The sequence below is a fragment of the Coregonus lavaretus genome (assembly GCF_964263955.1).
Source record: "Coregonus lavaretus genome assembly, contig: HAP1_SCAFFOLD_995, whole genome shotgun sequence".
Classification (NCBI taxonomy): Eukaryota; Metazoa; Chordata; class Actinopteri; order Salmoniformes; family Salmonidae; genus Coregonus; species Coregonus lavaretus.
The window spans coordinates 10,433-82,521 of NW_028160064.1; the positions used below are offsets into that span (position 1 = coordinate 10,433).

The 72,089-nt window shown below is 45.9% G+C and overlaps 1 protein-coding gene across 1 annotated transcript; it reads right to left on the minus strand.

Moving 5' to 3' along the window:
• Positions 1-17,485: 17,485 nt before the first annotated feature.
• Positions 17,486-44,002, minus strand: LOC311122221 (polymeric immunoglobulin receptor-like). Its single transcript, XM_084196607.1, has 11 exons — positions 43,868-44,002; positions 43,379-43,684; positions 37,507-37,806; positions 37,225-37,336; positions 22,753-22,847; positions 22,498-22,538; positions 22,111-22,176; positions 18,682-18,756; positions 18,391-18,477; positions 18,075-18,134; positions 17,486-17,679 (listed from the first exon to the last, which is right to left on the minus strand). The coding sequence occupies exons 1-11, from the start codon at positions 43,938-43,940 to the stop codon at positions 17,653-17,655; spliced, it is 1,242 nt and encodes a 413-aa protein (XP_084052733.1). The 5' UTR covers positions 43,941-44,002; the 3' UTR covers positions 17,486-17,652.
• Positions 44,003-72,089: the final 28,087 nt, after the last annotated feature.

The window sequence follows — 72,089 nt, forward strand, 5'->3', positions numbered from 1 at the left end:
CTGGAGCAGGTTTTCATCAAGGATTTCTCTGTACTTTGCTCTGTTCATCTTTACCTCGATCCTGACTAGTCTCCCAGTCCCTGCCATTGAAAAACATCCCCACAGCATGGCGCTGCCACTACCGTGCTTCACCGTAGGGATGGTGCCAGGTTTCCTCCTGATGTGACGCTTGGCATTCAGGCCAAAGAATTCAATCTTGGTTTCATCAGACCAGAGAATCTTGTTTCTCATGGTCTGAGAGTCTTTAGGTGCCTTTTGGCAAACTCCAAGAGGGTTGTCATGTGCCTTTTACTGAGGAGTAGCTTCCGTCTGGCCACTCTACCATAAAGGCCTGATTGGTGGAGTGCTGGAGAGATGCTTGTCCTTCTGGAAGGTTCTCCCATCTCCACAGAGAAACTCAAGAGCTCTGTCAGAATGACCTTTGGGTTATTGGTCACCTCCCTGACCAAGACCCTTCTCCCCCATTTGCTTGCCCGAGCGGCCAGCTCTAGGAAGAGTCTTGGTGGTTCCAAACTTCATCCACTTAAGAATGATAGAGGCCACTGTGTTCTTGGGGACCTTCAATGCTGCAGAAATATTTTGGTACCCTTCCCCAGATCTGTGCCTCGTCACAATCCTCTCTCCGAGCTCTATGGACCTCATGGCTTGGTTTTTGCTCTGATATACACTGTCAACTGTGGGACCTTATATAGACAGGTGTGTGACTTTCCAAATCATGTCCAATCAATTTAATTGACCATATTATTCTTTATTTGATTTACCACAGGTGGACTCCAATGAAGATGTAGAACCATCTCAAGGATGATCAATGGAAACAGGATGCACATGAGCTCAATTTCGAGTCTCATATCAAAGGGTCAGAATACCTATGTAAATGATGTATTTCTGGTTTTAATTTTTTATAAATTAGCAAACATTTCAAAAAAACATTATGGGGTATTGTGTGTAGATTGTTGAGGATTTTTATTTATTTTATCAATTTTAGAATAAGGCTGTAACGTAACAAAATGTGGAAAAAGTAAAGGGGTCTGAATACTTTCCGAAGGCACTGTAATTTCACAGAATTTCGTAACAGATGATCTTGAGAAGAGTAAAAAATGTTTATTAGCAAAGAATTTAAATATACCAATAAAGCTAGAGAAGGAGAAGAAGGTGAAGAAGGTAAAGACATATCCCTCAATGAAAAATTTGCAAATGCTAAATAAATCTAGTTTCTACTCATCCTGTTTGACCTCAGAGTCGGTTTGCCGTGAACTTCACCACAGCAATGATGGTGCACAGGAGGAAGAGCACTGCATTAACAGTTTTCGGAAGGTAGAAGAGTGTTCTTTCCCATCTGTAGAAGAACAACATTGCTTTGAGGACATGACACTATGCAAATTGCAACCAGACAGTGTTAGTTGAAGACTGAGGCATACAGAAGGCATTTATTTTTTTATTTTAAAACAACACAATGTATTCATCCAATAATTAAAATAAATGACCTTTTTGCTTATTGAGTACCGACTAAAGAGGTGGTAGTGTTCACCTACCCCTGGGCTCCATCGTGTGTGTTGTTGACTGGGGCCTGAGAGGTGGAAGAGGACACAGCAGGAACTACAGTTGTGGGTGAGGTCAGAGAGATGTCTTGAGGGGTCAGCTTTTCTGTCAAGGTTCAACAGCTTCTGTATTTCATTTATTAGTGTTGAAGTGACACAATTTCAGCGTGATATATCAATGTATCATGTATGCAAAATGACTTAAGTTTGAATTCTGTGAATTTGAAAGACTAATTTCACTATATTAGGTTAAAACTGGTCTCTCATTACTTACTGATGATGGTGTCAGTCTGCGTTGTGGTCAGTTGATTGACAGTGGAGATGGTGATGGTGGAAGTGGGGGTAGGGGTGGTGGTGGAGGCAGGTGTGATACTCTGTGTTGTGGTCAGTTGATTGACAGTGATGTGAACAGGCATCTGTAGGTCACCTGTGGAACACCAGTACCAGCCAGTATCCCCCATATTCAATCCATTCAGAGTCACTGTTAAAATGTGTCTGTTGTTGTTATCAATGGTCTGCTGTGATGTCACTGATGTTCCATCTAAAAGACCTGAATATCTTCCCACCAAGGGGACATAGTAGAGACCCATCTTACACCACAACCACTTCTTAGCCACAGTGTTACTATAGTGACAACAGACAGTGACACTCCCTCCTTCAACTCCAGTCACCTCCTGTTGGTCCACATAGAGTCCTGGAGTACCTGAACACAGAGGTACAGACACAAATTCACCAAGGGAGAAGCAACGCATGTCATATCATACAAAATGATGTACACTGAGTGTACAAAACATTAAGATCACCTGCTCTCTCCATGACATAGACTGACCAGGTGAATCCAGGTGAAAGCTAGTATCCTTTATTAATGTCACTTGTTAAATCCGCTTCAATCAGTGTAGATGAAGGAAAAGAGACAGGTTAAAGAAGGATTTTTAAGCCTTGAGCAAATTGAGACATGGATTGTGTATGTATGCCATTAAGAGGGTGAATGGGCAATAACAAATATTTAAGTGCCTTTGAACGGGGTATGGTAGTACGTGCCAGGCGCACCGGTTTGAGTGTGTCAAGAACTGCAACGCTGCTGGGTTTTTCACGCTCAACCGTTTCCCATGTTTATCAAGAATGGTCCACCACCCAAAGGATATCCAGCCAACTTCACACAACTGTGGGAAGCATTGGAGTCAACTGTCAGCGTCTGGGTGCAGTGGGGAAACGGAATCAGGCGCAGGACACAGAACTGAGAATAAATGGCTTTACTCGACTCCATTTAAATATAGCAAACCCTCCACGCAGGGAAGAGCAAAAACAACAGCTCAACAGACGACGTAACAAAGAACAATCACGCACACACTCAGGAGGGAAAACAGAGGTAATATAGGGAAACTAATAAGCCTAATGAGTAACAGGTGTGAACAATACAGACAGAACTAGTGAGACACAGAAACATCGATCGGTGGCAGCTAGTACTCCGGTGACGACGACCGCCGAAGCCTGCCCGAACGAGGAGAAGGGGCAGCCTCGGCCGATCCGTGACAGTACCCCCCACCTGACGCGCGGCTCCAGCCGTGCGTCGACACCGGCCTCGGGGACGGCCAGGAGGACGCGGAGCAGGGCGAGTCGGATGACGACGATGGAACTCCCTTAACAAGGAGGGATCGAGGATGTCCCTCCTGGGAACCCAGCTCCGTTCCTCCAGACCGTACCCCTCCCACTCCACGAGATACTGCAGGCCTCCAACCCGACGCCTCAAATCCATGATGGAACGGACCGAGTACGCCGGTGCCCCCTCAATGTCCAATGGGGGCGGAGGAACCTCCCGCACCTCGGACTCCTGGAGCGGACCAGCTACCACCGGCCTGAGGAGAGACACATGGAACGAGGGGTTAATACGGTAATCAGGGGGGAGCTGTAACCTATAACAAACCTCGTTCAACCTCCTCAGGACTTTAAAGGGCCCCACAAACCGCCAATCCAGCTTCCGGCATTTTGTGCCATTTCTGCCCAGGGGATGTAAACTGACCAATCCCCCTGCCGGTCCTGGCAATACGACCTCAGAAACCTACCCACATCCTGGTTTACTCTTTCCACCTGCCCATTACTCTCGGGGTGAAAACCTGAGGTCAGGCTGACCGAGACCCCCAGATGGTCCATAAATGCCTTCCAGACCCTCGATGTGAACTGGGGACCCCGATCAGACACTATAGGGCAAAGGAATGAGACGACAGGACTTAGAAAACCGATCCACAACGACCAGGATCGTGGTGTTACCCTGTGACGGAGGAAGATCTGTAACAAAGTCCACCGATAGGTGTGACCACGGCCGCTGTGGAACGGGGAGAGGTTGTAATTTACCTCTGGGCAGGTGTCTAGGTGCTTTGCACTGAGCGCACACCGAACAGGAAGAAACATAAACCCTCACATCCTGAGCTAAGGTGGGCCACCAGTACTTCCCACTAAGACAGCGCACTGTCCGACCAATGCCAGGATGGCCAGAAGAAGGTGACGTGTGAGCCCAATAAATCAAACGATCGCGAACCTCTGACGGAATGTACGCATGACCCACTGGACACTGGGGGGGAGTGGGCTCCGTGCGTAACGCCCGCTCGATGTCCGCGTCAACCTCCCATACCACCGACGCCACCAGACAAGAAGCCGGAAGTATGGGAGTAGGCTCCCTGGTCCGATCCTCTGAGTCATATAGCCGGGACAGAGCGTCTGCCTTAGCATTCTGGGAACCTGGTCTATACGATAGGGTGAACACAAAACGCGTGAAAAACATGGCCCACCTTGCCTGACGAGGATTCAGTCTCCTCGCTGCCCGAATGTACTCCAGATTGCGGTGGTCAGTCTAAATGAGAAAAGGGTGTTTAGCCCCCTCAAGCCAATGTCTCCACACCTTAAGAGCTTTCACAACAGCTAACAGCTCCTGATCCCCCACGTCGTAGTTTTGCTCTGCCGGGCTGAGCTTCTTCGAGAAGAAAGCACAGGGGCAGAGTTTGGGAGGCGTACCCGAGCGCTGAGACATTACAGCTCCTATCCCCGCCTCGGACGCCTCCACCTCGACTATGAATTGCAAGGATGGATCCGGATGAGCCAGCACGGGAGCCGTGGTGAACAGCGCCTTCAGCTGACCAAAAACCACTGCAGGTGCACCGAACCGTTATGGGAGCTGCTACCTGGCCAAAGCCCTGGATAAATCTCCGGTAGTAGTTGGCAAAACCCCAAAATCGCTGCACCTCCTTTACCATGGTAGGAGTTGGCCAATTACGCACGGCTGAAATGCGGTCACACTCCATCTCGACCCCTGACTCTGACAAGCGGTATCCTAAGAAGGAGACGGACTGTCTGAAGAACAGACATTTCTCAGCCTTAACGTACAGGTCATGCTCCAACAGTCTACCAAGCACCTTGCGCACCAGGGACACATGCTCGTCGCGTGTAGCGGAGTATATGAGAATATCATCTATATACACCACTACACCCTGTCCGTGCAGGTCCCTGAAAATCTCATCGACAAAAGATTGAAAGACTGAGGGAGCATTCATCAACCCGTACGGCATGACGAGGTACTCATAGTGACCAGCGGTGGTACTAAATGCCGTCTTCCACTCGTCCCCCTCCCGGATACGGATCAGATTGTACGCGCTCCTGAGGTCCAATTTTGTGAAGATGCGTGCCCTGTGCAATGACTCCGTCATACTAGCAATGAGAGGAAGAGGATAGCTGTATTTTACAGTTATCTGATTTAGACCTCGATAGTCAATAAACGGGCGTAAACCTCCATCCTTTTTCTTCACAAAAAATAAACTTGAGGAGGCAGGGGAAGTGGAGGGCCGAATGTATCCCTGTCCCAGAGATTCGGTGACATATTTCTCCATAGCCACCGTCTCCTCCTGTGACAGAGGATACACGTGACTCCTGGGAAGTGCAGCACCCTCACGGAGATCTATCGCACAATCCCCTCGTCGATGGGGTGGTAATTGAGTCGCCTTCCTTTTACAGAAGGCGAGAGCCAAATCGGCATATTCTGAGGGAATGTGCATTGGGGAGACATGGTTTGGACTCTCCACCATGGTTGCCCCCATACGGAAACACCTACACACCTTCCCGAGCACTGAGGTGACCATCCCTTAAGAGCCCTCTGTTGCCACGAAATACTGGGGTCATGGGTGGCTAGCCAGGGAAGGCCCAGCACCATGGGAAACGCAGGGGTATCAATAAGGAAGAGACTAATTCTCTCTTCATGACCCCCCTGTGTCTCCATCCGAAGTGGAGCTGTGACCTCCCTAACCATACCTGACCCTAATGGGCGACTATCTAGGGCACGTATGGGGAAGGGCACATCTAACGGCAATATAGGAATCCCTAATCTATGCGCAACCAATCTGTCCATGAAATTCCCAGCTGCGCCGGAATCTACGAGCGCCCTATGCTGGGAATGTGGGGAAAACTCAGGCTCCATAGGTGTGGACTCGGAAGTGCTGGGGGATGGACTGGACGGACCCTGATCTGGACGTCCGCGGGTAGCCAACAGGTTATCCAGCCGGATCGACAAATCTACCAGCTGGTCCAGGTTAAGATTAGTGTCCCTGCAGGCCAGCTCCCGACGAACATCCTCCCATACACTGCATCGGTAGTGATCAATCAGGGCCCTCTCGTTCTATCCCACGCTGGCTGCCAGTGTCCTGAAATCCAGGGTGTATTCCTGTGCGCTCCTCCTTCCCTGGCTGAGGTGAAACAGACGCTCCCCCGCTGCTCTCCCTTCAGGCGGATGATCGAATACTGCCCGGAAACGGCGGGTAAAGTCCTCATAACGAACGGACTCAGCGTCTATTCCACCCCACTCCGCGTTGGCCCATTCCAGGGCTCTGCCCGACAGACAGGAGATGAGGGCGGACACGCTCTCGTATCCCGAGGGAGCCGGGTGGATGGTGGCCAGGTAAAGTTCCACCTGGAGCAGGAAACCCTTACACCCGGCAGCTGTCCCATCGTATTCCCTCGGGAGCGAGAGCCGAAGACCACTGGACCCAGGTTTTGAGGATCTTGATGGAAGAGAAATCGGCGAAAGAGGAGGTGTAGAAAACCCAACTCTCTCCCATCGATCCATGGTGTGGATCACTTGATCCAGAGCCGAACCTAGTCGCTGCAGCATGGTCGCGTGCTGGTGGATGCGTTCCTCCAACGAAGCGCTGGGATCGGGCGTGCCTGCTGACTCCATAACGGGTGCGTGATTCTGTCAGCGTCTGGGTGCAGTGGGGAAACGGAATCAGGCGCAGGACACAGAACTGAGAATAAATGGCTTTACTCGACTCCAAGTAAATATAGCAAACCCTCCACGCAGGGAAGAGCAAAAACAACAGCTCAACAGACGACATAACAAAGAACAATCACGCACACACTCAGGAGGGAAAACAGAGGTAATATAGGGAAACTAATAAGCCTAATGAGTAACAGGTGTGAACAATACAGACAGAACTAGTGAGACACAGAAACATCGATCGGTGGCAGCTAGTACTCCGGTGAAGACGACCGCCGAAGCCTGCCCGAACGAGGATGAGGGGCAGCCTCGGCCGTATCCGTGACATCAACATGGGCCAGCATCTCTGTGGAACACATTTGACACCTTGTAGAGTCCATGCCCTGACGAATTGAGGCTGTTCTGAGGTCAAAAGGGGGTGAACCTCAATATTAGGAAGGTGTTCCTAATGTTTTGTACACTCAGTGTATACAAACACTAGATTGCTGATGCTATGTATTGGCCAATGAGAGGCTTTGAAGCCACCGTCCGCCATATTGGTACTCCTCAGAAGGAGCGGTCTTCAATAGGAAGAATGGAATTCTACAGTATTTCAATTTAATGTCTCAAAGATAATTAATAAATCAGCATTTGGTTGTGATTTTGATTTCATTATGCATGGCTTATGAATGTGTTATGAAGTCCTTATGTAGAAACCCTTCATAATAAAGTGTTTCTGTTCTCCACAGTATAACAATGTATACCCACAATGAAAACACACTCCATACAGACATTGTATCTGCCTATATGTATAGCCATGTAAATACATTGTATTTAGAGCCTTAAAACAGTCTTCCCCAAATCAATAGCTACATAGCTGTGTCATACTGAACAAATAAAAAAACAGTGTGATTGAGGAGAGGTATGGGGAGCTAACCTGTGGTAACTGACAGGTGCAAGTATGTATGTTGATCTCTTCCTGTAGTCTCCACAGCACACCAGTAATACCCAGAGTCCTCTGGCTGCAGATCAGTCATGGTAACAGAGAAGATTCTTCGGGTGACATCATCAGAGATTGACACCGTCCCAGATATCTTTGGTTGGTCTGTGCGTACTAGAGCAGAACAAGAATTCCAGTAATCACCTTGACACCAGTATTTGACATATTCTATGTATCTCAGATTATAGCGACATGGGATGGTGATGGAGTTTCCTGTCTTCACAGACACCTTACTCACTGTGGACACACCGTACTCCCCTGCCTGGGTACCTGCAGACACAGCAACAGAAAACACATTTAGACTCAGTCCTTTTGGTCAACTGATAAGGTGGTCTACCAATTACCCATTCAGGTGGACAAGGACAACAGTCGGAGTGAGTAGTGTACAAAATGGCTGGTATGGCAGGGATGAGTGTGGGCTGAATATGTAGGCTAGCTAATATTTTGTCTGACTTCAAGCAGCAGCGCACTGAACCATGAGACTTTTTCACTTCATAAAAACATGTTACCCTTACCTGAGAGTCGGGAGAAGAGGAGGAGGAGGAGGGAGAGATGAAGAGCCATGTGTGGTTTGTGTTTCTGTGTTATAGTACCTGTACACAAATGTATGTGTCAAGGACCGAGGCACCAAAGACAATGACTCCTATACACATCACTGTCTGTACCCCTCATTCTGCTTCTGTTAAAGTGAACATACCCCTGATTGGCTGGTAACAATACATTCTGTGGATCAGTCATTAAAATTGATATGATTTGATTTATTCCAATTAATTGACTTCAATTCTTTATTTATGTACTTACTTGATGTATTTGTTCCCAATAAAGTTAGACCAATATCTCTACAGACCAGACCAAAAATCAGCTTCAAAGTAAACCCATGATTAGACTTCCAGTCTATGTGATTTTAAGGTGTTTTGCCAAAATCCAGATATGAACCCTCTCTGTCTTAAAAAGAATTAGACTAGAAAGGAATAGAAATAGAAACAATAAACGTTGTCCAGGAAATAAACCCTGGTCATAGACACAGCTCCAAACCACATTGTCCTGTAAGGTAGCGAATCAGCAGTAGAAGCTGCTGTACCACAAGTCTACAGATTTCAGGTTAACTCAATGCATTACATGTTGATAAAAGACTGCTTAGCTAAACTGTAGGGTTGGTTGGCAGTGGCTGGTATGGTGTCACTATTGGTTTATTTGACAAAAAGGTTGTTGCAGTTCCAGAATCCAGTGAGGAATATTTGCAGTGCGGGACAAAAACAGGAAAACCACACCAAAAAATTACAAATTTGAAAAACACGAGACTAGACTTCAACTTGGCTTTCAGTCGATACCCATATGTCTTGGGCTCTAAACGTTACATGCTTCTGCATCAAAGGTTCATTGCCGTGTTCACGTGCTGTCGGATTTCTTTGAAATTCCTAGTCCTGACTGGGAATTTTCACATGAAAAACCCTCCAAGTCAGAATTACAAGGGGATTTGAGAAAATGTTGCTGCCCGAGTTGTTGAGTTGTGAAGTTTCACCACTGACCTTTTAACCTTTTCAACCAAAGGATGACAACAAATACATTTTTGACCACTACAGCCTCATCAATATGTATAATGTAGCTAGTTTGACCATATTGTCAATGTTAAGTAAGCTAGCTAAACTCTTATTAGTTGAAGAATTGTTCCGACCAAATCACAAAAAAGCACATGAATGAAACAAAGTTGTATTTCCGACACCACAACTAGGAAATAGGAAATTCTGATGAGCACGTGTCACGATCGTCTAAGGAGGAGGACCAATGCGCAGCGTTGAAGGTGAACATATTTATTAGCGAATGATCACACGATCAAAACAACAGACGAAAACGTGATGTCTACGGTTGAACACAAACCAAAATAAGAACAAGAAACCACAAACAATGAATGCCTAACGGCTACCTAAGTATGACTCCCAATCAGAGACAACGAGCTACAGCCGTCTCTGATTGGGAGTCACCCTGGCCAACATAGATATACAACAACTAGAACATAAACAAATGAACACCCTGGTTCAACATACGAGAGTCCCCAGAGCCAGGGCGTGACAGTACCCCCCCCAAAGGCGCGGACTCCGACCGCGCCAACCAAACCCAACAGGGGAGGGACCGGGTGGGCACTCCGCCTCGGCGGCGGATCCGGCTCCGGACTTGACCCCCACTCCTTCTCTAAACCCCCAAAGTACCCCTGGTCCGGTCTGGCCCTGCTGACCGGAGCTGGACTGCACACTCGTGGAGCGGATAGCTTCAGCTCCACAGTGGAGCAGTTGACCGGGACCTTACCAGGCACCGGTGACCCAGGCACGGGTTGTGCTGGACTGACGACGCGCACCCCTGGCTTGGTGCGTGGAGGAGGAACGGGCCTTACCAGGCTGACGACGCGCACCCCTGGCTTGGTGCGTGGAGGAGGAACGGGCCTTACCAGGCTGACGACTCGCACCCCTGGCTTGGTGCGTGGAGGAGGAACGGGCCTTACCAGGCTGACGACGCACACCCCTGGCTTGGTGCGTGGAGCAGGGACAGGCCGGACTGGGCTGACGAAGCACACCACTGACTTGGTGCGGGGAGCAGGAACGGGCCGAGCCGGGCTGACGAAGCGCACCACTGACTTGGTGCGGGGAGCAGGAACGGGCCGAGCCGGGCTGACGAAGCGCACCACTGACTTGGTGCGGGGAGCAGGAACGGGCCGAGCCGGGCTGACGAAGCGCACCACTGACTTGGTGCGGGGAGCAGGAACGGGCCGAGCCGGGCTGACGAAGCGCACCACTGACTTGGTGCGGGGAGCAGGAACGGGCCGAGCCGGGCTGACGAAGCGCACCACTGACTTGGTGCGGGGAGCAGGAATAGACCGGACCGTACTGGGGACACACACCACTGGCCCTACACCGGGATCTGGAACGGGCCGGACCGGACTGGTAACACACCCCAGTACCTCTCGCCGTGCCTCTACATCCTCCATCCCCTCTTCGACCAGTGGCCCCCGTAACCTGGCGGCCTCCTCTGGCAACCCGCTGGGCCGCTCTATCGCGGCCTCCTGCTGCCCCGACGTCGTGAGCCCCCCCCTAAAAAATGTCTGGGGGTCTCTCTTCCCCGTGGACCAGGCCTCTATCGTTCTCGCCCAACTCTCGCTCTCCTGCTTCCAACTCCAGCCATTCTGCTCCTCCTTTGGCTTGACCCAGTCGAAGCTCTTCCTCCATTGTTCCCAAGTCCACCCACTCTGCTCCTCACTAGGCTGCTTGGTCCAGTTCTGGTGGTTTCTTCTGTCACGATCGTCTAAGGAGGAGGACCAATGCGCAGCGTTGAAGGTGAACATATTTATTAGCGAATGATCACACGATCAAAACAACAGACGAAAATGTGATGTCTACGGTTGAACACAAACCAAAATAAGAACAAGAAACCACAAACAATGAATGCCTAACGGCTACCTAAGTATGACTCCCAATCAGAGACAACGAGCTACAGCCGTCTCTGATTGGGAGTCACCCTAGCCAACATAGATATACAACAACTAGAACATAAACAAATGAACACCCTGGCTCAACATACGAGAGTCCCCAGAGCCAGGGCGTGACAGCACGTGAATGCAGCATTTCATGGTCGTCACTAGCTTCCATAGCCACAAAGTCATAAACCCCGCCCATTTCTACAATTGATGTTCTTAAAATTCTATTTTAAACCTAACCATAACCCTAACCTAACCACACTGCTAACCTTATGCCTAACCTTAAATAAAATGTTGACTTTGTGGCTGTGGAATCTGACTCGGTGGCTATGGAAGCTAGTGGAATCTGCTTATCATGGTCTGCCCGCGACTCCTGGTCCGGTACGAGCTCTACCCCAGCCTATAAATTGCCATAGCCCCTCCTACGGAAACAATCAAATTCAATAAAGAAACTATACATTCAAAATTGCTAAAAATATTCTAAAAAACATAATAAAAGGTGCCATAAATTAATCAAAGTAAATGTTTACAGAAACCAACTTAAGGTACTTAAACAGTAACATATGATAAATGCCCCACTGTTCATCAATTCCCCTGCCCTGTACTTTAACAGATTTGGTTTGAACCCCGGGAACTCCTCCACAATTGTCCTTTGACTCTCCACTCGGGTTAATAATTTATTTTGGGCAGACGGAGACCAGGACACGTGAATGTTCAATGGCGACCACAAACAGTTCTGATTTTGTATATAGGTTCAGAACCTTTATGAAACAGCAGAGTTGAAAAATATATAGCAAATATAAATCAAAACTGGATGGTCTTCAGAGATAGATAGGATGGGTTGAGGGTAGCTGAAGGATGGGACTAAAAACAAACAAAAGAGAGCTATTGTAAAATATACTGTGTCCGTAAAATGTATATAGTTTGTATAAGCTGGAAGTAGAAGCTTATGTGTTGTTGTCCATTAGTTTACTGGAAAGAGGAGACAGAGGGCTGTGAGACAGAGGTTTAATCCTTGATACATGAAAAGAGGGATGTATACGGAGGGTGCGGGGCTAAGAATCTTAGAGATGGGGAAAGGGCCGATATAACGGGGGGAAAGTTTGCGGAACTCCACCCGGAGGGGCAGATCCCGAGTGGTCAGCCATACCCTCTGCCCGAGACGACAATGGGGAGCCGGGGTCCGATGGCGGTCCGCCTGTCGTTCATACCTGGAGGTGGTCTTGAGAAGAGCATACCGGGCTCTCTTCCAGGTACGGCGACAGTGGCGGATGGACATCTGGGCCGAGGGTATGCTGACCTTGTCCTCTTGCTCAGGGAAGAGCGGGGGCTGATATCCCATCGAACACCCAAAAGGCGAGAGACCAGTGACTGAGCAGGGAATGGTGTTGCGGGCATACAGTGGGGGAAAAAAGTATTTAGTCAGCCACCAATTGTGCAAGTTCTCCCACTTAAAAAGATGAGAGAGGCCTGTAATTTTCATCATAGGTACACGTCAACTATGACAGACAAATTAAGATTTATTTTCTCCAGAAAATCACATTGTAGGATTTGTAATGAATTTATTTGCAAATTATGGTGGAAAATAAGTATTTGGTCACCTACAAACAAGCAAGATTTCTGGCTCTCACAGACCTGTAACTTCTTCTTTAAAATGCTCCTCTGTCCTCCACTCGTTACCTGTATTAATGGCACCTGTTTCAACTTGTTATCAGTATAAAAGACACCTGTCCACAACCTCAAACAGTCACACTCCAAACTCCACTATGGCCAAGACCAAAGAGCTGTCAAAGGACACCAGAAACAAAATTGTAGACCTGCACCAGGCTGGGAAGACTGAATCAGCTTGGTTTGAAGAAATCAACTGTGGGAGCAATTATTAGGAAATGGAAGACATACAAGACCACTGATAATCTCCCTCGATCTGGGGCTCCACGCAAGATCTCACCCCGTGGGGTCAAAATGATCACAAGAACAGAGAGCAAAAATCCCAGAACCACACGGGGGGACCTAGTGAATGACCTGCAGAGAGCTGGGACCAAAGTAACAAAGCCTACCATCAGTAACACACTACGCCGCCAGGGACTCAAATCCTGCAGTGCTAGACGTGTCCCCCTGCTTAAGCCAGAACATTTCCAGGCCCGTCTGAAGTTTGCTAGAGTGAATTTGGATGATCCAGAAGAGGATTGGGAGAATGTCATATGGTCAGATGAAACCAAAATATAACTTTTTGGTAAAAACTAAACTCGTCGTGTTTGGAGGACAAAGAATGCTGAGTTGCATCCAAAGAACACCATACCTACTGTGAAGCATGGGGGTGGAAACATCATGCTTTGGGGCTGTTTTTCTGCAAAGGGACCAGGACCACTGATCCGTGTAAAGGAAAGAATGAATGGGGCCATGTATTGTGAGATTTTGAGTGAAAACCTCCTTCCATCAGCAAGGGCATTGAAGATGAAACGTGGCTGGGTCTTTCAGCATGACAATGATCCCAAACACACCGCCCGGGCAACGAAGGAGTGGCTTCGTAAGAAGCATTTCAAGGTCCTGGAGTGGCCTAGCCAGTCTCCAGATCTCAACCCCATAGAAAATCAGTTGAAAGTCCGAGTTGAAAGTCCGTGTTGCCCAGCGACAGCCCCAAAACATCACTGCTCTAGAGGAGATCTGCATGGAGGAATGGGCCAAAATACCAGCAACAGTATGTGAAAACCTTGTGAAGACTTACAGAAAACGTTTGACCTGTGTCATTGCCAACAAAGTGTATATAACAAAGTATTGAGAAACTTTTGTTATTGACCAAATACTTATTTTCCACCATAATTTGCAAATAAATTCATAAAAAATCCTACAATGTGATTTTCTGGATTTTTTTTCTCTCATTTTGTCTGTCATAGTTGACGTGTACCTATGATGAAAATTACAGGCCTCTCTCATCTTTTTAAGTGGGAGAACTTGCACAATTGGTGGCTGACTAAATACTTTTCCCCCCACTGTATTCCACCCACACGAGTTGCTGGCTCCAGGAGGTGGGGTTGGCGGAGACGAGGCAACGAAGAGTCGTCTCCAGGTCCTGATTGGCTCCCTCCGACTGGCCGTTAGATTGGGGGTGAAAACAGATGACAGGCTGGCCGATGCCCCAATGAGGTTGCAGAACGCCTTCCAGAACCAGAACGAAAACAGAGGACCGCGATCGGAGACCACCGGAAGTCCATGGATCCGGAAGACGTGTTGCACCATGAGCTGGGCCATTTCCTTGGCTGAGGGTGACTTGGGAAGGAGAATGAAGTGGGCGGCTTTGGAAAACCTATCCACCAACGTGAGGATAGTGATTTTGCCATCTGATGGAGGGAGACCCTTGACGAAGTCCAGGGATATATGGGACCAGGTGCGGTGAGGAACGGGAAGAGGTTGAAGGAGGCCAGCCGGAGCTTGCCTTATAATTTTATTCTGATTACACACAGTGCAGGCGGTGATGAACATGGAGACGTCATGAACCAAGGCTCATCCGGCTTCACATTCTTGGATCCCGGGCTGAAGGAGATGGTGAAGTTGAACCGAGTGAATAGCAGGGCCTGTCGAGATTGCCTGGAGTTGAGGCGCTTGGCGGTGTGGAGATATTCCAGGTTCTTGTGATCCATCCACACTATGAAAGGGTGTTCCTTCCTCTCTAACCAGTGCCTCCACTCCTCTAATGCCATCTTAACCGTGAAGAATTCTCGGTTACCCGCGTCGTAATTCCTTTCAGTGGTGTTGAGACGATGGGAGAGGAAAGTGCAGGGATGCAACATTTGGTCTTGGGCCGAATGCTGGGACAGGACAGACCCCAATCTGATGTCCAAGGCGTCGACCTCCAACACGAACTGCCGGGACTGATCCGGATGGATTAGGATGGGGGCGGTTGTGAATCGGTGCTTGAGGTCCAAGAACGCCTGGTCTGCAGCTGGAGACCACGTGAACGGGACCTTGGGAGAGGTGAGTGCTGAAAAACATGGAGGACATGTTCTTGAGCCAAGCGGGAAAAAACGAGAATGTCATTGAGGTAGACGAACACGAACTGGTTCAACATGTCACAGAGAACATTGTTAACCAGGGCCTGGAACACTGCAGGAGCGTTGGTCAGTCCGAATGGCATAACAAGGTATTCGTAGTGCCTGCTAGCCGTGTTAAAGGATGTCTTCCACTCGTCCCCTTCCCGTATCCTTACCAGATGGTAGGCGTTCAGGAGCTCCAACTTGGAGAAGATGGTAGCCCCCTGGAGAGACTCAAAAGCCGAGGCGATGAGGTGAAGTGGGTAACGTTTTTTAACCGTGATGTCATTCAGGCCCCGGTAGTCGATACGCAGGCGCAAGGTTTTGTCCTTCTTCTCCACAAAGAAGAACCCTGTGCCGGCGGGGGAGGCAGAATGACGGATACACCCTGCAGCCAGGGAGTCCCCAGTGTACTCATACCTCCTGATGAGCTGGGTCTTTTTACAGGACAGGTAGAAATATAATGACCGCCCTATGTGTTCAGTCTGTGTAACCATTCGGCAGGAGACAATCTAGCTCTGCCAAGTTGCATAGGCGAGTCGGCAACCCTCTGTGATTTCTGAGAGAACTCGGGTGACATCGGATTCACTCGGAAGTGTAGACTTTGGGGATTTCCGGGATTCCTTGGAGGCGAGGTGGAAATTGAGGACGTGCGAGGGCAACCGGAACAGAAGATGAGGGAGTACTGGGAGAGAAAAGCCTGGCAGGTTCCAGAATCTCCAGCATAGCGCTCCGGAGGTAAGCATGGTTCTCGGGACACCGTGGTAGGCTGGGAAGAAATGCCGCTGGTGGCGGGGTTGCTGAGAGTCTGGGGGATTAAAGTAGTGGCTGCTGCCTAATAGACAATCTGCTGACTTTCTCCGGCAATGTATGGCAAGCACAGCCGTGGCGTTCAGCCAAGGTCTGGAATCCTTCCATAAGGTTGTGAAGTAACTCCTCGTGTCTTGCAATGGTGGCTCAGTGGGAGGAGACGGCGTCGCAGAGCTTGTCCGAGTCTGCTGGGTCAGCCAGTTTGTACTATCAGGAATCAGGATAAGACCCATATGCAAACAGTTCAAATCATAGATGATTATTACAAAACAGTGGGCAGGCAAACGACAGGTCAAGGGCAGGCAGAGGTCAGTAATCCAGGGCAGAGTCAATAAGGTAGAGAACGGCAGGCAGGCTCAGGGTCAGGTCAGGAAGAGGTTTGTAAACCAGGTCAGAGTCAGATATGTCCAGGACAGCAGGCACGCTCGGAGTCAGGACAGGTAGAATAGGTCAGAACCGGGAGAACTAGAAAACAGGGACTAGAGAGAATAGAAGTACGGGAAAAAACACTCTGGTAGGCTTGACGTAACAAGACAAACTGGCAACAGACCAACAGAAAACACAGGTAGAAATGCACAGGGGATACTGGGGAAAATGGGCTACACCTGGAGGGGGATGGAGACAAGCACAAGACAGGTGAAACAGATCAGGGTGTGTTGTGGAAAATAACCACTATACTTTATTACAAATAAGGTCTTACAGAGTTTTTGTTGCATCAAGAAATGACTTTATTAAAGTTTTCAACAAAGCCGATACCAGTCTGCAGAAGGGCACACATCCTTAAGGTCTCCCTCCATCTTATATAGTCCTCTTCAGTTTTCCCGCTCTTTTATTGCTCCGCCCACTTCCTTTGTCCCTGAGGACGGCTGAACTATTACTCCAACCAATCACCCGCTCCCCTGTCTTGCACACACACTCATGTTTAGTTTAAACATGACAAGGCCCTAAATTACACAAACCTCACCCCCTCATGCTGTAATCAATCAAGAAGATACCAAGGAGACAAAGGTCTAGCCCAAACTCTATTCAACCCTGGTGCTGCTCCCTTCACTGTGTTTGAAGAGAGAGACAAAAACAAACGGCCCAATTCAGTTAGCCACAAAGAATGTTAACTATATGTTCATGATTAACTCAATTTTATCTGATAATCCATTAAAAATACACATCAGGTGTGACAGATTGTGCAATATAGACAGTATAGTACATTTTATTATCGCAGTACAGTATTTATTATACATAGTAGCTACTATACTATACTATCTATACTTTTGATCATGATTAGTTACAGGCATAGGACAATTAATTAGGTGACAGAAAAAAAAAAAATGTAAAAAACAAGTGACAAGGGTAAAAGGTGGATGGAAAATAACTAATAACATATATGTGGTGACAATGAAAACAAACACAGCAGACTGTCTTCAGTAGTTTATGGACACAAAAGGATAGAGGGGTCTTTCTGGGGTGGGTTAAGAGGTATGACAGAAGCATATTGGAGGCAGATAGATGTTGTGACACAGGAGAGGGGAGTGGACTGTCCTTCCAGGATAAGGACTCCACCAAGGTCACTCAGTCAGTCACTGCTGTGCTGCTGCTGCCCTCTGCTGGAGAGAACGTGTAACATTCAGTCACAATCACTGTGGTGACATTTCCAATAGATAGAGATCTAGAATCAGCTTCCCCTCCCCCAATCCTAACCTTAACCTTTAGTGGGATAAAAAAAAAAAATCTGACCCAAGATCAGCATCTAGGGGCAACTTCACCCTAAACCCAGGCACACTCCACACTGTCATGTTATGGATACACACTGAAAACAATGTGGTTAGCTGGTCACAACGTGATTATACAGTTTTTCATGCAGCAAAACTAAAAAGACTAAGAAAGATTTGTGTGATTAAAGAGTGACGTTTACAACACACAGCAATGTGGTGTTGTCTGTATCTTTGTTGAGAAATCAGCATCATCTGGTACAACAGACAGAGGAGACACCAACACTGACCTGTGTGGTCACCTGTAGAGCTAGTGAGCTGTAGACCACATTATCATCTGGTTCTGCTGCCTACAGAGGAGGAACAGGTAGAGAGGTGAACAGGGACAGTTCTGTTATAATGGAGAGTACAGTTTAAAACAGAGTTCTCAGTGAAATTAAAAGTGTAGACAGTTGTAATTGTGATATGTGACATAAAGGTGATATATTAGGCCTATAGGTATAATGGTGACATAACCATGACTATATTAACACTGAGGAAACAATCACCTACTGTTGTTTCTGATAACATAATACTAGCTGTGGCTAATCAACAGAGCAGCTTTACCTTGGCCTGTACTTTTAGTTGGGCCTTGTGCTGGAGGATGACAGTGCTGTATGTGACATCATCATCATCTTCAGGAAATGGGGCCTGCTGATAGAGAGAGACCCAGATAACAAAAATGTGTTGTTGTATGTTATAGTGTACATTTATCTATTGCTTGTTCCAAGAAAGATAATGAAACTGTAAATACAATTGTTTTCTAAAACAGATGCAAATTTGCCAAGGCTATGACGTTTTATGAGTAGCATCCATAATGTTGTCTAAGACCAACGATGCATGTCGCCATATGTTGACCTTCTGTTCTGTCCTGAACTGATCAGGCATCACAGTGCTGTACATCACGTCATGGTGGCTCTCTGGCTTTGGACCCTGAGAAATGGACAGGACAGAAGGTAAACATATGGCGACATGCATAGGAATACAGAGTATAGGAACTTCAGATACTCAGCTCAACACTGCAGGGATTGAAAATCACAGTCTACTTGAATCACAGTCTACTTGAATCACAGTCTACTTGAACAGAGCAATACTCAATCATGAGGCATCAAAGCCAAAGGAACTGAATAATATTAAGAAATGCTATAGATGGAAGGAAAGTAGTGTGGAAACCTACCAAAAAACAATTAGGCAACAACAAATTCAATCCATTCTAGACAACTTCCTGGACAAAACGTTCCACTGTAATAGTGTAAACTTGGCAGTAGAAAACCTAAACAGTATATTTGACCTCTCAGCATCCCTATCAAATTAAAAATCTCTAACAGAAAACCAAAGAAAAGTAACAACAGTGATAAATGGTTTGATGAAGAATGCAAAAACATAAGAAAGAAATTGAGAAACCTATCCAACCAAAAACATAGAGACCCAGAAAACCTTAGCCTACGCCTTCACTATGGTAAATCACTAAAACAATACAGAAATACACTATGGAAAAATAAGGAACAGCATGTCAGAAATCAGCTCAATGTAATTGAAGAATCCATAGACTCTAACCACTTCTGGGAAAATTGGAGAACACTAAACAAACAACAACACGAAGAGCTATCTATCCAAAACAGAGATGTGTGGGTAAACCACTTCTCCAATCTTTTTGGCCCTATAACAGAGAACAAACAGCAAAAAAATATACATTATCAAATGCAAATCTTAGAATCAACTATTAAAGAATACCAGAACCCACTGGATTCTCCAATTACATTGAATGAACTACAGGACAAAATACAAACCCTCCAACCCAAAAAGGCCTGTGGTGTTGATGGTATCCTCAATGAAATGATAAAATATACAGACCACAAATTTCAATTAGCTATACTTAAACTCTTTAACATCATCCTTAGTTCTGGCATCTTCCCCAATATTTGGAACCAAGGACTGATCACCCCAATCCACAAAAGTGGAGACAAATTTGACCCCAATAACTACCGTGGGATATGTGTCAACAGCATCCTTGGGAAAATCCTCTGCATAATCATTAACAGCAGACTAGTTCATTTCATCAGTGAAAACAATGTACTGAGCAAATGTCAAATTGGCTTTTTACCAAATGACCGTACGACAGACCACATATTCATCCTGCACACCCTAATTGACAAACAAACAAACCAAAACAAAGGCAAAGTCTTCTCATGCTTTGTTGATTTCAAAAAAGCTTTTGACTCAATTTGGCATGAGGGTCTGCTATACAAATTGATGGAAAGTGGGGTTGGGGGAAAAACATACGACATTATAAAATCCATGTACACAAACAACAAGTGTGCGGTTAAAATTGGCAGAAAACACACACATTTATTTCCACAGGGCTGTGGGGTGAGACAGGGATGCAGTTTAAGCCCCACCCTCTTCAACATATATATCAACGAATTGGCGAGGGCACTAGAACAGTCTGCAGCACCCAGCCTCACCCTACTAGAATCTGAAGTCAAATGTCTACTGTTTGCTGATGATCTGGTGCATCTGTCGCCAACCAAGGAGGGCCTACAGCAGCACCTAGATCTTCTGCACAGATTCTGTCAGACCTGGGCCCTGACAGTAAATCTCAGTAAGACAAAAATAATGGTGTTCCAAAAAAGGTCCAGTTGCCAGGACCACAAATACAAATTCCATCTAGACACCGTTGCCCTAGAGCACACAGAAAACTATACATACCTCGGCCTAAACATCAGCGCCACAGGTAACTTCCACAAAGCTGTGAACGATCTGAGAGACAAGGCAAGAAGGGCCTTCTATGCCATCAAAAGGAACTTACAATTTGACATACCAATTAGGATCTGGCTAAAAATACTTGAATCAGTTATAGAACCCATTGCCTTTTATGGTTAGGTCTGGGGTCCGGGGTCTGGAGTCTGGGGTCCGCTCACCAACCAAGAATTCACAAAATGGGACAAACACCAAATTGAGACTCTGCATGCAGAATTCTGCAAAAACATCCTCTGTGTACAACGTAAAACACCAAATAATGCATAGAGAGCAGAATTAGGCCAATACCCGCTAATTATCAAAATCCAGAAAAGAGCCGTTAAATTCTATAACCACTTAAAAGGAAGCGATTCCCAAAACGTCCTTAACAAAGCCATCACCTACAGAGATATGAACTTGGAGAAGGGTCCCCTAAGTGAGCTGGCCCTGGGGCTCTGTTCACAAACAGAAACAGACCCCACAGAGCCCCAGGACAACAACAATAACAACAACAACACAATTAGACCCAACCAAATCATGAGAAAACAAAAAGAGAATTACTTGACACATTGGAAAGAACAAACAAAAAAACAGAGCAAACTAGAATGCTATTTGGCCCTAAACAGAGAGTACACAGTGGCAGAATACCTGACCACTGTGACTGACCCAAACTTAAGGAAAGCTTTGACTATGTACAGAGTCAGTGAGCATAGCCTTGCTATTGAGAAAGGCCACCGTAGGCAAACCTGGCTCTCAAGAGAAGACAGGCTATGTGCACACTGCCCACAAAATGAGGTGGAAATTGAGCTGCACTTCCAAACCTCCTGCCAAATGTATGACCATATTAGAGACACATATTTCCCTCAGATTACAACGATCCACAAAGAATTTGAAAACAAACCCAATTTTGATAAACTCCCTTATCTACTGGGTGAAAAACCACAGTGTGCCATCACAGATGCAAGATTTGTGACCTGTTGCCACAAGAAAAGGGCAACCAGTGAAGAACAAACACCATTGTAAATACAACCCATATTTATGTTTATTTATTTTCCCATTTGTACTATTTGCACATTGTTACAACACTGTATATATACAAAATATGACATTTGAAATGTCTTTATTCTTTTGAAACTTCTGAGTGTAATGTTTACTGTTAATATTTACTGTTTATTTCACTTTTGTTTACTATCTACTTCACTTGCTTTGGCAATATTAAACATACGTTTCCCATGCCAATAAAGCCCTTAAATTGACAAATTGAATTGAATTGAATTGAGAGAGAGAGAGAGAGAGAGAGAGAGAGAGAGAGAGAGAGAGAGAGAGAGAGAGAGAGAGAGAGAGAGAGAGAGAGAGAGAGAGAGAGAGAGAGAGAGAGAGAGAGAGAGAGAGAGAGAGAGAGAGAGAGAGAGAGAGAGAACCTTAGCTCACATTGCAGGAATGGAGGAGAGAGAAAGAGAGAGAGAACCTTAGCTCCATGCAGAGATGGAGTGATTGGTACTAGTCCAAGATCTCCACAGACCAAAACCAGGTTTATTCAGTTTGTACCTGCTGTGCTGTTTCTCTGGTGTGGCTCACTGTGCTGTATGAAATGTCCTGCTCAGGGTCAGCAGACTGCAAAGAAATAAATAGCAAAGAGATACAGGACTTGTCTATTTACCAACTAAACCACAGTTTGTTTCCATGATAGGATGCAGTCAGAGATATATTTAGTGAACTGACAATTTCCTGTTCTCTTTCTTTTAAACATCATTTGTCAACGTCTTGAGTGCTATAAGACCTTGGGTTCAGTTAGAATATTGTACCTTTTATGTCAACTCATTGATAACCAACTGAAGAGGTAACACTACAGTCAAATGGTAGATGATCCCAAATCATGAACAGAAAAGCAGATGGTTGAAAATAATATAATATAATAAAATAAGTGTATCCTACCACTGAGTTGTTAGTTGTCTGGTCCTTGGCCTTATTGTCCTCTGGAATAAAGAGAGGGAGATGTCAATTACTTCTGAGTTTGTTATAGTACATTAATACCTCTGAATGGATTTCTTATAGACAATTCCTCCAAATACTTTCTGTCATTCAAGATCAATCACAGCCAAGCAATATACTGTTGGTCACAATGTCAATACATTTTGTATTTTTGTAAACTATTCTCCTTTTTTATATTCACATAAAATGACAACTTACTATGCTTTGTCCACATCTTCCATGTTACTAGGATACCAGCTGTCACCACCACCAACATGCCCCAAGGAATCAGTAGGACTTTCACATCTATGGACCTGATGGATTACATAGAAGAACTTGAATCAAAAACACAATTAAAATAGATCATTATAAATTGATCATTTGTGAAAAAGTAATAACTTGTTGTTTACACTGTTGTGATAAATGGAACAATTATTTAGCTATTCACATGTGTGGAAGTTTACATTATTATTATTGAGATAATTACTATACAAATAACGTTGTTTTTTTAAAGTGTGCAACTTGTCCTTGCAAATGAGTGAGAATAACACAAAAATTGCTGCTACTTCTCCAAAGAAATGTTCCAACCAAGAGGAAGTGCTAACAGTCTCTATATGCATTTAGGAAGGGAGTTTGGTTAGCTTTAACTGTTGTAGTGTATGATGGAATTGTAATGTTTCTTTGTGTTCATATTATCAAACAATTGCCATAATATGTGGGATAATACAGCTGAATGAGTGATAATAACCTCTGGTGGACTTCCTCCATGTTCCCCTCAGCTTGGTTTGCTGTGAGGTAAAACAACAATGCCATTAATGAAATTACTGGTATACCAAATAGTCAGGTTGTATAGCAACATCACATTCATAGTCAATATTCCAATTTGTTTCAGACGATGAAACAAAGTGAATCTGCTGTCAAGGATTATGAAAACAGTAGCAGATTTTCACTGACTATCATCTATGTCAGGAAGTAAATCATGGAATAAATACATATTTTCAGGGTGATACTAATGTAAGAAAATTACATCATTTTGATGTGAAGTAACTATGGATATAAAACTATTTTTGTGACCCAAAAATGAATGTACTTACTGATAGCAGTGATGATTTGTGTTGCAGTATGTTGACTGACAATGATGTGAACAGGCATCTCTAGTTCTCCCACTTCACACCAATACCAGTCAGTGTTCTCCATCTTCAGTCCACTCATAGTCACTGTTAAGACTGTTCTGTTGTTGGCCAGACTGATATCCTTTAATGTCACTGTTCCATGTAAAGTCCCAGAATACGACACACAATCACCACCCATCCTGCGCCACTTTATATCTCCAGAGTTACTATAGTAACAGCGGACAGTGACACTCCCTCCTTCAACTCCAGTCACTTCCTGTTGGTCCACATAAAGTTCTGGAGTACCTGAACACAGAGGTACAGACACCAAAGAAAGAACTCAGCAGCAGAACTTTATTTCTAGTAAGTATTTTTACTTCCAAAATATCCTCATTAAAATCATCAATTGATAGAATCAGTATGACCTTTTTTTGCCAAGTACATTTACAAATAGTGTTACTTGGTGATATGGTGCTGCTAGTGATAGACAACATTGAGAGACAGAATACAGACAGCGGAGTTTAAACAAAGTTTACACCACAATCTACATATAGAGAACATAAAGTAGTCATATACCTACATTCTTCAGGTCAACTTGAACAATAATGGTGATACCAGTTACCAGACAAGGAACCAGTTACCAGGAAATTAAATGAGAACACCAGTCATTTAGTTTGTGGAAGCAGGCTATTTCTGATTGTCTCATCATTACTGAGAACTACCTATTCTACTTTACTTAATTGTAGGAGTTGCAGGGATCTTACCTGGAGTGACAGACAGGTAGAACCGTTGTATCATGATATCTGGTCCTCCATTGATCTCAACAACACACCTGTAAGTCTTAGAGTCCTCTGGCTCCAGATCAGTCATGGTCACAGTGAAGACTCTCTGGTTGATGTCATCAGAGATTGAGGCATTACCACTGCTCTTAGGATGGTCACTGCGTACTAGAGAGGAGCAACGAATCCAATCATACCCTTTTCACCAGTATTTCACATGATTTATGTAATACTGATCATAGTGACATGGGATGGTGATGGAGCCTCCTGTCTGCACAGACACATGCCTCACTGTGGACACATCAACACAAAAGACATTTAGGTTGGAATTCAACAAAATCTGCACTGCAGAAAAAAAATAGCTTGTTAATGATTGAGATGTATTACACCGTGTTTACAGTGAATTGACCCACTGGACTTCAGCCCTTTATAGAAACATGTTACACATACCTGCTGATACTCTGTAGAGGATGAGGAAGAGGAGGAGGAGGAGGAGTGAGAGATGAAGAGCCATGTGAAGGTTTCAGTCTGCCTGGTATATTATATGGTACCTGAGCACAAATGTGTGTCAAGGACCAAGGTACCAGCCAGAATGACTCTACTTCCTAATGTTAATAGACTTCACTGTCTGTAACTCTCTTCCTGCTTCTGTTTGTGTGTACATGCCCCCCTCAGTGGCAGATAGCAACTATTGCATCATATGGACTAGTTTAACCCCAAAATCATAGTCACTAAAATATATTTCAGCTTTCTCTAAGGGTTTTGGAACCAAGAGTCACTACTATCCTGTTACACTCTACTGAAACATAGGCTACTAATGATTACAAATATTCAATAATTGGGCGACATACACCACATTGGCAAATTCAATATTTCAGTATATAAGAAACGATATGATAAATGTTCTCAATGTGCTAGACATTGATAGATTAGAGGGGTCTTGTCCTACAGAGATGTAGTGATGGGGACTAGAACAAGACCTCCACAAACTCTAACTTTAAACCAGGTCACGGTTCAGGGTCCTCTGGACAACAATCCAGTCTGATGTGGTTTTACGTTCAACAAGAACGCTCTCTGTCTCTCTCCCACTTATTTTAAAGATTTTTGTAGTAATTTTACCCGACCGTAGGTCGAATCATGCATCCTCTGAAACATGACCCGCCATGCCGCGCTGCTTCTTAACACCTGCTTGCTTAATCCGGAAGCCAGCCGCACCAATGTGTCGGAGGAAACACCGTTCAACTGACGACTGCTGTCCCACCACAAGGAGTCGCTAGAGCACGATGTGCCAAGGAAAGCCCCTGGGCCAAACCCTGCCCTAACCCAGACGATGCTGGGGCAATTGTGCACCGCCCTATGGGACTCCCGCTCTTGGCTGGCTGTGACAAAGCCTGGGATAAAACCCCAGGCAGTAGTGACACCTCAACACTGCAGTGCAGTGCCTTTGACTGCTGCGCCAATTGGGAGGCCCCTTTATCCCTCTTCTATACAGGAAATGAACCCTTTGTCATGTACAGCTCATAACCACAGATGTCCTCCAAGCCAAAGTGTTAAAGTTAATTCAGGAAGCTGCATTACCAGAATGCTGCAAGTTTCAGCTAAACTCATTCCACAACGTCATGTTAACTACTGAGCAATGCATCCAACACAGCAAACTACTTCACACTCAAACTCACACACATTGTTTTTTGCTTTGGTACAATTTTCATACATATGTGGTAACGTTTCACAACTCTTAGTACAAAACTCAAAACAGATCATCAAAAAGGTTGTTTTTTCTAAACTTTAAGCACATTTTCAATTGACTAAGTACAACACACAAAAGCACATTAAAGCATTAGACCTATCACTAAAAGCTTCAGTCATGCAATACTTAAATCTGAACTGGTTCTCTAGCAAATCAGTAAGATTGTCTCAACCAATGTTCAAGAATGGCCTTTTTCCCTTTATTCAGATTACAACCACTCACTTTCAGTTATTTGAAAAGGAAATAATCTCCCAGATATCACTATTTCTAAAACAAGCCATAGAAAGTTGGTTGCAATTTCAATTTAATCCACCAGAAACGAAATAACAAATAATGCAACAAATATTGTGGTTAAACTCAAATATACTAATTGACAAAAACACCTTTTTTTTTTGATAAAATGTTTAAAAAAGGTAGAATCTTTGTAAATGATATCATCGGTAGGACTGGTGGAGTTATGTCGCACATGCAGCTAACAAAGACATATGCAAATGTCTGCTCTACCCAAAATTACAACCAAATAATTGCAGCCTTACCGCAAAAATGGAAGAGGAGAGTGGAAGGAGGAGAAAGTAAGGAACTTGTCTGTCGGCCTTGCATTAAAGAACATAATTGGTTAAGGAAAACTGTGATAAATATAAAGGTATATCAGTTTCATTTAAGGACCAAAGGATTGACAGCCGTCCCATATAGATTGCAAAATAGTTGGGAAGAGAGTTTTGACATACCGATCCCATGGCATAGTGTTTATGAACTGACACGCAAAACGACACCGGTTTCAAAACTTTGAATCTTTCAATTTAAATTATTATATAAAATTCTTGCTACCAATAGAATGTTATTTATATGGGGGATACAATCTTCCCAGCTCTGCAGATTTTGCTGCAAAGAGAAAGAATCATTAGATCATTTGTTTTGGTACTGTCCACTTGTAGCTTGATTTTTTGACACAGGTCCAGGAATGGCTAAAGGATTGCAATATTTACCTGGAGCTAACCTTGCATATAGCATTACTGGATAATCTGATAAGTCATAGTCAATCGATCAATAACATAATAATACTTTTAGCAAAAATGTTTATTTTCAATTCACAATCTGTAGAAACAATGAGAATAGAAAGGTTCAGACCTTTTGTAAGACATCACAGTACAGTTTAAATATATATGGCAAATATAAATCCTATATGGATGGTGTTAAAAGATAGATAGAAGGTGTTGAATGGAATTGAAGGATGGGACTAATAACAACTAACAACAAATAATAACAAGATAACTAATAATGTAAGCATACTGTGTCCATAATAAGTATATAGGTTGTAGGTTGGGAGCTTTTGTGAAAGAGCATAGTTAGAAAGATATGGCATATAGAAGCAAACTTGATGGACATCATGAAAATGATCGGAGAGGTTGAGAGTAGAGGAACTTCAGGAGAAAAAACAAACAAAATAGAATTATTGTACAATTGACTGTGTCCATAAAATGTAGATAGTAGGTATAAGCTGGAAGTAGAGGCCTAAGCATTGTTGTTCACAAGTTTACTCCAAGTAGGGAAAGGGTGGCGGGGTTGGAAAGTAATAAAGGGGAATATATATATATTTTTAAAGGATATGTATGTGTATGTATGTATGCATGTATGTATGTGTGTATGTATGTGTGTGTGTATATATGTGTATATATATATGTATATATGTATATGTATATGTATGTGTATGTGTATGTGTATGTGTATGTATATGTGTATATACAGTGGGGGAAAAAAGTATTTAGTCAGCCACCAATTGTGCAAGTTCTCCCACTTAAAAAGATGAGAGAGGCCTGTAATTTTCATCATAGGTACACGTCAACTATGACAGACAAATTGAGAAAAAAAAATCCAGAAAATCACATTGTAGGATTTTTAATGAATTTATTTGCAAATTATGGTGGAAAATAAGTATTTGGTCACCTACAAACAAGCAAGATTTCTGGCTCTCACAGACCTGTAACTTCTTCTTTAAGAGGCTCCTCTGTCCTCCACTCGTTACCTGTATTAATGGCACCTGTTTGAACTTGTTATCAGTATAAAAGACAACTGTCCACAACCTCAAACAGTCACACTACAAACTCCACTATGGCCAAGACCAAAGAGCTGTCAAAGGACACCAGAAACAAAATTGTAGACCTGCACCAGGCTGGGAAGACTGAATCTGCAATAGGTAAGGAGCTTGGTTTGAAGAAATCAACTGTGGGAGCAATTATTAGGAAATGGAAGACATACAAGACCACTGATAATCTCCCTCGATCTGCGGCTCCACGCAAGATCTCACCCAGTGGGGTCAAAATGATCACAAGAACAGTGAACAAAAATCCCAGAACCACACGGGGGGACCTAGTGAATGACCTGCAGAGAGCTGGGACCAAAGTAACAAAGCCTACCATCAGTAACACACTACGCCGCCAGGGACTCAAATCCTGCAGTGCCAGACGTGTCCCCCTGCTTAAGCCAGTACATGTCCAGGCCCGTCTGAAGTTTGCTAGAGTGCATTTGGATGATCCAGAAGAGGATTGGGAGAATGTCATATGGTCAGATGAAACCAAAATAGAACTTTTTGGTAAAAGCTCAACTCGTCGTGTTTGGAGGACAAAGAATGCTGAGTTGCATCCAAAGAACACTATACCTACTGTGAAGCATGGGGGTGGAAATATCATGCTTTGGGGCTGTTTTTCTGCAAAGGGACCAGGACCACTGATCCGTGTAAAGGAAAGAATGAATGGAGCCATGTATCGTGAGATTTTGAGTGAAAACCTCCTTCCATCAGCAAGGGCATTGAAGATGAAACGTGGCTGCATCTTTCAGCATGACAATGATCCCAAACACACCGCCCGGGCAACGAAGGAGTGGCTTCGTAAGAAGCATTTCAAGGTCCTGGAGTGGCCTAGCCAGTCTCCAGATCTCAACCCCATAGAAAATCAGTTGAAAGTCAGAGTTGAAAGTCCGTGTTGCCCAGCGACAGCCCCAAAACATCACTGCTCTAGAGGAGATCTGCATGGAGGAATGGGCCAAAATACCAGCAACAGTGTGTGAAAACCTTGTGAAGACTTACAGAAAACGTTTGACCTGTGTCATTGCCAACAAAGGGTATATAACAAAGTATTGAGAAACTTTTGTTATTGACCAAATACTTATTTTCCACCATAATTTGCTAATAAATTCATAAAAAATCCTACAATGTGATTTTCTTATTTTGTGTGTCATAGTTGACGTGTACCTATGATGAAAATTACAGGCCTCTCTCATCTTTTTAAGTGGGAGAACTTGCACAATTGGTGGCTGACTAAATACTTTTCCCCCCCACTGTATTCCACCCACACGAGTTGCTGGCTCCAGGAGGTGGGGTTGGCAGAGACGAGGCAACGAAGAGTCGTCTCCAGATCCTGATTGGCTCCCTCCGACTGGCCGTTAGATTGGGGGTGAAAACAGGAGGACAGGCTGGCCGATGCCCCAATGAGGGTGCAGAACGCCTTCCAGAACCAGAACGAAAACAGAGGACCGCGATCGGAGACCACCGGAAGTCCATGGATCCGGAAGACGTGCTGCACCATGAGCTGGGCCATTTCCTTGGCTGAGGGTGACTTGGGAAGGGGAATGAAGTGGGCGGCTTTGGAAAACCTATCCACCAACGTGAGGATAGTGGTTTTGCCATCTGATGGAGGGAGACCCTTGACGAAGTCCAGGGATATATGGGACCAGGTGCGGTGAGGAACGGGAAGAGGTTGAAGGAGGCCAGCCGGAGCTTGCCTTAGAATTTTATTCTGAGTACACACAGTGCAGGCGGTGATGAACATGGAGACGTCATGAACCAAGGTGGGCCACCAAAAAGGTAGTAGTACAAAGGTCAGGGTCCGACGGGAGCCAGGATGGCTGGCCAGTCGGGAGGGATGAGCCCATTCCAGAACTGGGGAACAGGCAGAGTCCGGGACAAAAATCTGGGTAACCGGGCCCCCTCCCCGGGGTACGGCTGGGAACACTGCGCCTCACGGACCTGGTACTCTATACCCCAGACGAATGCAGCCGCGAGACAAGAGTTAGGGTAGGGCGGTCTCAGGATCCATTGGTGTAGCAGAGGGGCTATAGAGGCGTGAAAGCTCATCCGGCTTCACATTCTTGGATCCCGGGCTGAAGGAGATGGTGAAGTTGAACCGAGTGAATAGCAGGGCCTGTCGAGATTGCCTGGAGTTGAGGCGCTTGGCGGTGTGGAGATATTCCAGGTTCTTGTGATCCATCCACACTATGAAAGGGTGTTCCTTCCTCTCTAACCAGTGCCTCCACTCCTCTAACGCCATCTTAACCGTGAAGAGTTCTCGGTTACCCGCGTCGTAATTCCTTTCAGTGGTGTTGAGACGATGGGAGAAGAAAGTGCAGGGATGCAACATTTGGTCTTGGGCCGAACGCTGGGACAGGACAGACCCCAATCTGATGTCCAAGGCGTCGACCTCCAACACGAACTGCCGGGACTGATCCGGATGGATTAGGATGGGGGCGGTTGTGAATCGGTGCTTGAGGTTTTAAGAACGCCCGGTCTGCAGCTGGAGACCACGTGATCGGGACCTTGGGAGAGGTGAGTGCTGAAAAACATGGAGGACATGTTCTTGAGCCAAGCGGGAAAAAACGAGAATGTCATTGAGGTAGACGAACACGAACTGGTTCAACTTGTCACGGAGAACATTGTTAACCAGGGTCTGGAACACTGCAGGAGCGTTGGTCAGTCTGAATGGCATAACAAGGTATTCGTAGTGCCTGCTAGCCGTGTTAAAGGATGTCTTCCACTCGTCCCCTTCCCGTATCCTTACCAGATGGTAGGCGTTCAGGAGGTCCAACTTGGAGAAGATGGTAGCCCCCTGGAGAGACTCAAAAGCCGAGGCGATGAGGTGAAGTGGGTAACGGTTTTTAACCGTGATGTCATTCAGGCCCCGGTAGTCGATACGCAGGCGCAAGGTTTTGTCCTTCTTCTCCACAAAGAAAAACCCTGTGCCGGCGGGGGAGGCAGAATGACGGATACACCCTGCAGCCAGGGAGTCCTCAATGTACGTTTCCATCGCCTTGGTCTCCGGACCCGACAGGGAATAGAGCCACCCCTGAGGCGGTGCAGTGCCCGGGAGAAGGTCAATGGCGCAGTCATAGGGCCGAAGCGGAGGAAGTGAGGTGGCACGGGCCTTGCTGAAAACCTCCCGGATGTCCTGGTATTCCATGGGAATGGCGAAAAGGTCCGAGACTTTACCCAAGCCTGCAGGAAGATGTCCCAGGGCATGCTGCGCCTACTTCAGGCATTGAGCATGGCAGAATGCGGTCCAACCATTGATTGAACCCACAGTCCAGTCCACAAGGGGATTGTGTCTTTGGAGCCATGAAAACCCCAACACAACGGGTACCTGAGGGGATTCGATAAGTAGAAACTGGATCGTCTCGCGTTGGTTGCCTGACACTCGCAGGTTGATAGGAACCATGTTGTGGGTGACTCTGCCAATAGAACGCTCATCCAGCGCTCTGACGTCCATGGGAATGGAGAGGGTTTGAGTGGGGATTCCCAACTCTGACACCAGGGTAGCGTCCATAAAACTCTTGTCGGCCCCAGACTCAATGAGTACCGGGAGAGATTTGGACCGGTCACCGCACAGCAGGATGGCATGGAGAGGGGTACGAGTAATGGGAGACTGGACATTCTCCGTAATTGCCACCAGTGTACTCATACCTCCTGATGAGCCGGGTCTTTTTACAGGACAGGTAGAAATATAATGACAGCCCTATGTGTTCATTCTGTGTAACCATTCGGCAGGAGACAATCTAGCTCTGCCAAGTTGCATAGGCGAGTCGGCAACCCTCTGTGATTTCTGAGAGAACTCGGGTGACATCGGATTCACTCGGAAGTGTAGACTTTGGAGATTTCCGGGATTCCTTGGAGGCGAGGTGGAAATTGAGGACGTGCGAGGGCAACCGGAACAGAAGATGAGGGAGTACTGGGAGAGAAAAGCTTGGCAGGTTCCAGAATCTCCAGCATAGCACTCCGGAGGTAAGCAAGGTTCTCGGGACACCGTGGTAGGCTGGGAAGAAATGCCGCTGGTGGCGGGGTTGCTGAGAGTCTGGGGGATTAAAGTAGTGGCTGCTGCCTAATAGACAATCCGCTGACTTTCTCCGGCAATGTATGGAAAGCACAGACGTGGCGTTCAGCCAAGGTCTGGAATCCTTCCATAAGGTTGTGAAGTAACTCCTCGTGTCTTGCAATGGTGGCTCAGTGGGAGGAGACGGCGTCGCAGAGCTTGTCCGAGTCTGCTGGGTAAGCCAGTTTGTACTATCAGGAATCAGGATAAGACCCATATGCAAACAGTTCAAATCATAGATGTTTATTACAAAACAGTGGGCAGGCAAACGACAGGTCAAGGGCAGGCAGAGGTCAGTAATCCAGGGCAGAGTCAATAAGGTAGAGAACGGCAGGCAGGCTCAGGGTCAGGTCAGGCAGAGGTTTGTAAACCAGGTCAGAGTCAGATAGGTCCAGGACAGCAGGCATGCTCGGAGTCAGGACAGGTAGAATAGGTCAGAACCGGGAGAACTAGAAAACAGGGACTAGAGAGAATAGAAGTATGGGAAAAACACGCTGGTAGGCTTGACGAAACAGGACAAACTGGCAACAGACAAACAGAAAACACAGGTCGAAATGCAGAGGTGATACTGGGGAAAATGGGCTACACCTGGAGGGGGATGGAGACAAGCACAAGACAGGTGAAACAGATCAGGGTGTGTTGTGGAAAATAACCACTATACTTTATTACAAATAAGGTCTTACAGAGTTTTTGTTGCATCAAGAAATGACTTTATTAAAGTTTTCAACAAAGCCGATACCAGTCTGCAGAGGGGCACACATCCTTAAGGTCTCCCTCCATCTTATATAGTCCTCTTCAGTTTTCCTGCTCTTTTATTCCTCCGCCCACTTCCTTTGTCCCTGAGGACGGCTGAACTATTACTCCAACCAATCACCCGCTCCCCTGTCTTGCACACACACTCATGTTTAGTTTAAACATGACAAGGCCCTAAATTACACAAACCTCACCCCCTCATGCTGTAATCAATCAAGAAGATACCAAGGAGACAAAGGTCTAGCCCAAACTCTATTCAACCCTGGTGCTGCTCCCTTCACTGTGTTTGAAGAGAGAGACAAAAACAAACGGCCCAATTCAGTTAGCCACAAAGAATGTTAACTATATGTTCATGATTAACTCAATTTTATCTGATAATCCATAAAAAATACACATCAGGTGTGACAGATGTCCATTGTGCAATATAGACAGTATAGTACATTTTATTATCGCAGTACAGTAGTTATTATACATAGTAGCTACTAAACTATACTATCTATACTTTTGATCATGATTAGTTACAGGCATAGGACAATTAATTAGGTGACAGAAATAAGATGATGATGTAAAAAACAAGTGACAGGGGTAAAAGGTGGGTGACACATAACTACTATAACAGATAGTGTGTGGTCCTCTGTAGCTCAGCTGGTAGAGCACGGCGCTTGTAACGCCAAGGTAGTGGGTTCGATCGCAGGGACCACCCATACACAAAACAAAAATGTATGCACGCATGACTGTAAGTCGCTTTGGATAAAAGCGTCTGCTAAATGGCATATTATTATTATTATTATAGTGTATGGGGTGACAAGAAAACTAACACAGCAGACTGTCTTCAGTAGTTTATGGACACAAAAGGATAGCGGGGTCTTTCTGGGGTGGGTTAAGAGGTATGACAGAAGCATATTGGAGGCAGATAGATGTTGTGACACAGCAGAGGGGAGTGGGCTGTCCTTCCAGGATAAGGACTCCACCAAGGTCACTCAGTCAGTCACTGCTGTGCTGCTGCTGCCCTCTGCTGGAGAGAACGTGTAACATTCAGTCACATTCATTGTGGTGACATTTCCAATAATAATAATAATATGCCATTTAGCAGACGCTTTATCCAAAGCAACTTACAGTCATGTGTGCATACATTTTTACGTATGGGTGGTCCTGGGGATCGAACCCACTACCCTGGCGTTACAAGCGCCATGCTCTACCAATTGAGCTACAGAGGACCAATAGATACAGATCTAGGATCAGCTTCCCCTCCCCCAATCCTAACATTAACCTTAAGTGGGAATTTTTTTTTAAATCTGACCCAAGATCAGCATCTAGGGGCAACTTCACCCTAAACCCAGGCACACTCCACACTGTAATGTTATGGATACACACTGAAAACAATGTGGTTAGCTGGTCACAACGTGATTATACAGTTTTTCATACAGCAAAACTAAAAAGACTAAGAAAGATTTGTGTGTTTAAAGAGTGACGTTTACTACACACAGCAATGTGGTGTTGTCTGTATCTTAGTTGAGAGATCAGCATCATCTGGTACAACAGACAGAGGAGACACCAACACTGACCTGTGTGGTCACCTGTAGAGCTAGTGAGCTGTAGACCACATTATCATCTGGTTCTGCTGCCTACAGAGGAGGAACAGGTAGAGAGGTGAACAGGGACATTTTGTCATGATAGATTGTACCATGAAATTGACATTTATATAATGGTGATACAGAGAACATGTTTACTAAACAATCAACCAATCCATACATTTATTAAAGTACCTTAATATGAAGCTGTGGCTAGAACACATCCAACTAGATGAACAACATCAGCCTACCTGTATGTGAGCTGTCTGAATAAGACAACCACGATGGGAATAATAATAATAATAGTAATAATAGTAATAGTAATAATAATAGTAATAATAGTAATAATAAGAATAGTAATAATAATAATAGTAATAATAATAATAGTAATAATAATAATAGTACAAATAATAATAATAACCACAGTGGGAATAAGTCTGTAGACTATTATGTTTTGGATGTGTTTTGTCCTTTTCTCATCGTTGAAACAACATTATATGTATAAAAATATTGTCAAATCCATTTCATTCGTTCATTCTTACCTTGGTCTGTAACTTTAGCTGGGTCTTCCTCTTTAAGACGACAGTACTGTACGTTACATCATCATTGTCAGGAAATGGGTCCTGCTGGTAGAGAGACGGACACAGACTCATACTGTATGGAAATGACTATATCAAGAATAGAAAGGTGCATGTATGATTGAAAAGACAAGATGAACGTAGCCTACCGCTGCAGTGCTTGTTGGCTGGTTCTCAGCTTTATTGTCCTCTAGAGAGGGAGAAATGAATGTCCTCTGTGTTACAGTGGACCCATACCTGATTGGCAGTTACGTTTCATGTCACTTCAACACCACCTGTCTCCTCAGAGCTAAATGAAGGTGTACTGTACGTACATTCCATAATGTGTGCACAATTCATTCTATTGTATATTCCAATACTATAATATATTGTAATGTATTTAATTAATATATTTTAAATAAATACTTACTATGCTTTGTCCACATCTTCCATGTGACTAGGATACCAGCTGTCACCACCACCAACATGCCCAGAGAGATCAGTAGGACTTTCACATCTATGGAACTGGTGGATGGCATGCTCTATAAGAACTTTTACATTGATCATTATAAATAGATCATTTGTGAAAAAGTTATAATTTGTTGTTTGCAGCTATACACGTGCGGAACTTCACCATGCAAATAAAGATATTATATTATTACTATTGAGATTATTACTATACAAATGAGGTTGACTTTAAGTGTGCAACCTTTTTTCGACAGTGTGCTGGTCTCTATCTCGTCCAGTATTGTTATGTTGACTCCTACGCACCTGGAACAGACACTTTTCAGTAGTAAGGACCTTAAAAGAGCGCAGACGGCCTCTGATCATATAAGTTTGCAATTTAACCATGCAAATGATAGACTGAGAATAACAGCAACATTGCTGCTACTTCTCACAAGGCAACCACAGAGATGTTATTCTACCCAAGAGGAAATGGTAACTCACGGGGCACACACTGGTTAAATCAACGTTGTTTGAATGTAATTTCTCAACGTATTGTGACGTGGAATCAATGTAAAAAATATATTGGGTTTGAAAAAAGTCATCAACCAGTACTGTTTTCAGCTCTTAAATACATTGACTTAACCTGACTAACAGGTTGTTACATCTATCTATTTTTAACATAATCATCAAAACTATGTATGTTGAAATTGCGTTGAAAACATCAAATGTGATTTTTCTGTCTATATTCGATTGGGTGGTTGAAATTATGTTGAATTTGAGATTTGATTAGACATATTTTATTTGACCTTGTTCCAATGTTGATAGTAAAATGGTATGTTTGAATCAACTTCATTGTTTCAATGTCATGCTATTAACCTAAAGAAAGAGGTATATTGAAATACAACGTGAAGCCACAGTCCTGAACAGTCACTCCTACTGGTATATATGGGGTAATGCACTTCAGTGAGAACCAGTCTACCATCCAGATGCCTACCTCTATGTACACTGCTTAGCTTTGGAAACAAGCTGTGTTCAATTCAGCTAAACTATCATGTCAACACATTTAGACATTGATCAGTTCCCACACTAATTTGCGTAGATTACCTAAATAATGTTAAATAGTTGAAAGTAACTCCTCTAACTTCTCTTACACAAGCTGTATGTGAAAGTAAATTCAGAGTGAGGTTGGGTTTATGTAGGCTACATTGACATCTGATTTGCCCAACAACGAACACCATCATTTCAACGTGAAGCTAGGTATGCTATCATTCGGCCTTGGTTGATTGTATCTTTGGAAGTTTAGAAACTTGAAGAAATGATATGATTACTATTGAAATTACGTTAATTTTATGTGTGCAACTCATTCAAAATGAGTGAGAATGACACCAACATTGCTGCTACTTCTCACAAGGCAACCACAGAGATGTTCTACCAAGACGAAGTGCTAACAGTCTCTATATGCATTTAGGAGGATGTTTGGTTAGCTTTAACTGTTGTAGTGTATGATGAAATTGTAACGCTTCTTTGTGTTCATATTATCAAACAATTGCCATAATATGTGGGATAATAGAGCTGAATGAGTGATAATAACCTCTGGTGGACGTCCTCCATGTTCCCATCAGCTCCTTGACTTGTGTTGTCAATCTGAACAGGCTCAGCAGTTGGAGAGGCAGAGGGTTGTTGATTGGTTGGAGCTTGGTTTGCTGTGAGATAAAATAACAATGCCATCAATGAAATTACTGGGATACCAGATAGTCAGGTTGTATAGCAACATCACATTCATAGTTAATATTACAATTTGTTCCAGATGATACCACTGGATAAAACAGAGTGAATCATGTTTGATCATAAAGTATGTGATTGATCTACTCACTTGACGTCATTGTAGTGGTTCTCTGTGTTGCAGTTTGTTGACTGACAGTGATGTGAACAGGCATCCCTAGTTCTCCCACTCTACACCAATACCAGTCAGTGTGCTCCATCTTCAGTCCACCCATAGTCACTGTTAAGACTTTTCTGATACCCATTAATGGCACAGAATACCCACTTCTACAACCACCACCCATCCTGCACCACTTCGTATCTCCAGAGTTACTAGAGTAACAACGGACAGTGACACTCCCTCCTTCTACTCCAGTCACCTCCTGTTGGTCCACATAGAGTTCTGGAATACCTGAACACAGAGGTAAAAAACAAGAATTCAGAGGAGAAAAAAGTGTTTTTACAACAGGCTCCTAACAAATTCCTTAAAGCTGCAGTCTGTGATTGGTACATCCATTGTTGGTCTTTTAAATTCATGATAATTATATATAGCCATTAATTATTGAAGAATTTAACTTGCCTCACGAGTTTAGTTCAACTGTTACCCCATCATGACCCCAAATATATTCTTGTTTTACTCAGTGGTTTGTAAATAATTTGTAAACATGGTCAGTTCTTGCACCTACGTATACAGTATATCTCTGTCTATGAATTTCAGACTGGTTATGTCAGTTTGGCACCGATGTGGATGTGATGAGGAGTCAGGCGCAGGACACAGAGGTTTAGTCCAACAAACTTTACTATAGTAAAGTGAACAATAATCAATACACGACCTCGAAAATACAGAGGCGAGAACAGTACGCAACATGCGTAAAACAAAACATGTAGAGCGCAAAACACGCAGCTCAAACGACACGCGGACAACAACACACAATATAACTAACACAAAACAGGGAACTTATAGGACACGTAATTAGGACACAAACAGACACAGGTGTACCAGACAGACCAAAGCAATCAACACACAAAACATACAACGGTGGCAGCTAGTATTCCGGGGACGGCGAACGCCGAAGCCTGCCCGAACCAGGAGGAGGAGCAGCCTCGGCCGAAACCGTGACAGTACCCCCCCCTTGACGCGCGGCTCCAGCCGTGCGCCGACCCCGGTCTCGGGGACGGCCAGGAGGACGCGGACCCGGGCGCGTGGGATGCCCACGGTGGAACTCTGTCAGGAGGGATGGGTCGAGGATGTCCCTCCTAGGCACCCAGCACCGTTCCTCCGGACCGTACCCCTCCCACTCCACGAGATACTGGAGACCACTCCTCCGGCGCCTCGAGTCCAATATAGTCCGGACCCTGTACGCCGGTGCCCCCTCGATGTCCAAAGGGGGTGGAGGGGTCTCTCCTATCTCCTCTTCTTGGAGTGGACCAGCTACCACCGGCCTGAGAAGAGACACATGGAACGAGGGGTTAATATTTCTGTACTCAATAGGCAGTTGTAATCTGTAACACACCTCGTTCAATCGTCTCAGGACTTTGAAGGGCCCCACAAACCGCCGACCCAGCTTCCGGCAGGGCAGGCGGAGGGGCAGGTTTCGAGTCGAGAGCCAGACTCGATCTCCCGGTGCGTACACCGGCCCCTCACTGCGGTGGCGATCGGCGCTCGCCTTTTGTTGACGGATGGCACGCTGCAGATGGACATGGGCAGCGTCCCACGTCTCCTCCGAGCGCCGAATCCACTCGTCCACCGCAGGGGCCTCGGTCTGGCTCTCGTGCCACGGTGCCAGGACCGGCTGATACCCTAAAATACACTGGAAAGGTGTTAATCCGGTGGAGGAGTGGCGGAGAGAGTTCTGGGCCATCTCTGCCCAGGGGATATACCTCGACCACTCCTCCGGCCGGTCCCGGCAATAGGACCTCAAAAACCTACCCACATCCTGGTTCACACGTTCAACCTGCCCATTGCTCTCTGGGTGGTACCCCGAGGTAAGGCTAACTGAGACCCCCAGGCGTTCCATGAAAGCCCCCCAGACTCTGGAGGTGAACTGGGGACCTCGGTCGGACACAATATCCTCGGGGACCCCATAGTGCCGGAACACGTGGGTAAAGAGGGCCTCGGCGGTCTGTAGGGCAGTAGGGAGACCCGGCAGTGGGAGGAGACGACAGGCCTTAGAAAACCGATCCACAACGACCAAAATGGTGGTATTACCCTGGGAAGGGGGTAGATCGGTCACAAAATCCACCGAGAGGTGGGACCATGGTCGTTGTGGAACGGGCAGAGGATGTAACTTACCCCTGGGCAAATGTCTAGGTGCCTTACACTGGGCACACACCGAGCAGGAGGAGACATAAACCCTCACATCCCTGGCTAACGTTGGCCACCAGTATTTCACGCTAAGGCAGTGCACCGTCCGACCAATACCAGGATGTCCAGAGGAGGGTGATGTATGAGCCCAAGAAATAAGCCGATCACGAACCTCGAGCGGAACGTACGTCCGCCCCACAGGACACTCGGGGGGAGTAGGGTCGGTACGCAGCGCCCGCTCGATTTCCGTATCGACCTCCCATACTACCGGAGCCACCAGACAAGACTCCGGCAGTATGGAAGTAGGCTCAATGGACCTCTCCTCTGTGTCATACTGCCGGGACAGGGCGTCTGCCTTACCGTTCTGGGACCCAGGGATGTATGTGATCTTAAAAACAAACCGGGTCAGGAACATGTTCCACCTAGCCTGACGAGGGTTCAATCTCCTAGCTGCCCGGATGTACTCCAGGTTACGGTGATCAGTCAGAATGAGGAAAGGGTGTTGAGCCCCCTCAAGCCAATGCCTCCACACCTTTAGGGCCTGGACTACAGCTAACAGCTCCCTGTCCCCAACGTCATAATTGCGCTCCGCCGAGCTGAGCTTCTTAGAGTAGAACGCACAGGGGCGGAGCTTAGGTGGCGTGCCGGACCGTTGTGACAGGACTGCCCCAATACCGGTCTCGGACGCGTCCACCTCTACTTGGAAAGGCAAAGAGGGATCCGGATGCGCCAGCACCGGGGCCGAGGTGAACAGGTTCTTCAGCTTGACAAATGCCCTGTCCGCCTCAGCTGACCACCGCAAGCGCACCGGACCCCCCTTTAGCAGGGACGTAATGGGAGCTGCAACCTGTCCAAAGCCCCGGATAAACCTCCGGTAGTAATTAGCAAAACCCAAGAACCGCTGCACCTCTTTTACGGTGGTTGGAGTTTGCCAATTACGCACAGCCGCTACCCGATCTACCTCTATCTCCACGCCAGACGCGGACAACCGATAACCCAAAAAGGAGACGGACTCCTGGAAGAACAGGCATTTCTCTGCCTTGACATACAAGTCATGCTCCAACAGTCGTCTCAATACTCGGCGCACCTGGGCTACATGCTCGGCTCGTGTAGAAGAATACACTAGAATGTCGTCAATGTACACCACTACACCCTGCCCATGCATGTCCCGGAAAATCTTGTCAACAAAGGATTGGAAGACTGAAGGAGCATTCATTAACCCGTATGGCATGACGAGATACTCGTAATGACCCGAGGTGGTGCTAAATGCTGTTTTCCATTCATCCCCCTCCCTAATGCGCACCAAATTGTACGCGCTCCTGAGATCCAACTTTGTGAAGAACCGCGCTCCGCGTAATGACTCCGTCATCGTCGCAATCAGTGGAAGTGGGTAACTGTATTTTACTGTGATCTGATTGAGACTACGGTAATCAATACACGGGCGCAATCCCCCATCCTTCTTCTTCACAAAGAAGAAACTCGAGGAGACCGGAGAAGTAGAGGACCGTATGTATCCCTGTGCCAAGGACTCGGCTATGTAAGTCTCCATAGCCGCAGTCTCCTCTTGAGACAGGGGATACACATGACTCCTGGGAAGAGCTGCTCCGGTCTGGAGATTTATTGCACAGTCCCCCTGTCTATGAGGAGGTAGCCGTGCTGCCCTCGATTTGCTAAACGCTAGTGCTAAATCCTCATACTCGGGGGGAATGCGCAGTGCGGGCACTTGGTTCGGACTCTCTACCGAGGTCGCCCCTATGGAAACACCTAGACATCTCCCTACACACTGGGCAGACCACTCCATAAGAGCCCTCTGTTGCCACGCTATGGTAGGATCGTGGGTGCTTAACCAGGGAAGCCCCAACACCACTGGGTACGCAGGAGAGTCAATCAGATAGAACTGAATGATTTCCTCATGACCCCCCTGCGTCGTCATCGTCAGCGGTGCTGTGACATCCCTGATCAGACCCGACCCCAACGGCCGGCTGTCTAATGCGTGGACAGGGAATGGAACTTCTACCGGCCGAAGGGGAATTCCTAACCTAGCACAAAATGCCCGATCAATAAAGTTCCCAGCTGCGCCTGAATCTACTAGCGCCTTATGCTGGGAATGAGGTGCCACCTGTGGAAAACGCACAGGAATACTCATGTGACCAACAGAGAGCTCTGGGTAAGTGGGGCGCCTACTCACCTGAAATGACTCCCCAGTGCGTGACCTGTTGTCCCCTCTCTCAGAAGACCCTCCCCAGCACCTGGCCGCGGTGTGTCCTCCACGGCCACAGTTGGTGCAGGGGGTGGCCCCCCTCGGGTTCTCCCTCCTCCTCTCTCTAGCGCCAGCACCCCCGAGCTCCATAGGAATTGGCTCGGAGGTGCTGGAGGATGGAATGGACGACCCCCACTCGGGACGTCCGCGGGTGGCCAGCAGGGTGTCAAGCCGGATGGAGATGTCCACCAGCTGGTCGAAGCATAGGTTGGTGTCCCTGCAGGCCAGCTCACGACGAACGTCCTCTCGCAGGCTACACCGGTACTGGTCGATGAGGGCCCTCTCATTCCATCCTGCATCCGCAGCTAACGTCCGGAACTCCAGTGCGAACTCCTGTGCGCTCCTCTTCTCCTGTCGGAGGTAGAACAGACGCTCCCCCGCCGCCTTCCCTTCAGGTGGGTGATCGAAGACTGCCCGGAAGCGGCGGGAGAACTCAGCGTAGGTGATGGTAGCTGCGTCTATTCTCCTCCATTCGGCGTTGGCCCACTCCAACGCCTTTCCGGATAGACAGGAGATGAGGGCGGAGACGCTCTCGTATCCCGAGGGCGCTGGGTGTATAGTAGCCAGGTATAGTTCTACCTGCAGGAGGAACCCCTGACACCCGGCTGCAGAACCGTCATATGCCCTCGGGAGCGAGAGCCGAATACCACTGGGTTCCGGCGCTGAGAGAGGAGGACTGACCGGTGGTGATGGGATGGTGTATGAGGACGTGGGCACCTCTCCATTAGCCAACCGGTGCAGAGTGTTGGACACCTCGCCCAGAACGGCCTCCAGTTGCCGGATCATGGAGTCCTGCTGACTGAGCCGTTCTTCTAGCGACCAGGTTGTCGTCGCTGATCCTGCTGACTCCATAGATGGTGTGTTGTTCTGTCAGTTTGGCACCGATGTGGATGTGATGAGGAGTCAGGCGCAGGACACAGAGGTTTAGTCCAACAAACTTTACTATAGTAAAGTGAACAATAATCAATACACGACCTCGAAAATACAGAGGCGAGAACAGTACGCAACATGCGTAAAACAAAACATGTAGAGCGCAAAACACGCAGCTCAAACGACACGCGGACAACAACACACAATATAACTAACACAAAACAGGGAACTTATAGGACACGTAATTAGGACACAAACAGACACAGGTGTACCAGACAGACCAAAGCAATCAACACACGAAACATACAACGGTGGCAGCTAGTATTCCGGGGACGGCGAACGCCGAAGCCTGCCCGAACCAGGAGGAGGAGCAGCCTCGGCCGAAACCGTGACAGGTTACACATTTATCATTTCATTTGTTGTAAAACAATATTTATAATTGGGTCATTATTTTGTATTTGACATTGCAGGTTTACAGGACAATCCATAGGACATTGCTGAGCACTATTCATTCTACTTTACTAGATACAAACAGTGAAGGGATCTTACCTGGAGTGACAGATAGGTAGAACCATTGTATCCTGATATCTGGTCCTCCATTGATCTCCACAACACACCTGTAATTCTCAGAGTCCCGTGACTTCAGGTTAGTCATGGTCATAGTGAAGATTCTCTTGTTGATGTCATCAGAGATTGAGGCCTTACCACTGATCTTAGGATGGTCAGTGCGTACCACATAAGAACATCCATGCCAAAGTAATCCTTTACACCAGTATTTCACATGGTTGGTGTGATTCAGATCATAGTGACATGGGATGGTGATGGAGCCTCCTGTCTGCACAGACACATACCTCACTGTGGACACATCAACACAAAACACATTTAGGTTGGAATTCAACAGAATCTGCACTCCAGAAAAAAAATCCCATTGCTTATACACTATGAAACAGCTTGTTAATGATTGAGATTTATTACACCGTGTTTACAGTGAATTGACCCACTGGACTTCAGCCCTTTATAGAAACATGTTACACATACCTGCTGATACTCTGTAGAGGATGAGGAAGAGGAGGAGGAGGAGGAGGAGGAGGAGGGAGAGATGAAGAGCCATGTTTATTGTTTCAGTCTGCCTGGTATATTATATGGTACCTGAGTACAAATGTGTGTCAAGTACCAAGGTACCAGCCAGAATGACTCTACTTCCTAATGTTAATAGACTTCACTGTCTGTAACTCTCTTCCTGCTTCTGTTTGTGTGTACATGGCCCCCTCAGTGGTAGATAGCAACTATTGCATCATATGGACTAGTTTAACCCCAGAATCAAAGTCACTACAAAGTACTGCATATGCTAGAAATGTATAGATTTGAGGGGTCATGTGCTACAGAGATGTAGTGATGAGTACTAGACCAAGACCTCCACAGACTCTCACTTTAAACCAGGTTCATGGTTCAGGGTCCTCCGAACCACAACCCAGTCTGATATTATTTTACGTTCAACAAGAACGCTCTCTGTCTCTCTCCCTCTTCTATACAGGAAATGAACAGCTCACAACCACAGATGTCCTCTAAGCAAAAGTGTGAAAGTTAGCTCAGAATGCCATAATGTCATGTTAAATACTGAGCTATTCATTCTGTTGTTGGCTCCAATACAGCAAACTACTTCAGATACATCAGAATGTCACTCTCAAAATCACAGAGCACAGAGCTCACATCATGTTGTGCTAATGATCTTGAGAAGAATAAAATGTCTTTAAAAATATTCATGATTTTTTTTTGGATAGCTTTCATACTATTTTCACATGTATGTGGTAACATTTCACAACTCTTAGTACAAAACTCAAAACAGATCATCAAAAAGGCAGTTTTTTCAAATCTTTAAGCACATTTTCAATTGACTAATAAGTACAACACACAAAATCACACCAACATTTTCACCAAACATAATCAGTGTTTCATCTAGAAATACCTTTCATATAAAGCAAATGCCTTTCACAATGTAATAATCACAATACTTTTCAAATGATTTTCTTATCATTTGTTTAAATACATTTGACCATCACTTAATCCAACAGTGCATAATGGTTAATCACTTAACCGTTTGGTAAAACTATAGATTTTGATCTGGTTTGCCTGCTACATATGGATTTTGAGAACTACAGAAATACAATATGTGTTTATTTACATTTACATTTACATCATTTAGCAGACGCTCTTATCCAGAGCGACTTACAAATTGGTGCATTCACCTTATAGCCAGTGAACTGTGCTTCCGCAGAGGTAGGGGGGCCAGCAGGCCAGAGGTGGATGAACGCAATGCCCTCGTTTGGGTGTAGGGACTGATCATAGCCTGAAGGTACGGAGGTGCTGTTCCCCTCACAGCTCCGTAGGCAAGCACCATGGTCTTGTAGCAGATGCAAGCTTCAACTGGAAGCCAGTGGAGTGTGCGGAGGAGCGGGGTGACGTGAGAGAACTTGGGAAGGTTGAACACCAGACGGGCTGCGGCATTCTGGATGAGTTGTAGGGGTTTAATGGCACAGGCAGGGAGCCCAGCCAACAGCGAGTTGCAGTAATCCAGATGGGAGATGTCAAGTGCCTGGATTAGGACCTGTGCCGCTTCCTGTGTAAGGCAGGGTCGTACTCTCCGAATGTTGTAGAGCATGAACCTACAGGATCGGGTCACCGCCTTGATGTTAGTTGAACGACAGGGTGTTGTCCAGGGTCACGCCAAGGCTCTTCGCACTCTGGGAGGAGGACACAACGGAGATGTCATCCGTGATGGCGAGATCATGGAACGGGCAGTCCTTCCCCGGGAGGAAGAGCAGCTCCGTCTTGCCGAGGTTGAGCTTGAGGTGGTGATCCGTCATCCACACTGATATGTCTGCCAGACATGCAGAGATGCGATTCGCCACCTGGTTATCAGAAGGGGGAAAGGAGAAGATTAGTTGTGTGTCGTCTGTGTAGCAATGATAGGAGAGGCCATGGGAGGACATGACAGAGCCAAGTGACTTGGTGTATAGCGAGAATAGGAGAGGGCCTAGAACTGAGCCCTGGGGGACACCAGTGGTGAGAGCACATGGTGCGGAGACAGATTCTCGCCACGCCACTTGGTAGGAGCGAGCGGTCAGGTAGGACACAATCCAAGAGTGAGCCGCGCCGGAGATGCCCAACTCGGAGAGGGCGGAGAGGAGGATCTGATGGTTCACAGTATCAAAGGCAGCAGACTTGTCTAGAAGGACAAGAGCAGAGGAGAGAGAGTTAGCTTTAGCAGTGCGGAGAGCCTCCGTGACACAGTGAAGAGCAGTCTCAGTTGAATGACTAGTCTTGAAACCTGACTGGTTTGGATCAAGAAGGTAATTCTGAGAGAGATAGCAAGAGAGTTGGCTAAAGACGGCACGCTCAAGAGTTTTGGAGAGAAAAGAAAGAAGGGATACTGGTCTGTAGTTGTTGACATCAGAGGGATCGAGTGTTGGTTTTTTGAGTAGGGGTGCAACTCTCGCTATCTTGAAGACGGAAGGGACATAGCCAGCGGTCAAGGATGAGTTGATGAGCGAGGTGAGGTAAGGGAGTAGGTCACCGGAGATGGTCTGTAGAAGAGAGGAGGGGATAGGGTCAAGCGGGCAGGTTGTTGGGTGGCCGGCCGTCACAAGTCGCAAGATTTCATCTGGAAAGAGAGGGGAGAAAGAAGTCAAAGCATAGGGTAGGGCAGTGTGAGCAGGACCAGCAGTGTCATTTGACTTAACAAACGAGGATCGGATGTCGTCAACCTTCTTTTCAAAATGGTTGATGAAGTCATCCACAGAGAGGGAGGAGGGGGGGGGGGGGGGGGGGGGGGATTCAGCAGGGAGGAGAAGGTGGCTGGGGGCGGCAGGTAGCTTAGTGGTTAGTAGCGTTGTGCCAGTAACCGAAAGGTCGCTGGTTCTAATCCTCGAGCCGACTAGGTGATCTGTCGATGTGCCCTTGAGCAAGGCACTTAACCCTAATTGCTCCTGTAAGTCACTCTGGATAAGAGCGTCTGCTAAATGACAAAAATGTAAATGTGATGTAAATGTGGCAAAGAGCTTCCTAGGGTTTGAGGCAGATGCTTGGAATTTAGAGTGGTAGAAAGTGGCTTTAGCAGCAGAAACAGATGAAGAAAATGTAGAGAGGAGCGAGTGAAAAGATGCCAGGTCCGCAGGGAGTCTAGTTTTCCTCCATTTCCGCTTGGCTGCCCGGAGCCCTGTTCTGTGAGCTCGCAATGAGTCGTCAAGCCACGGAGCAGGAGGGGAGGACCGAGCCGGCCGGGAGGATAGGGGACATAGTGAGTCAAAGGATGCAGAAAGGGAGGAGAGGAGGGTTGAGGAGGGTTGAGGAGGCAGAATCAGGAGATTGGAGGGAGAAGGATTGAGCAGAGGGAAATGATAGGATGGAAGAGGAGAGAGTAGCGGGAGAGAGAGAGCGAAGGTTGCGACGGCGCATTACCATCTGAGTAGTGGCAGAGTGAGTAGTTTTGGAGGAGAGTGAGAGAGAAAAGGATACAAAGTAGTGGTCGGAGACATGGAGGGGAGTTGCAGTGAGATTAGTAGAAGAACAGCATCTAGTAAAGATGAGGTCAAGCGTATTGCCTGCCTTGTGAGTAGGGGGGGACGGTGAGAGGGTGAGGTCAAAAGAGGAGAGGAGTGGAAAGAAGGAGGCAGAGAGAAATGAGTCAAAGGTAGACGTAGGGAGGTTGAAGTCGCCCAGAACTGTGAGGGGTGAGCCATCCTCAGGAAATGAAATTATCAAGGCGTCAAGCTCATTTATGAACTCTCCAAGGGAACCTGGAGGGCGATAAATGACAAGGATGTTAAGCTTGAATGGGCTAGTGACTGTGACAGCATGGAATTCAAATGAGGAGATAGACAGATGGGTCAGTGGAAAAAGAGAGAATGTCCACTTGGGAGAGATGAGGATTCCTGCGCCACCACCCCGCTGACCAGATGCTCTCGGGGTATGCGAGAACACATGATCAGACGAGGAGAGAGCAGTAGGAGTAGCAATGTTTTCAGTGGTAATCCATGTTTCCGTCAGCGCCAAGAAGTCGAGGGACTGGAGGGTAGCATAGGCTGAGGAACTCTGCCTTGTTGGCAGCAGAACGGCATTTCCAGAGGCTGCCGGAGACCTGGAACTCCACATGGGTCGTGCGTGCAGGGACCACCAGGTTAGAGCGGCAGCAGCCACGCGGTGTGAGGCGTTTGTTTAGCCTGTGCGGAGAGGAGAGAACAGGGATAGACAGAGGCATAGTTGACAGGCTGCAGAAAATGGCTACAATAATGCAAAAGAGATCGGAATGAAATGAACTAAACATCTGGGAAAGCGAGAGAGCGGGGCCTCCCTCACTTACGTTTCACTGAAACACCCAAATATAACTCTCCCAACTTCCACCTCAGAAACTTTTAATTGTTGTAAACTACAGCGGTTCAATGTTTTCTAGGAATAGACTAACTTAGTTTATTCAGCTAGCTAACTTGGTACAGTATTCTTCTGTGAAAACCGTCCAGGGCACCTAGTCATATGACGCCACAGCCAACTAGCATGCCGGACTCCAACAACATGATTTACCACCAATAGTCGGCCACAACAAACCACAAGTGTGTCAACACGCCAAGCAGATCATTCGTGTCCGTGTTTAACGTTGTGGGCTAGTCCGGACAGCTTGAGCGAGTCCGTCGTCAACCTATTCAGCCAGTTAGTTAGCTAGAATAGTTAGCATACTAGCTAGCAATTGCTTTCTGCCAGCGAAGAAACCCGTCCTCCCACGGCACGAACACACAGAGAGAGCCAAGCTAACGTTAACTAGTCACCCATGTCCTGAATTCCCTTGAACGACTCTGACTACCAGTATGTAAAAACAAAACACAAATGTAGGTTATAACTTACCCCTAGCAGCTACTGTTAGCTAGCCAAGTGCAAAGCTAGCCACTGAATTGACTCAGCCAGTTCGCGTCTGTTCGCTAGGTCGTTCCAGCTATTGTTTAGTAGCTATCCAGGTAGCAACAAGCTAGCTACATTTCGAGCACAGTAGCTACTTACTACCTATCGCTAACGAGGTTAGAAAAACAGCTGAATGGTAGGCATTATTGTATATTTATATAGTATAAACATTTAAATGACATGTATGATACATGATAACCATACATAATGACTATTCATTATTAATAATTGATTTCACATAGTGGTAACCACTATTGGTCACCAAATAAAAGGGGGTGTGTGAACACTTGCAATTTCTTTCAATATGGAGCAGGATAGACAGCAAGGGAGAGCAATAAATCAAAGAGCTCGTGAACAAGGGGCCGTCAGAGAGGTGGGCATGTGCCCCATCAAAGAGGTCAAAGAGGTGGGTATGGGCCCCATCAAAGAGGTCAAAGAGGTGAGCATGGGCCCAATCAAAGAGGTCAAAGAGGTGGGCATGGGCCCTGTCAAAGAGGTGGGCATGGGCCCCATCAAAGAGGTCAAAGAGGTGGGCATGGGCCCTGTCAAAGACATCAAAGAGGTGGACATCAGAGAGAGGGAGGCAGACGGCAGAGAACTGTTCTGTCTAATGAAGTCTGGGCCATCGTTGCTGACCATGTGGTAAACAGAGGCCTTACCATGGCAGAGGCTGCCTGATTAGTTCACCCAAATCTGAAAAGATCAACTGTCAATTTGATCATGTGAACATTTCGCCAAGAGAACCAGTAAGTCTACAGGATATGCACTATGCTTTACAATTACATTTACAGTAAATTACATATTGTAATGCATGTAAATTCACAAAACATGTTACAGTATTCTTACAGTATGATCTATTGACAGTATACTCTCTTCACACCAATACCAGTCAGTGTTCTCCATCTTCAGTCCAATCATAGTCACTGTTAAGACTTTTCTGTTATTAGCATCACTAGTCCGGTTTAATGTCAGTGATGTTCCATGTAAAGTCCCAGAATTCAAACTCACACAATCACCACCCATCCTGCACCACTTCATACAGTGGGGAGAACAAGTATTTGATACACTGCCAATTTTGCAGGTTTTCCTACTTAAAAAGCATGTAGAGGTCTGTAATTTTTATCATAGGTACACTTCAACTGTGAGAGCCGGAATTCTTACTGGTTGGTAGGTGGTCAAATACTTATGTCATGTAATAAAATGCAAATTAATTACTTAAAAATCATACAATGTGATTTTCTGGATTTTTGTTTTAGATTCCGTCTCTCACAGTTGAAGTGTACCTATGATAAAAATTACAGACCTCTACATGCTTTGTAAGTAGGAAAACCTGCAAAATCGGCAGTGTATCAAATACTTGTTCTCCCCACTGTATCTCCAGAGTTACAATAGTAACAACGGACAGTGACACTCCCTCCTTCAACTCCAGTCACCTCCTGTTGGTCCACATAGAGTTCTGGAGTACCTGAACACAGAGGTAAAAAACAAGAATTCAGAGAAGAAAAAAGTGTTTTTACAACAGGCTCCTTACAAATTCCTTAAAGCTGCAGTCTGTGATTGGTACATCCATTGTTGGTCTTTTGAATTCATAATAATTATATATAGCCATTGATTATTAAATAATTTAAAGAGTTCAACTGTTACCCCATCATGACCCCAAATATAATCTTGTTTTACTCAGTGGTTTGTAAAGAATGTAATTGTAAGAAAACACTGTACAGCTTCAAAACATGGTCAGTTCTTGCACCTACACATACAGTATATCTCTGTCTATGAATTTCAGACTGATTACACATTTCTCATTTCATTTGTTGTAATAGGCTATTTACCTGGAGTGATAGATAGGTAGAACAATTGTATCCTGATATCTGGTCCTCCATTGATCACCACAACACACCTGTAATTCTCAGAGTCCTGTGACTTCAGGTTAGTCATGGTCATAGTGAAGATTCTCTTGTTGATGTCATCAGAGATTGAGGCATTACTACTGCTCTTAGGATGGTCAGTGCGTACCACATAAGAACATCCATGCCAAACGAATCCTTTACACCAGTATTTCACATGGTTGATGTGATTCAGATCATAGTGACATGGGATGGTGATGGAGCCTCCGGCCTGCACAGACACATACCTCACTGTGGACACATCAACACAAAACACATTTAGGTTGGAATTCAACAGAATCTGCACTGCAGAAAAGAAATCCCATTGCTTATAAACTATAAAACAGCTTGTTAATGATTGAGATTTACAGTGGCTTGCGAAAGTATTCACCCCCCTTGGCATTTTTCCTATTTTGATGCCTTACAGCCTGGAACTAAAATTTATTTTTTGGGGGTTTGTACATTTTGATTTACACAACATGCCTACCACTTTGAAGATGCAAATTTTTTTAAATGGTGAAACAAACAAGAAATAAGACAAATAAACTGAAAACTTGAGCGTGCATAACTATCCCCCCCCCTCAAAGTCAATACTTTATAGAGCCACCTTTTGCAGCAATTACAGCTGCATGTCTCTTGGGGTATGTCTCTATAAGCTTGGTACATCTAGCCACTGGGATTTTTTCCCATTCTTCAAGGCAAAACTGATCCAGCTCCTTCAAGTTGGATGGGTTCCGCTGGTGTACAGCAATCTTTAAGTCATACCACAGATTCTCAATTGGATTGAGGTCTGGGCTTTGACAAGGCCATTCCAAGACATTTAAATGTTTCCACGTAAACCACTTGAGTGTTGCTTTAGCAGTATGCTTAGGGTCGTTGTAATGCTGGAAGGTGAACCTCCGTCCCAGTCTCAAATCTCTGGAAGACTGAAACTGGTTTCCCTCAAGAATTTCCCTGTATTTAGTGCCATCCATCATTCCTTCAATTCTGACCAGTTTCCCAGTCCCTGCCGATGAAAAACATCCCCACAGCATGATGCTGCCACCAGGGGTGATGAGAGGTGTTGGGTTTGCGCCAGACATATAGTTTTCCTTGACGGCCAAAAAGCTCAATTTTAGTCTCATCTGACCAGAGTACCTTCTTCCATATGTTTGGGGAGTCTCCCACATGCCTTTTGGCGAACACCAAACGTGTTTGCTTATTTTTTTCTTTAAGCAATGGCTTTTTTCTGGCCACTCTTCCGTAAAGCCCAGCTTTGTGGAGTGCACGGTTTAAAGTGGCCCTATGGACAGATATTCCAATCTCCGCTGTGGAGCTTTACAGCTCCTTCAGGGTTATATTTGGTCTCTTTGTTGCCTCTCTGATTAATGCCCTCCTTGCCTGGTCCGTGAGTTTTGGTGGGCGGCCCTCTCTTGGCAGGTATGTTGTGGTGCCATATTCTTTCCATTGTTTAATAATGGATTTAATGGTGCTCCGTGGGATGTTCAAAGTTTCTGATATTTTTTTTATAACCCAACCCTGATCCGTACTTCTCCACAACTTTGTCCCTGACCTATTTGGAGAGCTCCTTTGTCTTCATGGTGCCGCTTGTTTGGTGGTGCCCCTTGCTTAGTGGTGTTACAGACTCTGGGGACTTTCAGAACAGGTGTATATATAATGAGATCATGTGACACTTAGATTGCACACAGGTGGACTTTATTTAACTAATTATGTGACTTCTGAAGGTAATTGGTTGCACCAGATCTTATATAGGGACTTCATAGCAAAGGCGGTGAATACATATGAACTCACCAGTTTTCCGTTATTTATTTTTTAGAATTTCAGCTTTCTCTAAGGGTTTTGGGACATAGAGTCACTACTGTCCTGCTGCTCTCCACTGGAACATAGTAGAAACAAAGATTCGATAATTGGGCGACATGCACCACATTTCCATTGGCAAAAATGGTTCATGGTTCAGGGTCCTCCAGACCACAACCCAGCCTGATATTATTTTACGTCCAACAAGAAAACTCTCTGTCTCTCTCCCTTTTCTATACAGGAAATGTACAGCTCACAACCACAGATGTCCTCTAAGCATAAGTGTGAAAGTTAGCTCAGAATGCTGCAAGTTTAAGCTAAACTCATGCCATAATGTCATGTTAAATACTGAGCTATTCATTCTGTTGTTGGCTCCAATACAGCAAACTACTTCAGATACATCAGAATGTCACTCTCAAAATCACAAATGATCTTGAGAAGAATAAAATGTATTTACAAATATTCATGCATTTTTTTTTTTATCGCTTTCATACAATTTCCAATGTATGTGGTAACATTTCACAACTCTTAGTACAAAACTCAAAACAGATAATCAAAAAGGCTGTTTTTTCAAAACTTTAAGCACATTTTCAATTGACTAAGTACAAAACACAAAATCACACAAACCTTTTCACCAAACATGATCAGTGTTTCATCTAGAAATACCTTTCATATAAAGTAATTGCCTTTAACAATGTAATAATCACAATACTTTTCATATGATTCTCTTCACATTTGTTTAAATACATTTGACCATCATGCAATCCAACGGCGCTTAATGGTTAGTCACTTAACCGTTGGTAAACCTATTGATTTTTGACTGGTTTGTCTACTATATATGTATTTAGAGAACTACATAAATACAATGTGTGTTTGTATTGTATAAACATCTAAATGACATGTATGATACATGATAACCATACATAATGAATATTCATTATTACTAATTGATTTCACATAGTCCCCTGTAGCTCAGTTGGTAGAGCATGGCGCTTGCAACGCCAGGGTTTTGGGTTCGTTTCCCACGGGGGGCCAGTATGAAAATGTATGCAATCACTAACTGTAAGTCGCTCTGGATAAGAGCGTCTGCTAAATGACTAAAATGTAAAACATAGTGCAACCACTATTGGTCACCATATAAAAAGGTGTGTGTGAACACTTGCAATTACTTTAACAAGGAGCAGAATAGACAGCAAGGGGGAGGGAGAAATCAAAGAGCTGGTGGAAAAGGGGCCATCAGAGAGGTGGGCATAGGCCCCATCAAAGAGGTCAAAGAGGTGGGCATGGGCCCCATCAAAGAGGTGGGCATGGGCCCCGTCAAAGAGGTCAAAGAGGTGGGCATTAGACCCATCAAAGAGGTCAAAGAGGTGGGCATGGGCCCCATCATAGAGGTGAAAGAGGTGGGCATGGGCCCCATGAAAGAGGTCAAAGAGGTGGGGAGTCGTGAAGGTTTGAGTCTGTGTGTGTGACACAGTATCTGTGTACTAATGTGTAGATCAGTCAAGGACAAAGGCACCAGTCGAGAATGACTCTACTTCCCAATGTTCACAGACCTCACTTTAACTCTTCCTGCTTCTGTTTGTGTGTAAATGGCCCCCCTCAGTGGCAGATAGCAGCTATTGCATTATATAGACTAGTTTAACCCAAACTCATAGTCACTACAACATTGTTCAAGCCCCCATGCAGTTTCATTTTATTTTTAAATCACTGTCTGTGTTCATTTCATGAAAACAAATCAAAAATACATTTTTCATGATTTATTTTCCTGAGCCTCCTTTTGACATTGAAATGCTCTGTGTGATCATGTGTGCGTGTTGATACAAATTTAAATATATTTAAATACAGAGCCCTGATTGGCGGAGAGGATTGTATAGACTAGAGCCTACCCAGCTTACCCCTTCAAAGTAGGAGGATACATATGCAAATAAAACAGAATCAGAATAATCATTTCAGATTGTGATGTCATTCTGTGGGTCAAAACTCCATCCCACTTGAACAGTCTGAAAATCCTGGCGTTTATTTCTTCAAAAAGCTCTTACACTAAAAGGGCATTATCCAAATGTGTTACAATTTCACAGTATTATTTCAACCTCATAGTGTGGAAATATAATTTAAAAACAAACAGGAAACTCACATTTTGACTGCACTGCCCCTTTCAGCTTTCTCTAAGGGCTCTTTGGGACCAATAGTCACGATTATCCTCTCACCATCTGCTGGAAAATAGGTCACTAATGATTACACAAAGAAATGTATAGAATTGAGAGATGGAGTGATGGCTGCCTTCTATACAGGAAATGAACCCTGGTCACAGTAGACACAACTCAAAACCTCAGATGTCCTCCAACCTAAAGTGTTAAAGTTATGTCAGGAAGTTGCTGTAGCAGAAGGCTGCAGGTTTCAGGTAAACTCATTCCATGACATGATGTTAACTACTGAGTTATAATTTCTATTGTTGGCTCCAACACAGCCAACTATTTCTGAGACAACAATTTCACACCTAAACTCACAGAGCACATAATCTTGTAACAAATGATCTTGAGAACAGTATAATGTCTTTAAAAATGTTTATTAGCAAAGCATTTATATTTTCCATTAAAGCTGGAGAAGGTAAAGACAGAATAGTAGTCCAAGGCTCTGATTCAACAAGGAGAGGATTTGTTACAGTAAACCAGACGACCAAAAATCAACTACGAAACAACTCAAGAACTCAGGATTCATAAATCATGCTAAAAACAAACAAATTAAAATGTAACCTTGTTTTGTGTGTGTGTGTGTGTGTGTGTGTGTGTGTGTGTGTGTGTGTGTGTGTGTGTGTGTGTGTGTGTGTGTGTGTGTGTGTGGTTTAGTTCTACTATCCTTGTGGGGACCAGATGTCCTTACAATGACAGTAAAACAAGGACAAGTTGGGACAAGTGGGGACATTTCACTGGTAAAAGGTAAAAGGCTATTTTAGGTTTAGGGGTTAGGTTTAGGGTTACGGTTAGGGTTTAGGTTAGAATTAGCATTAGGGTTAGGGAAAATAGGATTTTGAATGGGCATACTTTTTTGATTCCCACAAATACAGTAAAACAAACGTGTGTGTGTTTTATCCTGAAGAAAGCTCAAAATATTTGTGTACATGCCCCCCTCAGTGAAAGATAGCAACTATTGCATTATATATACTAGTTTAACCCAAAACTCATAGTCACTACAATGTTTTCAGCTTCCAACATTCTCTAAGGGCTCTTTGGGACCAAGAGTCACTATTATCCTGTTACCCTCTGCTGGAAAATAGGTCACTAATGATTACACAAAGACATTTATAGAATTGAGAGGGCAGGTGCTGCAGAGATGGAGTGATGACTGCCTTCTACTTAGAGATGAAAGCTGGTCATAGACGCAGCTCAAAACCACTGTCACGATCGTCGAAGGAGGAGGACCAACGCGCAGCGTGGAATGCGAACATATTTTATTAATTAGAAAGATAACACGAACAAAACAACAAACGAAAACGTGAAGTCCTTGGTTAACAAACATAAACCAACACGGAACAAACTCCCACAAACACTGTGGGAAAACTGGCTGCTTAAGTATGGATCCCAATCAGAGACAACAAGCAACAGCTGATTCACGTTGCCTCTGATTGAGAACCACACCGGCCACTATAGAAACACAAATGACTAGAAAGAGAACATAGAACAAAACACATAGACTCTACACACCCTGGCTCAACATATTAGAGTCCCCAGAGCCAGGGTGTGACAACCACAGATGTCCTCCAACCTAAAGTGTTAAAGTTAGCTGAGGAAGCTGCTGTACCACAAGGCAGGTTTCTGGTAAACTAACTCATTCCATGACATCATGTTAAACACTGAGCTAAACGTTCTATTTTTGCCTCCAACACAGCAAATTACCTTCTACACAGTTCATTCGGAAAGTATTCAGACCCCTTGACTTTTTCCACATTTTGTTACGTTACAGCCTTATTCTAAAATGGATTTTAAAAAAATGAACCCTCGTCAAACTACACACACTACCCCATAATGACAAAGCAAAAACTATTTTTTTGAAATTTGAGCAAATGTAAATTTATAAACAAATAAAAAAATGAAAGCTCAGTATTTTGTTGAAGCACGTTTGGCAGCGATTACAGCCTCAAGTCTTCTTGGGTATGACGCTAAAAGCTTGGCACACCTGTATTTGGGGAGTTTCTCCCATTCTTCTCTGCAGATCCTCCCAAACTCTGTCAGGTTGGATGGGGAGCATTGTTGCAAAGCTATTTTCAAATCGCTCCAGAGATGTTCGATCAGGTTCAAGTCCGGGCCAAGGCAGGGCCACTCAAGGAAATTCAGAGACTTGTCCCGAAGCCACTCCTGCGTTGTCTTGGCTGTGTGCTTAGGGCCGTTGTCCTGTTGGAAGGTGAACCTTCGCCCCAGTCTGAGGTCCTAATCACTCTGGAGCAGGTTTTCATCAAGGATTTCTCTGTACTTTGCTCTGTTCATCTTTACCTCGATCCTGACTAGTCTCCCAGTCCCTGCCGTTGAAAAACATCCCCACAGCATGGCGCTGCCACTACCGTGCTTCACCGTAGGGTTGGTGCCAGGTTTCCTCCTGATGTGACGCTTGGCATTCAGGCCAAAGAATTCAATCTTGGTTTCATCAGACCAGAGAATCTTGTTTCTCATGGTCTGAGAGTCTTTAGGTGCCTTTTGGCAAACTCCAAGAGGGTTGTCATGTGCCTTTTACAGAGGAGTAGCTTCTGTCTGGCCACTCTACCATAAAGGCCTGATTGGTGGAGTGCTGGAGAGATGCTTGTCCTTCTGGAAGGTTCTCCCATCTCCACAGAGAAACTCAAGAGCTCTGTCAGAATGACCTTTGGGTTATTGGTCACCTCCCTGACCAAGACCCTTCTCCCCCATTTGCTTGGCCGAGCGGCCAGCTCTAGGAAGAGTCTTGGTGGTTCCAAACTTCATCCACTTAAGAATGATAGAGGCCACTGTGTTCTTGGGGACCTTCAATGCTGCAGAAATATTTTGGTACCCTTCCCCAGATCTGTGCCTCGTCACAATCCTCTCTCCGAGCTCTATGGACCTCATGGCTTGGTTTTTGCTCTGACATACACTGTCAACTGTGGGACCTTATATAGACAGGTGTGTGACTTTCCAAATCATGTCCAATCAATTTAATTGACCATATTATTCTTTATTTGATTTACCACAGGTGGACTCCAATGAAGATGTAGAACCATCTCAAGGATGATCAATGGAAACAGGATGCACATGAGCTCAATTTCGAGTCTCATATCAAAGGGTCAGAATACCTATGTAAATTATGTTTTTCTGGTTTTAATTTTTTATAAATTAGCAAACATTTCTAAAAAACATTATGGGGTATTGTGTGTAGATTGTTGAGGATTTTTATTTATTTAATCAATTTTAGAATAAGGCTGTAACGTAACAAAATGTGGAAAAAGTAAAGGGGTCTGAATACTTTCCGAAGGCACTGTAATTTCACAGAATTTCGTAACAGATGATCTTGAGAAGAGTAAAAAAAATTTATTAGCAAAGAATTTAAATATACCAATAAAGCTAGAGAAGGAGAAGAAGGTGAAGAAGGTAAAGACATATCCCTCAATGAAAAATGTGCAAATGCTAAATAAATCTAGTTTCTACTCATCCTGTTTGACCTCAGAGTCGGTTTGCCGTGAACTTCACCACAGCAATGATGGTGCACAGGAGGAAGAGCACTGCATTAACAGTTTTCGGAAGGTAGAAGAGTGTTCTTTCCCATCTGTAGAAGAACAACATTGCTTTGAGGACATGACATTATGCAAATTGCAACCAGACAGTGTTAGTTGAAGACTGAGGCATACAGGCATTTATTTTTTTATTTTAAAACAACACAATTTATTCATCCAATAATTAAAATAAATGACCTTTTTGCTTATTGAGTACCGACTAAAGAGGTGGTAGTGTTCACCTACCCTTGGGCTCCATCGTGTGTGTTGTTGACTGGGGCCTGAGAGGTGGAAGAGGACACAGCAGGAACTACAGTTGTGGGTGAGGTCAGAGAGATGTCTTGAGGGGTCAGCTTTTCTGTCAAGGTTCAACAGCTTCTGTATTTCATTTATTAGTGTTTAAGTGACACAATTTCAGCGTGATATATCAATGTATCATGTATGCAAAATGACTTAAGTTGAATTCTGTGAATTTGAAAGACTAATTTCACTATATTTGGTTAAAACTGGTCTCTCATTACTTACTGATGATGGTGTCAGTCTGTGTTGTGGTCAGTTGATTGACAGTGGAGATGGTGATGGTGGAAGTGGGGGTAGGGGTGGTGGTGGAGGCAGGTGTGATACTCTGCGTTGTGGTCAGTTGATTGACAGTGATGTGAACAGGCATCTGTAGGTCACCTGTGGAACACCAGTACCAGCCAGTATCCCCCATATTCAATCCATTCAGAGTCACTGTTAAAATGTGTCTGTTGTTGTTATCAATGGTCTGCTGTGATGTCACTGATGTTCCATCTAAAAGACCTGAATATCTTCCCACCAAGGGGACATAGTAGATACCCATCTTACACCACAACCACTTCTTAGCCACAGTGTTACTATAGTGACAACAGACAGTGACACTCCCTCCTTCAACTCCAGTCACCTCCTGTTGGTCCACATAGAGTCCTGGAGTACCTGAACACAGAGGTACAGACACAAATTCACCAAGGGAGAAGCAACGCATGTCATTTCATAGACAATGATGTACACTGAGTGTACAAAACATTAAGATCACCTGCTCTCTCCATGACATAGACTGACCAGGTGAATCCAGGTGAAAGCTAGTATCCTTTATTAATGTCACTTGTTAAATCTGCTTCAATCAGTGTAGATGAAGGAAAAGAGACAGGTTAAAGAAGGATTTTTAAGCCTTGAGCTAATTGAGACATGGATTGTGTATGTATGCCATTAAGAGGGTGAATGGGCAATAACAAATATTTAAGTGCCTTTGAACGGGGTATGGTAGTACGTGCCAGGCGCACCGGTTTGAGTGTGTCAAGAACTGCAACGCTGCTGGGTTTTTCACGCTCAACCGTTTCCGATGTGTATCAAGAATGGTCCACCACCCAAAGGATATCCAGCCAACTTCACACAACTGTGGGAAGCATTGGAGTCAACTGTCAGCGTCTGGGTGCAGTGGGGAAACGGAATCAGGCGCAGGACACAGAACTGAGAATAAATGGCTTTACTCGACTCCAAGTAAATATAGCAAACCCTCCACGCAGGGAAGAGCAAAAACAACAGCTCAACAGACGACGTAACAAAGAACAATCACGCACACACTCAGGAGGGAAAACAGAGGTAATATAGGGAAACTAATAAGCCTAATGAGTAACAGGTGTGAACAATACAGACAGAACTAGTGAGACACAGAAACATCGATCGGTGGCAGCTAGTACTCCGGTGACGACGACCGCCGAAGCCTGCCCGAACGAGGAGAAGGGGCAGCCTCGGCCGATCCGTGACAGTACCCCCCACCTGACGCGCGGCTCCAGCCGTGCGTCGACACCGGCCTCGGGGACGGCCAGGAGGACGCGGAGCAGGGCGAGTCGGATGACGACGATGGAACTCCCTTAACAAGGAGGGATCGAGGATGTCCCTCCTGGGAACCCAGCTCCGTTCCTCCAGACCGTACCCCTCCCACTCCACGAGATACTGCAGGCCTCCAACCCATCGCCTCAAATCCATGATGGAACGGACCGAGTACGCCGGTGCCCCCTCAATGTCCAATGGGGGCGGAGGAACCTCCCGCAACTCGGACTCCTGGAGCGGACCAGCTACCACCGGCCTGAGGAGAGACACATGGAACGAGGGGTTAATACGGTAATCAGGGGGGAGCTGTAACCTATAACAAACCTCGTTCAACCTCCTCAGGACTTTAAAGGGCCCCACAAACCGCCGACCCAGCTTCCGGCAGGGCAGGCGAAGGGGCAGGTTTCGGGTTGAGAGCCAGACCCGGTCCCCCGGTGCATAAACCGGAGCCTCACTGCGGTGGCGGTCAGCACTCGCCTTCTGTCTCCTAATCGCCCTTTGCAGGCGTACATGGGCAGCGTTCCATGTCTCCTCCGAGCGCTGAAACCATTCATCCACCGCAGGAGCCTCGATCTGGCTCTGATGCCACGGTGCCAGGACCGGCTGGTAACCTAGTACACACTGAAAGGGAGACAGGTCAGTGGAGGAGTGGCGGAGGGAATTTTGTGCCATTTCTGCCCAGGGGATGTAAACTGACCAATCCCCCTGCCGGTCCTGGCAATACGACCTCAGAAACCTACCCACATCCTGGTTTACTCTTTCCACTTGCCCATTACTCTCGGGGTGAAAACCTGAGGTCAGGCTGACCGAGACCCCCAGATGGTCCATAAATGCCTTCCAGACCCTCGATGTGAACTGGGGACCCCGATCAGACACTATAGGGCAAAGAAATGAGACGACAGGACTTAGAAAACCGATCCACAACGACCAGGATCGTGGTGTTATCCTGTGACGGAGGAAGATCTGTAACAAAGTCCACCGATAGGTGTGACCACGGCCGCTGTGGAACGGGGAGAGGTTGTAATTTACCTCTGGGCAGGTGTCTAGGTGCTTTGCACTGAGCGCACACCGAACAGGAAGAAACATAAACCCTCACATCCTGAGCTAAGGTGGGCCACCAGTACTTCCCACTAAGACAGCGCACTGTCCGACCAATGCCAGGATGGCCAGAAGAAGGTGACGTGTGAGCCCAATAAATCAAACGATCGCGAACCTCTGACGGAATGTACGCATGACCCACTGGACACTGGGGGGAGTGGGCTCCGTGCGTAACGCCCGCCCGATGTCCGCGTCAACCTCCCATACCACCGACGCCACCAGACAAGAAGCCGGAAGTATGGGAGTAGGCTCCCTGGTCCGATCCTCTGAGTCATATAGCCGGGACAGAGCGTCTGCCTTAGCATTCTGGGAACCTGGTCTATACGATAGGGTGAACACAAAACGCGTGAAAAACATGGCCCACCTTGCCTGACGAGGATTCAGTCTCCTCGCTGCCCGAATGTACTCCAGATTGCGGTGGTCAGTCAAAATGAGAAAAGGGTGTTTAGCCCCCTCAAGCCAATGTCTCCACACCTTAAGAGCTTTCACAACAGCTAACAGCTCCTGATCCCCCACGTCGTAGTTTTGCTCCGCCGGGCTGAGCTTCTTCGAGAAGAAAGCACAGGGGCGGAGTTTGGGAGGCGTACCCGAGCGCTGAGACAGTACAGCTCCTATCCCCGCCTCGGACGCGTCCACCTCGACTATGAATTGCAAGGATGGATCCGGATGAGCCAGCACGGGAGCCGTGGTGAACAGCGCCTTCAGCTGACCAAAAACCACTGCAGGCGCACCGAACCGTTATGGGAGCTGCTACCTGGCCAAAGCCCTGGATAAATCTCCGGTAGTAGTTGGCAAAACCCCAAAATCGCTGCACCTCCTTTACCATGGTAGGAGTCGGCCAATTACGCACGGCTGAAATGCGGTCACACTCCATCTCGACCCCTGACTCTGACAAGCGGTATCCTAAGAAGGAGACGGACTGTCTGAAGAACAGACATTTCTCAGCCTTAACGTACAGGTCATGCTCCAACAGTCTACCAAGCACCTTGCGCACCAGGGACACATGCTCGTCGCGTGTAGCGGAGTATATGAGAATATCATCTATATACACCACTACACCCTGTCCGTGCAGGTCCCTGAAAATCTCATCGACAAAAGATTGAAAGACTGAGGGAGCATTCATCAACCCGTACGGCATGACGAGGTACTCATAGTGACCAGCGGTGGTACTAAATGCCGTCTTCCACTCGTCCCCCTCCCGGATACGGATCAGATTGTACGCGCTCCTGAGGTCCAATTTTGTGAAGATGCGTGCCCCGTGCAATGACTCCGTCATACTAGCAATGAGAGGAAGAGGATAGCTGTATTTTACGGTTATCTGATTTAGACCTCGATAGTCAATGCACGGGCGTAAACCTCCATCCTTTTTCTTCACAAAAAAGAAACTTGAGGAGGCAGGGGAAGTGGAGGGCCGAATGTATCCCTGTCCCAGAGATTCGGTGACATATGTCTCCATAGCCACCGTCTCCTCCTGTGACAGAGGATACACGTGACTCCTGGGAAGTGCAGCACCCTCACGGAGATCTATCGCACAATCCCCTCGTCGATGGGGTGGTAATTGAGTCGCCTTCCTTTTACAGAAGGCGAGAGCCAAATCGGCATATTCTGAGGGAATGTGCATTGGGGAGACATGGTTTGGACTCTCCACCGTGGTTGCCCCCATACGGAAACACCTACACACCGTCCCGAGCACTGAGGTGACCATCCCTTAAGAGCCCTCTGTTGCCACGAAATACTGGGGTCATGGGTGGCTAGCCAGGGAAGGCCCAGCACCATGGGAAACGCAGGGGTATCAATAAGGAAGAGACTAATTCTCTCTTCATGACCCCCCTGTGTCTCCATCCGAAGTGGAGCTGTGACCTCCCTAACCATACCTGACCCTAATGGGCGACTATCTAGGGCACGTATGGGGAAGGGCACATCTAACGGCAATATAGGAATCCCTAATCAATGCGCAACCAATCTGTCCATGAAATTCCCAGCTGCGCCGGAATCTACGAGCGCCCTATGCTGGGAATGTGGGGAAAACTCAGGCTCCATAGGTGTGGACTCGGAAGTGCTGGGGGATGGACTGGACGGACCCTGATCTGGACGTCTGCGGGTAGCCAACAGGTTATCCAGCCGGATCGATAAATCTACCAGCTGGTCCAGGTTAAGATTAGTGTCCCTGCAGGCCAGCTCCCGACGAACATCCTCCCATACACTGCATCGGTAGTGATCAATCAGGGCCCTCTCGTTCTATCCCACGCTGGCTGCCAGTGTCCTGAAATCCAGGGTGTATTCCTGTGCGCTCCTCCTTCCCTGGCTGAGGTGAAACAGACGCTCCCCCGCTGCTCTCCCTTCAGGCGGATGATCGAATACTGCCCGGAAACGGCGGGTAAAGTCCTCATAACGAACGGACTCAGCGTCTATTCCACCCCACTCCGCGTTGGCCCATTCCAGGGCTCTGCCCGACAGACAGGAGATGAGGGCGGACACGCTCTCGTATCCCGAGGGAGCCGGGTGGATGGTGGCCAGGTAAAGTTCCACCTGGAGCAGGAAACCCTTACACCCGGCAGCTGTCCCATCGTATTCCCTCGGGAGCGAGAGCCGAAGACCACTGGACCCAGGGTTTGAGGATCTTGATGGAAGAGAAATCGGCGAAAGAGGAGGTGTAGAAAACCCAACTCTCTCCCATCGATCCATGGTGTGGATCACTTGATCCAGAGCCGAACCTAGTCACTGCAGCATGGTCGCGTGCTGGTGGATGCATTCCTCCAACGAAGCGCTGGGATCGGGCGTGCCTGCTGACTCCATAACGGGTGCGTGATTCTGTCAGCGTCTGGATGCAGTGGGGAAACGGAATCAGGCGCAGGACACAGAACTGAGAATAAATGGCTTTACTCGACTCCAAGTAAATATAGCAAACCCTCCACGCAGGGAAGAGCAAAAACAACAGCTCAACAGACGACATAACAAAGAACAATCACGCACACACTCAGGAGGGAAAACAGAGGTAATATAGGGAAACTAATAAGCCTAATGAGTAACAGGTGTGAACAATACAGACAGAACTAGTGAGACACAGAAACATCGATCGGTGGCAGCTAGTACTCCGGTGACGACGACCGCCGAAGCCTACCCGAACGAGGAGGAGGGGCAGCCTCGGCCGTATCCGTGACATCAACATGGGCCAGCATCTCTGTGGAACACATTTGACACCTTGTAGAGTCCATGCCCTGACGAATTGAGGCTGTTCTGAGGTCAAAAGGGGGTGCAACTCAATATTAGGAAGGTGTTCCTAATGTTTTGTACACTCAGTGTATACAAACACTAGATTGCTGATGCTATGTATTGGCCAATGAGAGGCTTTGAAGCCACCGTCCGCCATATGGGTACTCCTCAGAAGGAGCGGTCTTCAATAGGAAGAATGGAATTCTACAGTATTTCAATTTAATGTCTCAAAGATAATTAATAAATCAGCATTTGGTTGTGATTTTGATTTCATTATGCATGGCTTATGAATGTGTTATGAAGTCCTTATGTAGAAACCCTTCATAATAACGTGTTTCTGTTCTCCACAGTATAACAATGTATACCCACAATGAAAACACACTCCATACATACATTGTATCTGCCTATATGTATAGCCATCTAAATACATTGTATTTAGAGCCTTAAAACAGTCTTCCCCAAATCAATAGCTACATAGCCTTGTCATACAGAACAAATAAAAAAACAGTGTGATTGAGGAGAGGTATGGGGAGCTAACCTGTGGTAACTGACAGGTACAAGTATGTATGTTGATCTCTTCCTGTAGTCTCCACAGCACACCAGTAATACCCAGAGTCCTCTGGCTGCAGATCAGTCATGGTAACAGAGAAGATTCTTCGGGTGACATCATCAGAGATTGACACCGTCCCAGATATCTTTGGTTGGTCTGTGCGTACTAGAGCAGAACAAGAATTCCAGTAATCTCCTTGACACCAGTATTTGACATATTCTATGTATCTCAGATTATAGCGACATGGGATGGTGATGGAGTTTCCTGTCTTCACAGACACCTTACTCACTGTGGACACACCGTACTCCCCTGCCTGGGTACCTGCAGACACAGCAAACAGAAAACACATTTAGACTCAGTCCTTTCGGTCAACTGATAAGGTGGTCTACCAATTACCCATTCAGGTGGACAAGGACAACAGTCGGAGTGAGTAGTGTACAAAATGGCTGGTATGGCAGGGATGAGTGTGGGCTGAATATGTAGGCTAGCTAATATTTTGTCTGACTTCAAGCATGAGACTTTTTCACTTCATAAAACATTTTACCCTTACCTGAGAGTCGGGAGAAGAGGAGGAGGAGGAGGGAGAGATGAAGAGCCATGTGTGGTTTGTGTTTCTGTGTTATAGTACCTGTACACAAATGTATGTGTCAAGGACCGAGGCACCAAAGACAATGACTCCTATACACATCACTGTCTGTACCCCTCATTCTGCTTCTGTTAAAGTGAACATTCCCCTGATTGGCTGGTAACAATACATTCTGTGGATCAGTCATTACAATTGATATGATTTGATTTATTCAAATTAATTGATTTCAATTCTTTATTTATGTACTTACTTGATGTATTTGTTCCCAATAAAGTTAGACCAATATCTCCACAGACCAGACCAAAAATCAGCTTCAAAGTAAACCCATGATTAGACTTCCAGTCTATGTGATTTTAAGGTGTTTTGCCAAAATCCAGATATGAACCCTCTCTGTCTTAAAAAGAATTAGACTAGAAAGGAATAGAAATAGAAACAATAAACGTTGTCCAGGAAATAAACCCTGGTCATAGACACAGCTCCAAACCACATTGTCCTGTAAGGTAGCGGATCAGCAGTAGCTCAGGAAGCTGCTGTACCACAAGACTACAGGTTTCAGGTTAACTCAATGCATTACATGTTGATAAAAGACTGCTTAGCTAAACTGTAGGGTTGGTTGGCAGTGGCTGGTATGGTGTCACTATTGGTTTATTTGACAAAAAGGTTGTTGGAGTTCCAGAATCCAGTGAGGAATATTTGCAGTGCGGGACAAAAACAGGAAAACCACACCAAAAAATTACAAACTTGAAAAACACGAGATTAGACTTCAACTTGGTTTTCAGTCAATGCCCATATGTCTTGGGTTCTAAACGCTACATGCTTCTGCATCAAAGGTTCATTGCCACGTTCACGTGCTGTCGGATTTCTTTGAAATTCCTAGTCCTGACTGGGAATTTTCACATGAAAAACCCTCCAAGTCGGAATTGCAAGGGGATTTGAGAAAATGTTGCCGCCTGAGTTGTTGAGTTGTGAAGTTTCACCACTGACCTTTTAACCTTTTCAACCAAAGGATGACAACAAATACATTTTTGACCACTACAGCCTCATCAATATGTATAATGTAGCTAGTTTGACCATATTGTCAATGTTAAGTAAGCTAGCTAAACTCTTATTAGTTGAAGAATTGTTCCCACCAAATCACTAAAAAGCACATGAATGAAACAAAGTTGTATTTCCGACACCACAACAAGGAAATAGGAAGTTCTGATGAGCACGTGAATGCAGCATTTCATGGTCGTCACTAGCTTCCATAGCCACAAAGTCATAAACCCCGCCCATTTCTACAATTGATGTTCTTAAAATTATATTTTGAACCTAACCTTAACCTTAACCCTAACCTAACCACACTGCTAACCTTATGCCTAACCTTAAATAAAATGTTGACTTTGTGGCTGTGGAATCTGACTCGGTGGCTATGGAAGCTAGTGGAATCTGCTTATCATGGTCTGCCCGCGACTCCAGGTCCGGGACGAGCTCTACCCCAGCCTATAAATTGCCATAGCCCCTCCTACGGAAACAATCAAATTCAATAAAGAAACTATACATTCAAAATTGCTAAAAATATTCTAAAAAACATAATAAAAGGTGCCATAAATTAATCAAAGTAAATGTTTACAGAAACCAACTTAAGGTACTTAAACAGTAACATATGATAAATGCCCCACTGTTCATCAATTCCCCTGCCCTGTACTTTAACAGATTTGGTTTGAACCCCGGGAACTCCTCCACAATTGTCCTTTGACTCTCCACTCGGGTTAATAATTTATTTTGGGCAGACGGAGACCAGGACACGTGAATGTTCAATGGCGACCACAAACAGTTCTGATTTTGTATATAGGCTCAGAACCTTTATGAAACAGCAGAGTTGAAAAATATATAGCAAATATAAATCAAAACTGGATGGTCTTCAGAGATAGATAGGATGGGTTGAGGGTAGCTGAAGGATGGGACTAAAAACAAACAAAAGAGAGCTATTGTAAAATATACTGTGTCCGTAAAATGTATATAGTTTGTATAAGCTGGAAGTAGAAGCTTAAGTGTTGTTGTCCATTAGTTTACTGGAAATAGGAGACAGAGGGCTGTGAGACAGAGGTTTAATCCTTGATACATGAAAAGAGGGATGTATACGGAGGGTGCGGGGCAACAGGAGACGAACAGCAGAGTGGCTAAGAATCTTAGAGATGGGGAAAGGGCCGATATAACGGGGGGATAGTTTGTGGAACTCCACCCAAAGGGGCAGATCCCGAGTGGTCAGCCATAACCTCTGCCCGAGACGACAATGGGGAGCCGGGGTCCGATGGCGGTCCTCCTGTCGTCCATACCCGGAGAAGAGCATGCCGGGCTCTCTTCCAGGTACGGCGACAGTGGCGGACGGACATCTGGGCCGAGGGTATGCTGACCTTGTCCTCTTGCTCAGGGAAGAGCGGGGGCTGATATCCCATCGAACACCCGAAAGGCGAGAGACCAGTGACTGAGCAGGGAAGGGTGTTGCGGGCATACAGTGGGGATAAAAAGTATTTAGTCAGCCACCAATTGTGCAAGTTCTCCCACTTAAAAAGATGAGAGAGGCCTGTAATTTTCATCATAGGTACACGTCAACTATGACAGACAAATTGAGATTTTTTCTCTCCAGAAAATCACATTGTAGGATTTGTAATGAATTTATTTGCAAATTATGGTGGAAAATAAGTATTTGGTCACCTACAAACAAGCAAGATTTCTGGCTCTCACAGACCTGTAACTTCTTCTTTAAAAGGCTCCTCTGTCCTCCACTCGTTACCTGTATTAATGGCACCTGTTTCAACTTGTTATCAGTATAAAAGACACCTATCCACAACCTCAAACAGTCACACTCCAAACTCCACTATGGCCAAGACCAAAGAGCTGTCAAAGGACACCAGAAACAAAATTGTAGACCTGCACCAGGCTGGGAAGACTGAATCAGCTTGGTTTGAAGAAATCAACTGTGGGAGCAATTATCAGGAAATGGAAGACATACAAGACCACTGATAATCTCCCTCGATCTGGGGCTCCACGCAAGATCTCACCCTGTGGGGTCAAAATGATCACAAGAACAGAGAGCAAAAATCCCAGAACCACACGGGGGGACCTAGTGAATGACCTGCAGAGAGCTGGGACCAAAGTAACAAAGCCTACCATCAGTAACACACTACGCCGCCAGGGACTCAAATCCTGCAGTGCTAGACGTGTCCCCCTGCTTAAGCCAGAACATTTCCAGGCCCGTCTGAAGTTTGCTAGAGTGCATTTGGATGATCCAGAAGAGGATTGGGAGAATGTCATATGGTCAGATGAAACCAAAATATAACTTTTTGGTAAAAACTCAACTCGTCGTGTTTGGAGGACAAAGAATGCTGAGTTGCATCCAAAGAACACCATAGCTACTGTGAAGCATGGGGGTGGAAACATCATGCTTTGGGGCTGTTTTTCTGCAAAGGGACCAGGACCACTGATCCGTGTAAAGGAAAGAATGAATGGGGCCATGTATCGTGAGATTTTGAGTGAAAACCTCCTTCGATCAGCAAGGGCATTGAAGATGAAACGTGGCTGGGTCTTTCAGCATGACAATGATCCCAAACACACCGCCCGGGCAACAAAGGAGTGGCTTCATAAGAAGCATTTCAAGGTCCTGGAGTGGCCTAGCCAGTCTCCAGATCTCAACCCCATAGAAAATCAGTTGAAAGTCCGAGTTGAAAGTCCGTGTTGCCCAGCGACAGCCCCAAAACATCACTGCTCTAGAGGAGATCTGCATGGAGGAATGGGCCAAAAAACCAGCAACAGTGTGTGAAAACCTTGTGAAGACTTACAGAAAACGTTTGACCTGTGTCATTGCCAACAAAGGGTATATAACAAAGTATTGAGAAACTTTTGTTATTGACCAAATACTTCTTTTCCACCATAATTTGCAAATAAATTCATAAAAAATCCTACAATGTGATTTTCTGGATTTTTTTTCTCTCATTTTGTCTGTCATAGTTGACGTGTACCTATGATGAAAATTACAGGCCTCTCTCATCTTTTTAAGTGGGAGAACTTGCACAATTGGTGGCTGACTAAATACTTTCCCCCCCACTGTATTCCACCCACACGAGTTGCTGGCTCCAGGAGGTGGGGTTGGCAGAGACGAGGCAACGAAGAGTCGTCTCCAGGTCCTGATTGGCTCCCTCCGACTGGCCGTTAGATTGGGGGTGAAAACAGAGGACAGGCTGGCCGATGCCCCAATGAGGGTGCAGAACGCCTTCCAGAACCAGAACGAAAACAGAGGACCGCGATCGGAGACCACCGAAAGTCCATGGATCCGGAAGACGTGCTGCACCATGAGCTGGGCCATTTCCTTGGCTGAGGGTGACTTGGGAAGGGGAATGAAGTGGGCGGCTTTGGAAAACCTATCCACCAACGTGAGGATAGTGGTTTTGCCATCTGATGGAGGGAGACCCTTGACGAAGTCAAATGATATATGGGACCAGGTGCGGTGAGGAACGGGAAGAGGTTGAAGGAGGCCAGCCGGAGCTTGCCTTAGAATTTTATTCTGAGTACACACAGTGCAGGCGGTGATGAACATGGAGATGTCATGAACCAAGGTGGGCCACCAAAAAAGTAGTCGTACAAAGGTCAGGGTCCGACGGGAGCCAGGATGGCTGGCCAGTCGGGAGGAATGAGCCCATTCCAGAAATGGGGAACAGGCAGAGTCCGGGTCAAACATCTGGGTAACCGGGCCCCCTCCCCGGGGTCAGGCTGGGAACACTGCGCCTCACGGACCTGGTTCTCTATACCCCAGACAAATGCAGCCGCGAGACAAGAGTTAGGGTAGGGCGGTCTCAGGATCCGTATGTGTAGCAGAGGGGCTATAGAGGCGTGAAAGCTCATCCGGCTTCACATTCTTGGATCCTGGGCTGAAGGAGATGGTGAAGTTGAACCGAGTGAATAGCAGGGCCTGTCGAGATTGCCTGGAGTTGAGGCGCTTGGCGGTGTGGAGATATTCCAGGTTCTTGTGATCCATCCACACTATGAAAGGGTGTTCCTTCCTCTCTAACCAGTGCCTCCACTCCTCTAATGCCATCTTAACCGTGAAGAGTTCTCGGTTACCCGCGTCGTAATTCCTTTCAGTGGTGTTGAGACGATGGGAGAGGAAAGTGCAGGGATGCAACATTTGGTCTTGGGCCGAACGCTGGGACAGGACAGATCCCAATCTGATGTCCAAGGCGTCGACCTCCAACACGAACTGCCGGGACTGATCCGGATGGATTAGGATGGGGGCGGTTGTGAATCGGTGGTTGAGGTCCAAGAACGCCTGGTCTGCAGCTGGAGACCACGTGAACGGGACCTTGGGAGAGGTGAGTGCTGAAAAACATGGAGGACATGTTCTTGAGCCAAGGGGGAAAAAACGAGAATGTCATTGAGGTAGACAAACACGAACTGGTTCAACATGTCACAGAGAACATTGTTAACCAGGGCCTGGAACACTGCAGGAGCGTTGGTCAGTCCGAATGGCATAACAAGGTATTCGTAGTGCCTGCTAGCCGTGTTAAAGGATGTCTTCCACTCGTCCCCTTCCCGTATCCTTACCAGATGGTAGGCGTTCAGGAGGTCCAACTTGGAGAAGATGGTAGCCCCCTGGAGAGACTCAAAAGCCGAGGCGATGAGGTGAAGTGGGTAACGTTTTTTAACCGTGATGTCATTCAGGCCCCGGTAGTCGATACGCAGGCGCAAGGTTTTGTCCTTCTTCTCCACAAAGAAGAACCCTGTGCCGGCGGGGGAGGCAGAATGACGGATACACCCTGCAGCCAGGGAGTCCCCAGTGTACTCATACCTCCTGATGAGCCGGGTCTTTTTACAGGACAGGTAGAAATATAATGACAGCCCTATGTGTTCAGTCTGTGTAACCATTCGGCAGGAGACAATCTAGCTCTGCCAAGTTGCATAGGCGAGTCGGCAACCCTCTGTGATTTCTGAGAGAACTCGGGTGACATCGGATTCACACGGAAGTGTAGACTTTGGGGATTTCCGGGATTCCTTGGAGGCGAGGTGGAAATTGAGGACGTGCGAGGGCAACCGGAACAGAAGATGAGGGAGTACTGGGAGAGAAAAGCCTGGCAGGTTCCAGAATCTCCAGCATAGCGCTCCGGAGGTAAGCATGGTTCTCGGGACACCGTGGTAGGCTGGGAAGAAATGCCGCTGGTGGCGGGGTTGCTGAGAGTCTGGGGGATTAAAGTAGTGGCTGCTGCCTAATAGACAATCTGCTGACTTTCTCCGGCAATGTATGGAAAGCACAGCCGTGGCGTTCAGCCAAGGTCTGGAATCCTTCCATAAGGTTGTGAAGTAACTCCTCGTGTCTTGCAATGGTGGCTCAGTGGGAGGAGACGGCGTCGCAGAGCTTGTCCGAGTCTGCTGGGTCAGCCAGTTTGTACTATCAGGAATCAGGATAAGACCCATATGCAAACAGTTCAAATCATAGATGATTATTACAAAACAGTGGGCAGGCAAACGACAGGTCAAGGGCAGGCAGAGGTCAGTATTCCAGGGCAGAGCCAATAAGGTAGAGAACGGCAGGCAGGCTCAGGGTCAGGTCAGGCAGAGGTTTGTAAACCAGGTCAGAGTCAGAT

Excerpts from the sequence above, each read along its gene's own strand:
- LOC311122221 (XM_084196607.1), bottom strand. The coding sequence starts at position 43,940 with ATGGCTCTTCATCTCTCCCTCCTCCTCCTCCTCCTCCTCCTCCTCTTC. Across the intron at positions 22,539-22,752 it reads GAAGATGTGGACAAAGCATA|AGGACAATAAGGCCAAGGAC; the intron begins GTAAGTTGTCAT and ends TCTTTATTCCAG. Across the intron at positions 22,177-22,497 it reads AGACAACTAACAACTCAGTG|TCTGCTGACCCTGAGCAGGA; the intron begins GTAGGATACACT and ends ATTTCTTTGCAG.